This window comes from Marmota monax, unplaced genomic scaffold (assembly GCF_021218885.2).
Source record: "Marmota monax isolate L192 unplaced genomic scaffold, Marmota_monax_Labrador192_F-V1.1 WCK01_AAM20220418_F8-fsc00021, whole genome shotgun sequence".
NCBI lineage: Eukaryota > Metazoa > Chordata > Mammalia > Rodentia > Sciuridae > Marmota > Marmota monax.
The window spans coordinates 11,708,813-11,764,984 of NW_026695228.1; the positions used below are offsets into that span (position 1 = coordinate 11,708,813).

Here is a 56,172-nt window from a genome sequence, read left to right on the forward strand (position 1 = left end):
AAAAATGTGGATGTGTAACCGATGTGATTCTGCAACTTGTATTTGGGGTAAAAAATGGGAGTTCATAACCCACTTGAATCAAATGTATGGAAGATGATATGTCATGAGCTGTGTAATGTTTTGAACAACCAATAAAAAAAAATGAAGTCACATCAGTTTCTCAATACCACCCAATATCTACTTTGTCACTAATTTAGTGCAGGGGGTCTTAACAGATCCTGGGTAGGGAGGTAGGTTCCAGCTCAGAGTATAAGCCAAGTTCAGGCCTGAAGAATGATAAGCAAAACACCAGCCTCAGGCTGTGGGGATTCCAGCCAGAATGCTGAGGGTTTTCCAAACTTCTCACCTACTAGGTCGCCTTTTCTTGGATCAACAGGGAGTACAACTTGAGAGGCACTGACAACTTGGAACAAAGATATCTGTCTTCCTTCCTTGATAAAGGATCAGATCAGCATTCTCCCTATTTTGGCAAACAAGCTCTATGACCTCATTTCCCCTAAGACTACAGTAAAAGGGCTGTTATCAAAAGAGGGGATGAGTCACCAGAAACGGATAGGTGCCACAGTCCATAGAGAAAGGCACCCCTGAACAAGACAAGGTCTTTCTGTGAGGCAGCTGGGGAAAGCCAGTAGCCTTGGCATTTCAGAAACATTCATAGATTGCTGAGTCTTCCCATAAGGCTGCCTAGTGAATGGCTGCAGCCTAATTACTTATTTAGTTGTCAAACGTGGATTCTAGAGGCAGGTTTCACAGCTTCAGGCCCAGATCCGCCATTGATCTTGGGATCTGGGCCAAGTCAATAAACTTGTCTATACCTCAGTTTCTCATTCTGTAAAATGAGGATCATAATTTATTTGGAGTTCACACTGAATATCTATTGGTAGATACCAGAATAGCAATTATCTTGAGGGTTATTGATTGGGAAAGGTCATGAAGGAAACTTCTGGAATACTGGACATTTTCTATGCCTTGATCTTGGTGCTGTTTATTTGGGTGTATACATATTTTATTTTTATCAATTTATTGATTGATTGCAGTGCTGTGGATCAAACCCAGGGATCTTGCACATAGGCAAGATCTACCACAGAGCTATATCCCCAGCCCTATTTTTAATTTAATTTAATATTTTTAAGACAGGTTCTCCCTTTGTTTTCCAGGTGGCCTTGAAATCCTGGACTCAGTGATCCTCCTGCTTCAACCTCTTGAGTTGTTGAGACTACAGGCATGTGCCACTGCATCTAGCTATAATAGATTTTTAAGAGTCAAGATTAGTGTACTTTATAACCTTTACTCTATTTTATACTTTAATTAGAAAGTTTAAAAAATGGAGTTAATGCCATACACTGTTGTGGTACTACAAATTGGTGCAGCCAATATGGAAAGCAGTGTGGAGATTTCTTGGGAAATTGGGAATGGAACCACCACTTGACCCAGCTATCCCTCTCCTCGGTCTATACCCAAAGGACTTAAAAACAGCATTCTACAGGGACAAAGCCACATCATTGTTTATAGCAGCACAATTCACAATAGCTAAATTGTGGAACCAACCTAGATGCCCTTTAGTAGATGAATGGATAAAAAAAATGTGGCATATATACACAATGGAATATTTCTCAGCAATAAAAGAGAATAAAATCATGGCATTTGCAGGTAAATAGATGGAGTTAGATAATATAATGCTGAGTGAAGTTAGCCAATCCCAAAAAAACAAATACTGAATTTTTTTTTATATATGAAGAGGCTGATTCATAGTGGGATAGGGAGAGACAACATGGGAGGAATAGATGAACTCTAAATAGGGCAGAGGGGTGGAAGGGGAAGTGAGGCGGCATGGGGTTACTAATGATGGTGGGATATGATGATCATTATTATCCAAAGTACAGGTGTGAAGAGACGAATTGGTGTGAATATACTTTGTATACAACTAGAGATATGAAAAATTGTGTTCTATATGTGTAATAAGAATTGTAATGCATTCTGCTGTCATATATAAATACAAAATAAATAAAATAAATTTACATTTTTAAAAACTAAAAAAAAATGGAGTTAATGCTATCTAACTCCCAGCATCACTGTGAGGATGAAATATGCTTAGCAGGTCACATCATTGCTCCTAACCAGAGTCCAGTATTTGGCTATTGACATAGCAAGTGGTGACCACTGGAGGGCCTGTGCCCCCCAACAAGCAGTGAACATCTTGGAGGTCAGGTACGTTGGTACCTTCCTGTTCCTTTAAGGAGGAGGATTCCATTTGGGTGCTAAGCAGTTCAAATTCAGCCAGTAAGAGAGACAGCGAACACATCATTGCAAGTGTGGGACAGGGGCTCTGGAGACCTGGGAAGGGTTTCAAACAGGTGAGTGTTTTGAAGGGCTTCTAGAAAGAAGTTGGTCTTTGGAACAAGAAGGTACTTTAGCTCTCTGAAGGCAATGGGTCTGATTTTGGTTCTTGTCTCTCTTCAACATGCCCGGCACACATTGGACCATCAATACCAGCTGGCAACAGGAATGAATGAGCCCCATCCGTGGTGGCATCATGAGCTCTGATTTTAAATAGAGAATGCGATGTGACCCAATGGGGAAACACTCTGATGAGCTGAGTCTGGACAGAACCTGTCAGGACATAGAGCCTCTAACTCCAGGACACATTTCCTGGGACTCCTCAGTCACCACCATGGTTGAACAGCTGCTCCAGTACCCAAGAGACAGCTCTGGAGGATTCTCAGAACCTGGGCCACCAGAGGGCCAGGCAGGGACAAATTAGGTTAAAGGTGAAACCTCTGGGTCAGGAGTCCTCGGGGCAAGCCGGGCGCGTTAGGGCAGGCTGGTGTTGACAGCAGGTGAGGATGGCATCCCCATGAATCTGGGAGGGAAGTGGGCTGCTCAGGTGGCCGGTCTATTGCACAGGTGCGAAGCCAGAGGCCCAGGCCGGACGCGGTCCCAGCTCTTGTCCCCCCGCAGGCGGCGCCAGAGCTCAAGCCCGCCTCGTGACTCCGGTCCACAGTCCCGCCGGGCGGGGCGAGGGGCGGGCCGGGAGCCTGGGCGTTGGAGCGCGGTCACAGTCACGCCGCGGGACGGACTCACGGACGATCGCTCAGCCGGACCTTTCAGGGACATGGGGGAGCACGTCACTCGTAGCTGCTGCCTAGGCTGGGACTTCAGCACGCAGCAGGTACGGTCGCAGGACCCCACTGCCTGCGGGGCGGGGCCATCGCCTCTGCTACGCCGCGCGGGCTTGCTGGCTCCGGGCCCTGGGATCCCTGGGCCGAGCAGCGGGTGCGCCGCACTTTTCGAGCTTCCCGGGGCTCAAGCGCCCCTTCCTGGTGCGTGGCTGCGGGGCGATGCCCTGCCGGAGAGGTGCGCTCTAGACTCCAGCCTTTCCGGAAACGGCGGGCGCCCCCCGGCGGGACCCAACTGGCACGTAGCAGGGACGTGTCCAGAGAGGGGCGGTTCGCCTGCTGACCTGGGCACTGAGTAGTAGGGACTCCAAGACATTCAAATCAGTGAGGCAGAGAAGCCAACAGACTGGTAGACGTGCGTGCTACGTGTATAACCAGTGACCTGAAATGGATCACCCTTCCAACCGCCTACCCCCATTCTTTTTTCTTTCTTGAAATGGGCACAATGTACAAATGGACTTTGCCCCTCCCTTTGGCCGCCCTTGGATGCACCAGTGTGCTTGGGTCTGTGGACCCAGGACTACTGGCCAGAGGAGGTCTGTGCTGCTTTCAAGTCCTGCAGACAGGCGAGCAGAATTAAAATGTGCCATCAAACTGAGCATGGGATGCCCATGGGACTCCTCTTTATAAGTACTGGGGGATAAATACAGTCAAAACCCCCAGTCTTTAGATGGGCCAAGGGAGCAGGCCTCAGATAGCTCTAAGGGGAATGTCCTGTGGGACTCCAGTTGCCTTGCTAGGCTTCAGTTTCCCCATCTGTCCAGGAAAGGAACTAAATTCCCGAGCTTGGAAATATGCTTCATCGGGACATTAAATGTGTCTAGATCATGATCATGGTTGTTGAGACCAGCCCATGGGCCTTGCCTGGTATCTCAGACCTCTGCAGACATGAGTGACACCTGCCCCTTTGCCTCCATTCCTTGCCAGGCACTGGAACCAGCTCATCTGTACTGGTTACCTTTAGAGGGTCTTGGCTTTTGGCTGTTTGGGGAGCCACGATTCAGGTTCTTCATTTTATTAAATCTTTGGATATGTCCCCAGATGAAGCCTTTGTTGCCATGGCTACCGTGATATACCCTAGCCTCCCAGGGGGTGTTTAGGCTGAACCTTGCCTAGTGATGTTACTAACTCCTGGGCCAATATAGAAGCTGAGGAAAACTCTATGCTATTTTTTTTTAAATGCCTTCCAGGTGAAAGTTGTTGCTATTGATGCAGAGCTGAATGTCTTTTATGAGGACAGTGTGCATTTTGACAGAGACCTTCCAGAATTTGGGTATGTACCTGTGTGTGTGTGTGTGTTGGGGGGCCAGTGGCTTTGGGTTTCTTCCAAAATTTACATTCATGAACCACGGTGTTATGGTTTTGTAAAATTTTAGGAATGGTGATCTTGACAGATCTCTGAGTATCTTTTTTCTCTATACCTGGAATACTTTCTTCTCCATTTCTTCCCAATGCTATTCATCCATTTGCTCATTCATTCCTACATGTCTTAAGTGTCATTTGAAATCTGCTTTGTAACAGACACTGTGCTGGTTGTTATCAGTCCATTTTCTGTTGCTGATGACATAATGCCACAGACTGAGTAAGTTATAAAGAAAAAAAAAGTTTATTCTGGCTTATGGTTCTGGCAGAAATCTAAGGGCCACATCTGGTGATATCCTTCTTGTTTTCAGAGTCCTGAGGTGGCACAGAATATCATGTGAGAGATAAAAAGTATGCCTGTGTGTTTGTGTAGGAACTTTCTCTCTCTCTCTCTCTCTCTCTCTCTTTTTTCCTTTTGGTGCTGAGGATCAAATTTAGGATCTTGTACATGCTAAGTACTTGAGAGAAGGAGTTACTTCCTCAGCTGTTGACACTGTCCCTGTTCTCAGCCTAAGCTTCTAGAGGCCTTGCACACTTCTGCTTTTATTCTTAGAATCCTGCTCAGTGTCACCTGAACAAGATCAGGCTAGCCTGCTGGAGAATAAGAGACATGTCACCTCCTTGCCCTCTTCCTCAGCCAAGAGCCAGCCAGCTAGCAGCAGAGCCCTCTAGCTACTGTTAGCTGACCACAGATGCACCAGTGAGCCCAGCTGAGCCCAGCCCAATGTCTGACCAACAGAATTGTAAGCTAAGTGAGCTTAGTGCTTTCAAGGCACTACATCCCTCTCTCCCTTTTTTGGCATCAAACTTGTAGTCCTCCTGTCTCCAGAAGACAGAGCTTGGATTATAGGCATGCATTACCACACCTGGCCTTGTGTGAATAGTTCTGTGGACTTATACTTTCCTTTCTCTTAGCTATTAGGGATAGAATGGTTAGATCACAAGATATCTAATAGATGGTGTGGATTATGAACCTATTTTAAAATATTAATTTATAGTTGTAAGTGTTGGATTTTATTAAACCAGCTCTTTGCAGGAAGGTCCTTTAGGGGTGAGATAAGGATGAAGATGAGGAGAAGGTTCCAGGAAACTTCCAGGGCTTCCAGTTCAAGGAATTCCTGGTAAGGGAGCACAGTGGCACTCACCTGTAATCCCAGCTATTTGGGAGGCTGAGACAGGAGGATCCAAAGTTCAAGGATAGCTTTAGCAATTTAGCAAGACCTTGTCTCAAAAAATAAAAAAGGACTAGAGATGTAGCATAGCAGTAGAGCATCCTCAGGTTCAAACCCCAGTACTGTGCGTGCATACACATACCTACCCCTCCACCACTCCGGAGCTGCTGTGATAGGTGAGAACTTCCTGCAGATGTAGCATCTCTGTATAACAGCTGTCCCTGACTTCTCCAAACTCATGAGGTTTCAGAGGGCTTTTAGTTCATCCCCACATTCTCCCAGTTCCTTCCTGGCATGTGCACCATGCCTCCCCTGGCCAGACCCTCATGCCTAGAAGATCCTTTCTAAGAATTGCCACCTCTGGGCCACCTTGGGTGACTCCATGCCTTCTCTCTCCATCTTTCCCTCTCAGAGTTCCACTTAAAGCTGGCGGGGACGGGGGGGGGGGGGGGGGGTTGTTCATCAGCCAGTTTCTAGCATCTGCTACCCCAGGCTGGCTTCACTGTGGTCAGCCTGCCCTGAGGCTCCAGCCAACATTCTATCTCTTTCTCCCTGCAGGACTCAGGGTGGTGTTCATGTGCACAAGGACAGGCTGACAGTCACCTCTCCAGTCCTGATGTGGATCCAGGTAAGCACAGGCATCCTTTCCTTCTGTCCCTAGCCTGTCTCACTGATAGTCTTAGTGATTTACTAGGAAGCCCCAAGGTGGAAGCTCATGAGAGCATCTATTGAGACCAGGTCCTCATGGTTTAAGGGAGTCTGTTTGGTTCCTAGGGCAGGTTCAGCCTTAGCCTTTGTGAGAGGACTCACAAAGGACTTCCAGGTACCAGAGTCACACAGCTGCCAAGTTCTGCTAGTACCATATTTATTTGTTGGTTTTTGTTTTTGGTACTGGTGATGGAACCCAGGGCCTCATTCATGCTAGACAAGCACTCTATACAAAGTTAAACCCCCAGACTTTTTTCAAAATTTGAGACAGGGTCTCATTATTCCCAAGCCGGTCTGGAACTTGTGATTTTTCTTGCTTCAGCCTTCTGAGAAGCTGGAATAATAGGCTTGTGCCACCACTCTGAGCTCACCAGTGCCATCTTTAAAATACCACAGAGAAAGCCTTCCAAGATACTTGGAAGTATCAGTCAGGTGCTGTGGTCTGTCTTCTACCTTGAATTCCAAACAGCCCTTGGAATGTTATGCTTATCCCCCTGGACCCTTCAGCTTCAGGGCGTGGGCATTCACACTGGTAACTTAGAGCCTGACCAATCATGCTCAGATCAGTCCCAAATGGGCCTGCCTGCTTAGGACTAACAAGAAAGGAAGATGCCTGTGGCTGGAACTAGTGACCCATGGGGCTCCAGGACCAGGGATGTAGACAGCACAGATAGGCATGATAGGGCTTGGACTGCCTCACGTCCCATGGAGACCAGAGTCTCTGAAACTAGAGGCCAAACAGGCAGCATTTGGTGTATCTGTCAAAAGCTTTTTTGAGTCCTCCGATACCTGTTAACCAATTCCTGTATTAAATTCTTCCTGATAAAAGTAACTAGTATAAGTTCTTTTTTATCAATCTGACCATGACTCATATACTGGAGAATTGGGTAAAGGATAGATTTTAATCTAATAGAAGAGCTGGAATGTATTTCAGAGAGCTGAGCCAAGGTGGGGATTCAGGGAGTTAGAGGCAAGCTTTACTGTTAAGAGGTCTCAGAAATGACATTAATGGCATCTGATATACAAAGGCCTTCATTGGGGAGGCAAGCACAGAAGAAAGATCCAGGCTTCGGTGGGGGGTCAGGGTGATTTCTGGAACTGTTCCTAATTTGTTAGACCCTGCCTAAGGTTTGACAAGCAGGGAGGCAGCTGGCAGCATAGTCAGGGCTGGAGGGAGCCCTCCTAGCATGATGCAGGGACAGCAGGATCAAGCAAAAGCTGGAGTGATTTCTCTGTCCTCAGGGAAGACACAGGCTGAGGTGAATCTGTACTTCCTGCTGTGAAATCTTAGGGGTAGTGTCAAGGTCTGTTGGTCGCACCATTCACCCCACCCATGGTGTCTTGCTGGAAAGATAATTGCAACCAGATATTGGAGGGTGGACCGGGGACTTGTGACAAATGGCCACCATCTCTACCCACATCCTCAACTTTGGGCTCCTAGACACAAAGAGTTTGGGCCTGGAGCCCTCCTTTGACGGAAGAGCTCTCCCCCTGCTTTGTTCTTCATTTCTCTGTTAAGTCAGATCATTAATATGGTGGGTTAAAAAGAAACCTAAATTTAGGCTGTTTTGTTTTGCTTCTCCTGAGTGCTTGGAAGTCCCAAATTGAAGAACAAACTTTAAAGACTTGTGATTTGTGAATCTATTTATTTTAAACATTTTTAGCATAGTTGACCTTTTTATTTGATTGATGCCTACTTGTTTAATTAACATATTCTAGTGCTTACAGATCCTGTCTTTAGGACCTTCTTCCTCTGCCCAGAGCCCTTGCTGTAATGGCAAGCACTGCATTTCCATTTTGAGGCTGTGGCTTACCCAATTCAGTAGTTCAGTGTAGTCACGGTGGATTCTGTTCTTCTTCTCAGGCTCTGGACATCATTTTGGAGAAGATGAAGGCTTCGGGTTTTGACTTCTCTCAAGTCCTAGCCTTGTCTGGGGCAGGCCAGGTTTGTGTGTAATAGCCATGTCGGTCCTCTGAGGGTGGCTGTTGGAGACAATGGCCTGGGTGAGAAGGTGATGGCTCCTTTTGGGACACACATTTGTTGTTAGTGAAAGTGCCTCCAGCTATTTCACCTTAGAGACCATATGACTTACTTTATCGAACAAGGATCTGGGACAGTTCTTATGATGAAGCAGCATGTAAAATAGGACATTTGGTGAGCGAACCAAATAGAGGTCCTCTAAAGAGGATGGAACATTCAACATGAATTTATTATGACTATTTGGGGGCACTGAAATTGCTTTTCTGTTTCCTGGAAGTAAAAGCCAGATAAGAAATGATACTAATGATGGCAGTAATTTTAGTAGTAGGAGTCATAGTCATAATAATATCAAAGAATGCTGACTGAACCTTTAATATGGCCAGGGATTGCACTGAGGAGTTCATGTCCATTATCTTAGACCCTATAGCAATTCTAAGAGGGTACTGGTTATGTTGATCAGCGTAAGAGCTCTGGGCATGCCCAACTTTGTCGTTTATAAGCTGTGACCTGGGGAATGTCACAGGCCTTCTAAGTGCCTCCAGATTCTCATCTGTCATAGAGTTATGTGAACATTATTTTATAGAGAATACTGGGACATAATAAACCTTATTTAATGTTATCTATGGTTTTTATTATTATTGACATTTACCTAAGGACATTGAAGCACACAGAAATGATATCACCTGCCCAAGCTCATGTAGCTGCTAGAAAGGGAAGTCAGTACCACCTCCAGTCTCATCCTCTAGTCCCTGTGCTATGCTGGAGTCCCTTCACTTCTCACTGGGTCACTAGGTTTTTACCTTCTCATTAGATGGACTTCTAAAGAGGCCTTTTGCTTTACCCCTGACCTAATAGGAATTTATTGTTCTTATTCTCATTAAACTAAAAGGATTACTTGGGAATCCATTTCTCTCACCTGGACCCCAGGCCTGGGCACCTGTTGCCTTCCTAGACATCTGTTTTAGTCAACTTTTTTATCAGTGTGATTAAAAGACCTGACAAGAACAACATAGAGAAGGGAAAGTTTATTTGGGGCTCACGGTTTCAGGGGTCTCAGTCCCCTAGCTCTGGGCCCAAGGTGATGCAGAATATCATGGCGGAAGAGCATGGCAGAAGAAAGCAGTTCAGGACGTGGCAGGCAGGAAGCAGAGAGCTCTGCTCTCCAGGGACAACATATAAACCCTCAGTGACCTGCCTCCTCCAGCCACAGCCTGCCTACCTATAGTTACTGCCCAGTTAACACCTATCTGTGGATTAAGTCACTGATTAGGTCCCAGTGCTCATAATCATTTCACCTTTGGAAATTCTTGCATTGTTTCTAAACCATAATGTCTCCAGTCCCCATGACTAGGAACCCTACAAGTGCCTCAAATAGAATGTCCTAGACTGGGTACTCTGTCTTCACCCCATACCTCCTTCTCTTCAGATTCCCTTTCTCAGGGAATTCTCATTGTCCTCTTGTACTCCTTGTCTAGGAGTACAAGCCATGTGTCATCCTTACTACTCCATCTTCCCACTCCACATCCAAGTTGTAAGAAACTCTTGAATCTACCATGTCTCTGCCAGCACTGTCTCTGTTGTCCCAGGCCAGGTATCTGTTACTTCCCTCTAAGCCTCTGCTGCAGCTCCTCTGCCTTCTTCCTACTTTTCCCTGACTCCCATGAGCCCTTTTATACGCTCAGCCCTGGCCACAGCACTCCCCTCCAGACCATGGCTCCTACCACCTTCAAGATGATCCCAGTCTCCTAAGCCTGATTTTCAAGATCCTTGGTGCTCAGGCCGCCTCCTCTCCCTCCATCCCATTGCCTAGGTCCTGCTCTAGCAAAAGGCCCATTGCTTAGAATGCCACCCTTCACCAGACCTGTCAGGCTGGCTCTCACCTGCGGATGCTTTCTCTGTGGAGCACCCATACATCTAACTGTGTCCTAACACTCAGTACCCACTTGACTTATCTATACTCCAACCTGGTTGGGTTCTGTGTGTTCTCACAGCCCTGTCGCTGCAACTCCACAGGGTTTTGTGATTGTACATTTGTATCTTTTCCCCTGACTTAACTCCAATATCCTGAGAAATAGAGTCAAAAATATCCTTTTCATCTATCCTATGTCTGGTGTGATCTAGGGGCTCAATTGATTGAATGAGTAGGACGAGTGAATTTTAGGTAATGTTGCAATCAGTACATTTAAATACAGTTTTACAACAGGCACCAAGATACAGAAGAGTAATTCTTTCTTGGAACCTTACTATAAGTTTTGGTGTGACAGGGCAGAGTTCTTTCCATTTTATTGAAATGAAAACCAAATCTCATAAAGGTGATGAGATCTTTAACTAAGACTTTGCAGAGACAGGCTTGGAGCCCAGTTCTTTGGTGTGTGGCCTGGGACTTTCTGTGTCTCCAGGAGGCTGTGATACCACTGTGTGATCACATGAGCATGTGCTTGGGTTTCCCTTCAACAGCAACATGGAAGCATATACTGGAAGACTGGGGCCAGCTTGACACTGACGGCACTGTCACCAGACCTCCCATTACACCAGCAGCTGAAGGTAACTGTGACCATGTCTGTGAGTCTGAGAAACTTCAACAGAGAGGGCAGAAGAGCCCCAACTCCTGTGGCCTAGAAGTCTGGGGCTCTATGCATTGTTGAGAATATAAGGAGTTGGCTTCAGCAGCAGTTCTGTGGGTGGTCTGTCCTGCCTCCCCAGGTGGAGTTTCCCCACTGTCTCGGCAGGGGGTCAGGTGCTAATGACCTGCATCACATAAGTCCCTTCCTCCCAAAATGACTTTGAGCCATCCTCTGCATGCCTCTCGAGAATCTCCCCTTGGTGCATGCTGTGAAGTCAGGGGCTCTGCCTTCCCCCTTTCTCCTGAGTTCCAGAAGTCCCTGAAAAATCTGCACCTGACTAGAGCTGTAGCTCTTCTCTGGTAGTCTCTAGTGTTGTCTGCTGTGCTCAGGTGCCCTCCCTGGAAGAGCCTTTGCCTTTAGGCCTTCAGGGAGAGACCCCCCGGGGCCAGGCCAAAGGGTTGCCATTGATGGGTCTCCCAAGGGCACATCCTGGGAAGAAGTGCTATACCTGCTCTTTGAGTCAACCATGGAGCTCAATCTGCACCTTTGTGCTTCTTTCCAGACTTGCTTCTCCATCAGCGACTGCCCAGTGTGGATGGACTCCAGCACCACAGCCCAGTGCCGCCAGCTAGAGGCCGCCGTGGGTGGGGCCCAGTCTCTCAGCTGCCTCACAGGGTCCCGCGCCTATGAGGTGGGCAGCCCCCACAATGGGTTGGGGAATAGGGCAGATCTTTTCTCTAAAAATGGGTGTCTAGGAGGGTGGAGTGGTACCCAGTCTCTGTGGGAATCATGTGAAGTGTTGCTGGTGCTACCCAAGGGAGCCAGAATGGGACATGGTGTCCCGGCCTCCTGATCCAGGTTGTCCTGCTTCCCTGGGCACGTACCAGGCCAGGGCAGCCTCTTCCCATGAGTTCCCGGGTCAGGCTGGGATGTGAAGTGAACCGAGGTAAGCTACTCACATCAAGCTACTACTGTACATGGTATGATCATGGCAACCTCAGTCTCATTCTCTGAAACCTGGACATAGCAATTGCACTTCCATTGTATTTTTTATTTTTATTTATTTTTTTTTTGGTGGTAGATGGACACAATATCTTTATTTTCTTTATTTATTTTTATGTGGTGCTGGGGATTGAACCCAGTGCCTCACACATGCTAGGCAAATGCTCTACCACTGAGCTACAACCCCAGCGCACCATTGTAGTGGAAAAGAGTCAGAGAACATAAGACTGTGCAGTGCCTGGCTGACTTCAGCCCCAGCCCCAGGGATCATGTGATTGGCCACCATGGATCATGTGACCTCACTGGAATCGAGGTTTAGGGGATCAACCCAACTTAGGCCACCTGAAACAAGAGGAAGTCGGATGCAGAGAATATCTGCATAAAAGTGCCTCAGTTCATGAAGGCTTGTCCAGTCCTGACAAGTGAGAGGCCCTCCCAGAAGGCCCAGAAGTTACTTCTGTGTCCTTTGGGTACAGGGGGATTGTTTATTGCCAGAGTATTTGATTACCCTAGAACATTTTAAGGATCCAAAGGCTAAAATACACAGTGTGATTGTTCAGCAGAAACTAAGCATTTCCAGATTAGGGGCCTTTTAAAAGTTTTTATTTTACCACCAAATATTCAGTGCATGCTATGTTAAACTCTCTTTATGGAGTTATTTATTCTGTGTAGGATTTTGATTTCTAAGAAGTTGCACTCTTTTTTCAGCGTTTTACAGGAAACCAAATTGCAAAGATATACCAGCAGAACCCTGAGGCCTACTCACGCACAGAGGTTGGTTCAATATTCATGTTTGATTGAAAGTCACAGATACTCAGAAGGCTGAGGCAGGAGGGTGACAAACTTGAGGCCAGCCTAGGCAACTTAGCAGGACTCTGTCTCAAAGTAAAAAATAAATAGGGCTGGGGATGTAGTTCAGTGGTAGAGTGCTTGCATAGCATGTGCAAGGCCCTGGGTTCATTCCCTAGTACTGTGGGGGGAAAAAAAAAGATTACAGTGAGCTGAACACCTCCTATTGTCTAGTGACATTATAGCTGTCTTAACTTTGCAGAGAATTCTCATGTGTTTGTGACAATGATGCTGTAAATAAAACTGCTATGCTTCTAGTCTCTTAAAAGTGTTTTTATTTTTTTATTTTTATTTTTTGAGTTTCTGGTATTGGTTATTCTGAAGATACCAAAACTATGCTTATATAAGAACATAAAGGCAAAAAAAATTATTTGTACCTTTTCTATGTTAAGATATGTTTAGAAGTCAGATGTGGTAGCATATACCCGTAGTCCCAACAACTAAGGAGGCTAAGGCAGGAGGATCTCAACTTAGGAGGATTGCCAGCCTCAACAACTTAGTGAGGCCCCAACCACTTAATAAGACCCTTTCCAAAGGGCTGGGATATGGCTCAGTGATAAAGTGCCTCTAGGTCCAATCCCCAGTACCCAAAAAAGAAGATACATTTAGATACACAAATATTTACCATTGTGTTACTATTGCCTACAGTATTCAGTATGGTGACATGCTGTATAGATTTGTAGCCTAGAAGCAAGCAGTAGGCTCCACCATCTATCCTGGGTATGTAGTATGCTTGGTTTGTGTAAATATCCTGCATGGTGTTCGCACAATGATAAAATTGCCTAATGACATTTTCTTAAACCATATCCCTGTTATTAAGCAGTGCATGACTGTATTCAACTTGCTTTTTTCCCTCATTGTCAGACTGTTGCCAAAAACAACAGCCTTGTGAGAAAAAGAAGTCAGGGGCTCTCATGACCAGAAGGAGTCCGGGGCAGGGGCAGGGAAGAAGTGGTGGGAATTTGGGTCTTTCTGAGACCACCTGAGTAGGAGATCTGGGTGCCTTGGGGCTCTCTGTCCATTCACTTTCCTGTATGGTTGATGCAGGATGGCATGGCTGGTGGGCACTTGATTGGCATGGGTCAGGGTCTTCTCTGTAGACAGGTGGGGCTGGAGCTTTGTGTCTCTAGCTGTGGTCCTTCAACCTGTATCACAGGTTGCCAGATCCTTCCTGGTAGCCCAATTTCCAAAAGCCAGCACTTAATGCTACCCAAGAAGCAGCTCCACACCCTAGCTGTTGATTTTTTCCTTGCAATAAGAAGATGACCATCTCACAATAAACTCAAAGTACCCTTTTAATCTTGGAAATTCACACGCAGTTTATTATTGAATGATTTGAAGGTCTAGGTTACTCTGTTGCATTAGCCATGGGGGATTGCCTCCCCAAACTCTGTGTGTGGAATAAAGGTGGCCTGATGGGGACAGGAGGTGGCAGCATTCTGTCCACTAGTCCTGGAGCCCATAATGCTCATGTGGATTCCTCAGGCTGACATTTTAAGTTCTGTCAGTGATTCCATCTATCACATGATTTTAAGGTCTGGGTTCTTAGGGGACCAGCTTTTATTTAAACATATCCCAAACCCCCAGGAGTATCTTGGTTCATTCTGAGTCCTGTGGTCACATCCTCTTCCCTGTGGAGGAGGAAGTCAGGGCACATGTTTCCCAGCCCATGGATTCTATATGGAAAATCAGCTTCTCTATGCACAGATTTTTCACGGGCTTTTAGTTTGTGTTTTCATTGATCTTGACAGTTCCATGGCCTGTCAGAAATTGCAGACAGTGAGTGCTCTCCCCAGGAGTCAGTTCTTGGAATTCCAGCTGCTCTTATCTGGGATACTCAGTTTCCACTGTTTGCTTGGATTTTGCTCAAAGTTTCCACTTCCCTTCCCAATTTAAAACTCTCTTCCTGTTGTGTCAGAAGTATTCAGTAACTTAAGGTATGTGGAAGCGAGTAATCTTTTACTGTTTCTTTTTCAGAGAATTTCTTTGGTCAGTAGCTTTGCTGCTTCCCTATTCCTTGGTTCTTACTCCCCCATTGACTACAGTGATGGTAAGCCTTAGGAGTTCTGACTGGGTGCTTGTGGGCATATGGGTATGCAGGCAGTAAGAGCCCCATCCACCCTGGGTGGATGCTCATCTTGCAGCTCTCATCATTGGGCAAGAAGGGAGTGTATTAGTTTTCTTTGCTGTGTAACAAATGACCCTAACATTTATAGCTGAAGACCATAAGTATTTATTTTCTCACATAGTGCCTGAGGGTCAGGAATGTGGGAGTGGCTTAGCTGGATGATTCTGGCTCAGGATCTCTCTCAAGGTGTCAGGCAAATTGGCAGCCAGGGAGGTAGTCATTTGAAAGCTTAACTACAGGATTGAGCCTTCCAGGATCTTGCACAGGACTGTTGACAGGGGGCCATAGTTCCTCACAATGTGTCTCCTCTGGAGGACTATTAGTGACATTAGAGAGGAAGAGAAAGAAAGGAATAAAAAGAGGAGGTCAAGCAGAAACTGCATAGTCTTTTTCTTGGAAATTTTGGAAGCAACAAGCCATTGCTTTTGCCTCATTCTGCTGTTCACACTGACCAATCCCAGTAGAATGAGGTGCCCCCTCAAAGCCAGCAAAAAGCAAAGTATCGAGCAACTCAGTGAGACCCTGTCTCTAAATAAAATACAAAATAGGGCTGGGGATTTTGGATCAGTGGTTGAGTGCCCCTGAGTTCAATCCCGGTACCAAAAAAAAAAAAAAAAAAAAGTCCATGAACTTGTAAAATCCATGTGGGCAGATCCATACCAGCTCTGGGGCTGCCTTTGAGGGGGTACCTTGAAACCCAAGAAATAGGGCTGAGGTTGTGACTCAGTGGTAGAGCACTCGCGTAGCATGTTCGAGGCCCTGGGTTCAATCCTCAGCACCACATTAAATAAATAAATAAATAAAGATGATATTGTGTCCAACAAAAAAATAAATATTAAAAAAAAGAAACCCAAGTAATATGTGGAGCAACAGATTTCCAGGCTGCCTGTGGTGTTTGATCTGTGAGGACATTTAGAGGAAGGGATGCTCCATGTGCTCCAGGAATCCTGCTGTCCTCTGGTTCTCTGGTTCAAGAACAGTGTGGTATGTTGCAGACGTTCTATGAATTAAGAGGCCCAGGCACCAGTTGGCTGTAAGATAATTATCTGCTTTTTGCCAATTTTCACCAAAGGTTCTTTTCTCACAGGTTTCTATTTTGTTGTTGTTGTTGTTGTTTGTTTGTCTGTTTCCTTCCTTTTTCAGGTTCTGGAATGAATCTGTTACAGATCCAAGACAAAGTCTGGTCCCAGACTTGCCTTGGTGCCTGTGCCCCTCATTTAGAGGAGAAGCTCGGAGCACCGGTACCATCATGCTCAGTTGTGGTAGGTGCCCCCTTTTGTAACTACAGTTAAATTGGATTTTCTGCCATTACAATCCCCATTTGTGTTCTTTTTTCTTTAGCTCTACAGTGTTATAGTTAATAGCAAACCATCAGCAATTCCTTCTCAGGTGCTTTTCTCACAAACTTGGAAGAATGAAATTCACGGACAAAGGAGGGACCAAGGGGACAGCTCTCGCTGAGTGAGAGAGATCCTAATAGAGGATTGCCACCAAAGTGTACCAATCTAGGGGCTTATATAACTGCTGGGTAGGGATGTTGCTCAAATGTTTATGCTAATCAGGTACCAAAAGAATGCCAAACCTATTGGTCCTTTTATGATAATTAGGTTATCAGGAAGGTGACTTGTTCATGGGTCAGACCTGTGACATTCTGATGATTTGTTCCCTTTTAGCCCTTGAGTTTGAAATTATCTGTTTCCACACAGAGCTGTTCCACCTTCCCTTTTCTTACTTCTCTTGAGTCAAAGGATTTGGGGTGATAATAAGGCTTGGAATGTTTAGACAGAGCCATCCGTTTATATGCAGTAGTGCGCACTTTGCATTTACTTAGAGAAATCTTTTGGGAGCCTGTTGCTATAACTGTCTGCTTGTAGCTTACTGTCTGACTAACCTACCTATTCATCGGGGCTCCTGTAAGAGCTGGCAGCTACAGGGAAGCACTGACATCTGTGCAGGCACACCCATTCATCATTTTACTCACAGGCGTGGACACATGAGGCTTTCAGTTTAGTCTAAGACAAGAATTTGATGTACGTCAAAGTAAAGTACCTGGATCAGCACCTTGCACATAGCAGGACTCAGGGGCATGTATAGATTGCTGGCTCATAGCAGGGGTGAGTTTCAGGGTGATTGCATACCTGAGGAAAAAAATGCAGACTGCTGGAATTCTAGGACTGGGACTACTACTGAGGCTTGAAGCAGGCAGGCTTGTGGGGAAATAGAAATGCCAGGGAACCCGGATGTGCATAGACTGCTTGGACTGAGTTCTAGATCTACCACGAACTGCTTCTGTTTAATCTGTGCCTTAGTTTCCTCATCTGGAACAATGGGAAGAATACTGTTTTTCTTATGGAGCTACTGTGAAAATCAGATGAATTATGATATATTTAAAGTGCTCAAGATGGTGCTTGGTAACATGGGTAAAAAAAAAAAGACTTGATCGTCAGTGTGGTACCACCCAGTTGAACATCCTGGTGGGCCCTGGTTGGCTGGCCCTGTTCTTGGCTGTCCCGGGAGGATAACGGAGTAGAAAAAGTCCTGGGAGGTGCCCTTGGGGTCCTCTGATGGGGTGCACATGGCACATGGCCAGAATAACCAGGAAGAACTCCATGTGAGAGTGTTGGGTGTGAAGGGAGGAGAAGTAGCCCTGAAGCCTGCAGAGAATCATGGAGCTTAGAGGGACAGGCCACCAGGAAGATGGAGTTCGGGGAAGTATTCTCCACTGGGACTTTCAACCACAGAAGCCCTTTTTTTTTTTTTGGAGGATTCTCACTGACATGATGAAAATCACCTTTACCGTTATGGGGCAGGATGTCACAGCCAAACCCCTAAAACACAAAGTGTGCCATGGAGGCCAGTGCACAGGACTGAAGGAAAAACCAGCCCGCCCCAGAGGAGCCAATGGTGCGAGACCCAGCTAGATAGGTCATGCATGTCAGAAGGACAAAGCAGCCTCATCCCCGGGGTTGCCATCCATCCCATGCGTGGCTTTTAGTTTAAGGTGAAATGGAGAGCAGCATTTTGTCCAGGGAAGCAGGCTTTGTTTGCTGTGAACCAGGAATGAGTGACTCCAAGAAGGAGCCTGTACAGAGATAAGCAGTGAGAACTGATTTTTGAAAAGATGCATTTTCATTTGTCAGATATCACACGATGGGGGAAGCCATTATGGCTTCAATACAGGTGTCCCCTGCTGCCCCCTACCTGAGCTGTATCTCCTCACTTTCCATTCTGGGGCTTCTCTGATTGTGTTTGTGTTCTGGGAACTTGGAGGTGCAAGATGTTAACACCCCATAGGACGCCTGTCATGAGTGAGGTGAGGGAGCCTTGTGGATGGTTAACCGCTCCTCCCTCTCTGTCCCCAGGAGGCCATTCCTCAGGTCCATTTCCAGCTCTCGGAGGTTCCTCTGTGGCCTGAGCCTCAGTTGCCCACAGTGATGATTCTTGGGCCAACTTTCCCTCCTTCCCTGTTTGTCTTTTCTAGTCCCCACTCCTGCCTCCTGGGATCACATCCCCAAACAAACCACCTGCATGCAGCCCTGTCTCAGGCTCTGGTTTCGGAGGCATTCTGAATAGAGATATCAGTTTTCCCAGGTATTAGCTTGTTCTGATGGGCATCTAAAATTTTTCTGGCTGGAGCAAAATTTTCTTCCCAGACACCAGGAAATCTTCATTTATTTTAAACTTTTGAAACTACAATATAGTCAAAGAATGGAGGACATGTTCTGTATTTTATAACTGCTTTCTCAAGCATATACGTCTGTTGGGGGTTATCCTATGCTCTTATCCCATAGTGTCTTGTGGTTCCTGGATGGGTCCCCTCCCCCACCACTGCCATTTTTTAGTTTATTTTCTTTAGAACATTGTTCTCTGCACTAGCATATCTGATTATTGATAATCCAGTGGCTGGGATCATAAGTAAGTATGTAAGGTACTGTCAACTTCCATGAGTTTTTTTTTTTTTTTAAACTGGTGCTGTGTTACTTTTTTTGTATGCTCTATCCAGACTTTGGAGCTTACAAAGCAGGTACAAGTTGGGGATTGTTTTGTTCTAACTGCCCTGATTCTCAAAATCCAATAAATGGTCTTCTGTCGGTCCTGATGCTTGTGGTTTCAAACCTGCATTAGGCTCCTCCAGCGATTTGTGAATAGAAAGGACGTGCCTGGTTTGTGACAGGGAGTGATACACCCCCAGGCTTTGCAGAAGATTCCTTCAGCTCCAGCAACCCAGAGCCCCGGAACATTCTCATGGCCTGAGATGTGGACAGCTGTGCTGAGTAGGCGGGATTTATCTCAACAGAGCACACATGCTTTTTCTCCTCAGGGAGCCATTTCTTCCTACTATGTCCAGCGCTATGGATTTCCTCCAGGATGCAAAGTAGTGGCCTTCACTGGTGACAATCCAGGTGAGTGCTTTGGAGGATTTCCCTCTCCAGCTGGACCTGTAGGGTCTATGCTACACTTCTGAGAATTCCAGTTCAGTCTCTTGGTAAAAGCCCTTCTGTGCTGTCCCTTTTGATTTTCAAAACCTGCCTCCTTGTCCCTGCCCCAGTTGGGTCCTGACTACCCTCAAGAACTGCTTTGCCAGTCCGTCTGCTCCCTCCAGGTGAGGGGTGATGAAAGAAGGTCATTGTGCCCCCTCACCCCCAGCCTCTTTTCATTCCAAGCTAATGCCTCAGCTCTCTCTTCCCCTCCTCTAGGACCAGGTTTTGAGTCTCTGCCAGGTCATTTGATCTATAAATGACTCATTTCTCACCTGGACACTTTGTCTCCTTCCATGGCCTCTCTGCTTTTCCTCAAAGGGGCTTCTGAGGTTCCTGGATAAAGACCAGGTGAGCCACACTGAGTAGCACCTTGACCACTGGCCCTCAGCCCCACCCTAGGTAAAGCAGCCCCTTCCTGAAGTGCCACCAAATACCAAATTAGGGTTAAGATTGTGATGCCTCCCCTTCCAGTTTCTTCCTATGCTCATAAATAAGCAGCGGTGTTTATTTGTTGTTGTTGTTGTTGGTTTTTTGTTTTTTCTCATCAACCTGGGCAACCTCATTTTCCTGGTGGTCCAAGGTTCAGCTGTCCCAGAATTTATTTCATTGATCCCCTGTGGATGGAGGTTGGTGTTCTTCTAATGCTTGGGCAGTGTAGACAGCCTGAGATGCACGATCTGCCCTGTCCCTTTGTCACTACAGGATCAGTTCTCAGAGGTGGTATTCCTGGGTCCAAGGCTTCTGGCAGCCACTGCCGACTGCATCTCACTGGAAGAGCTTGAATGTGCCTGTTCTTCCCCCCACTTCTTGTTCAGCCATTTGTCCCTTCACTGAGCATTTAGTGAGCACCTGCTTATATACCAGGTCTTCTTTTAGTACTGGGGTACACCAGCAAACATGCAGATAAGGATTGCTATTGTGGTCCTCCCATCTAAGGTGGGGACAATCTGCACAACCTTGGTCCCTTCCTGTCCACACTCTGCCTTGCTTTCATCTTTCTCTGCTGTGTATTCTTGGTGTCTCGTCCTGGCCCCTTTGGTTCTCAGCACTCCTTAGAGTGCCTGACAGTGGTGTGGAGTTTGAACCCCTTTAGGGAAGAGACTTCCTAGCCCAGATCAGAGTTCATGACCACAGAGACTCTACCCTTTGACCCCTGCAACCTTCTCTTGGGCCTCTGAGCCATCAGCTTGCCCTGCTCCTGTGTTGGAGTGGGAGATAGGGGCCTGTGCTGTTGTCTGGGGGGCACTGTGGTTTGCTTCGTGGTTCCTGTGTGGCCTCCAGCTAACCAGAGGCTCCCCTCCCATTCTCAGCGTCACTGGCAGGCATGAGGCTGGAGGAAGGTGACATTGCGGTAAGGTGACTTCTCATTCCCACAGGCTCTTTCTGCCCTGGGGACCAGGGTACTGGGTCTTAGCATCTTTACTATCTATTAGAGGGTCTTCTGTTCCTTAAAGGGTATGGGGGGTGCTACATCTCCTTCCTTAGAAGGTCATCACTCTTTACTGAGTAGACAAAACCCTGCCTGCTCAGTGGTGACCAGTCTGGTGGGCAAAGTGGCCAAGGGTCAGACATGAGGGCTGAGAGCTCCCCGGGTGAAGAGGAGGATGTAACTCATGCCTTCCTGCATCTAGCAAAGAAGTCATTTGGGAAAAGTAACCACCTACACCATTATTTTGATGCAGTTATGGTAAGTTCTAGAAAGTTAGTAAAGGAGGTCCACAAGAGCCTGGATCTGGGGAGCTGACTTTTGACTCGTCTGGTATGGGAGGGTCAGACGAGGTGTCTGAGGAAGTAGCATTTCATCTCAAGTGAGGCCTGCAATACGAGGAGTGAAGTGATGCAGTCAAGATGGGAGAAGTGCAAAGTACATCACTGGCAGAAAAGAAGCATTTGCAAGCAAAGCCCCAAGCCCCTCACTCTGCCCTTCTTGCCCCAGGTCAGTCTGGGCACCAGCGACACCCTATTTCTCTGGCTCCAGGAGCCCACACCTGCCCTAGAAGGCCACATCTTCTGCAATCCAGTTGACCCTCAGCACTACATGGCACTCTTGTGGTAAGCCTGGGTGTGGGTTGTTACCATTCCCTGGGGTGAGGCCAAGGAGGGATGGGCAGATCTGGCACATCTTGGGCACCTCAAGTCATTCCACTAAGCAGGCTCAGATGGGCAACTGAGACCCCCGGGACCTATCTGCTCTTGCCAACATCTGAGTTAGGTGGGGAAAAGCCTAAGACCTGGGGTCCTCCAAACCTAAGTTCAAATTCTGACCCTACCACTTATATATCCTGTGTGATGCTGGGCAAACCCCATAGCACATCTCAGCCATACCTTCATCATAAAATGGAGAGAATAAGATTGTTGACTTGATAGTGTTGTGGTGTGCCTAGCTCATGGTAGACCCTCATCAAATAGTGAGAGGGACATACTGCTTCCTGACCATTCTCACAGAAGGCCTGGGCTCTGTGATCTGACCATAAGCCTTTGGAAACCTTAGGAAGCTAAGCCCCAAGATCTATGGAGGATTTGTAGGTTAGTCAGCCTATCAACCCCACCCTGTTGTATAGATACCCCAGCTCCCTGACTCTGCCTGGGCTCCTTTGTGGCAGCCTCCTGTGTAAACAGCCTGAGATAAGTGATTCCAACTCCTCTTAGGGATGTGCCAGGATCCTGGAACTTGGGTCAGAGCCTCAGACATTGGAGGTTCTGGTTCCCTGTAGGCTATGGTCCAGCCTCACCCGCAGGCTCTCTGCCTGAGACTCTTCCAAAACCCATGGGTCCAGTGCTCAGAGTTGTGTACACTTCTGCAGCTTTAAAAATGGCTCCCTCATGAGAGAGAAGATCCGCAATGAATGTGCTTCCTGTTCCTGGAGTGAGTTCTCTAAGGCACTGCAGTCCACAGAGATGGGGAACGGCGGAAACCTGGGTAGGCTGTTTAGTGATGCCTGGGCCTACTAACGGGCCGTAGCTGTTTGCTGGAGGGGTAGGGTCTGGAGCCCCAGGAGTTGGGGGAGAGGAGGCCCATGGAGAAGTCCAGGGGAGTCCTGTTTGTCTGTACTTCTACTCCATAGACCTCACAAGCTGATGTGTTATCCCATGTTCTGAGTGAGAGTGGGGCCCTGATAGCAGTTGTCCACTGCCCAGTGTACTCGGTGGAGGTCAGGCCATAGCTGCCTCTTGTGACCTCCTTGAAGCCCCCGGTGACAGGATCAGAAATGTCATCCATAATATCTCCCCTACCCTGGTGCTTCCCCATACACAGCTTTCTGCGTGGACTCAAGGTTCTATTAGGAAAGGTACCCAGCACCTGGGCAGGCCTCTGAGCAGGGAGAGGATGTGCCTCCCTTGGTGAAACCTCTGTTGGTATTTCAGGAGGGTTGGGTAGCCATTTCTTTAAATGGGCTGCCAGGAGGGAGTAGGAAGTCACTTCTAGGAAAACCTGTCTTGGGCCTTTCTGGGTCTCCTTTTGTTCTGACGGAAAGAAGGAACTGAAAATATTCCCAAGGCTCATCTGTGGACATGGATACGGGTCATTTCACCTTGCCCTTTTCTAAGTCTGTTGAGAAGCTAATCTTTGTTTTTGATGCCTGACAGCTAATCTCTTCCTGGTTTTGTTTCAGGTTTTTATTTTGATGTAATGGAGATCACCCCTGAAATTATTGGGCGTCATAGGTTTAATGCAGAAAACCATGAGGTAGGTATGTTATTAGCTGCATTGATTCCAGTTCTGAGTGTTAAATTTAACAGTTGCCTGTCAACTTGTGCTACTTTTAGGGACTTCTTTTCCCCCCATCCACTGGTGAAACAGAAATTTTGCACGTGTAGCCCACCTTCTCGAGGGGGGGAGGCAGCAGGGTCTAAGACAGCACCACCCTTTCCCCCAAGGAGGAGCATGGGAAACCTGAGTGTTCTCTGAGCTAACACTTGCTCCTAACACTGCTACTGAGTGTCATAGCGCTTGTTTCTTTGTTGAGCCATACCCTAAACCTACCCATGGCTCATAGATTTTAAGGTCAAAAATTGCTTCCTTGTAGAAAAAAACCTATGGGATGGGAGATACTACCATTTATTGAGCACTATTTGGTTCCAGGCACTGTGTTTGTGGTTTTCTGAATCTTTCATTTACTTCTTAAAGCAATTCCAGGAGGTAGGCATGATTATTCCTCTTTACAGATGGAGAAATTGAGGCTTAGCCTTAACCTGCCCAAAGTCACAAAGTGACAGTGAATGCAGGAGGCACAGTCCCAATTCTCTCTGCCTCAGAAGCCACTGTTCTCTTTTTCCTTCACCACATGGCCTCTCCCAGGCGGGATTTAGTCAGTGGGTTTGGATTGACTTTTCTGATAGTTACCCAATAGTCATTATCCCATATGGGGTTGGATCTGAGAGTTGCTGTGATCCCGTTGAATGTGGATGAACCTCTTTAAGACACTATTTAATCATTGTAACAGGTTGGTATTGGAAAAATGGCTGACAGTGGCATAATATATTTGGTTTAAATGGAAAGCTTTCAAATTAATGAACTCTCCACCACTGTAACAAAATACATGAGAAAAACAATTTAAAGAAGGAAAAATTTATTATGGCTCACTGTTTCAGAGGTTTTGGCCCATGGTCACTTGGCTTGGTTGACTGTGGGCCTTTGGTGAGGCAGAACATTCTGGCAGGGAAGGCATGATATAGTAAAGCTGCTTATCTTGTGGTGACCTGGAAGCAGGGGGTGGGGTGAGGAAAAAAATAAACCCTTCAAAGGCATTTCTCCACCACCACCTACTTCCTCTAACTAGGCCTCATTTCCTAAAGTTTCTACCACCTTCCAACAGTGCCGTCAGCTGGGGACCAAGCTGTTAGCACATGACCTTTATGATCCAAACCATAGTGACTTTATATGAAATGAAGGGAGTTCCTCTTGGTCCTCTGATGTGATCAGTTTGGTTTCTGTTCAGAGAGAGAGAGAGAGAGAAGATAGGTCTGCTCTCTTAGACATGTCAGTCCCAGCTTTGGCAAGGAGAAGGTAGCAGACATGTCTGATTGGTGTCAGGCGCTAGGGACACAAAGGAGGGCAAGACACAGGTGGTCCTGGCTCTGTGGAGTCCACAGTCTAGAAAGGAGGTGGACAGTAAGCAGGTAAAGGAAAACATACACCACTCCAGGGGTGATGCAGGAGAGAGCAGGAGGTGGGCTGGGGCTTGCCCATGTGGTGTGATCCGAGTGGCCCTCTCTGAAAAAGGGCCCTTAGGCTAAGACCTGAAGGATGGGGAGGCTCTCACTGTGGGCTGGAGTAAGCTTCCAAGGAGGGAGCAATTGGGGAACTGGAAGTAGGTGTTTAGGCTAGAGTATAGTAATTGGTGAGGGAGGGAGGCTGCAGGTTCTATTCTTGGTCTCAGGTCCTAGAAAGACAGGGTAGAGCTTGGGGGTGACACCCATCAGTATTAGCTTGACCAATGCCCCTCAGCTCCACAGCCGTGGTCTTTCAGCATAAGCTCATGGCTGTCACCTATCAAGTATTAACTACATCTATCAGGCTGTCATTTAATATGGTCATTATAATAAGCCTAAAAAAAACAGGTGCCACTCTTACCTCAGTCTTGTTAAGAAAGAGAATGACATTCAGCAAGATGGAAACAAATCAAGATCACAGAACTGACTGGTGGAGTCAGACTTTAACCCTTGGCTGCCTGAGACTGAGCTCTGTGAGGCCTCTGACTCCCTAAAGTGTTACACACGTGAGATGCGCGTGTCTCTCTCACTCTCTGTTTCTTTTTGTTTGTGCATGTGACAGGTGAAGTTAGTGGTTGAAGAGACCAGCTACTCTAATTCTGGTGTGTTGTTGAAAAAGATCTCTCTCTCTCTCACACACATACACACACACATGCACACCTGCACACCAATGGGCGTTGGGAGTTCCTCACTGTGTGCCTACCTTCTCCTGGAATCAGGTCCCAGCATTCCCCAGAGATGTGGAGATTCGAGCACTGATCGAAGGACAATTCATGGCCAAGAGGATTCATGCAGAAGGCCTGGGCTACCGAGTCAGTAAGTGAACTGCTGGCAGGGTATGTGCTAGAGTAGGGGCCCAGGGCCCAGTCACACCTCAGGCCAGGACAGGCAGGACAGTGTCTAAGTCTGTTACAGGGGGCCTCACACAGGAGGGTGGTGGAGCCTGACCCTGTTGTGGTGGGGGGGTGTGATAAAGTGAGTCTGCCTGCCTCTGTGGGCAGGTGTGGAAGAGGAGGCAGTTAGCCTGCTTCTCAGCTGTTTCCCCAGGAACCTGCTTTCTTAGCCAGGAATCACAGGACTCAAAAAGGATCCCGAGTACCTAGCCACAGACCAGATATCCTGAGCTCTGGATCCTAGGGACATGGGCAGTGCAAGTGGCAGGCTCTACTTTGGGTCATGACTGGGACTTTCCGCTTGGGCCAGGACAAGTGGGGATTCAGTACCACCATCAAAACTCAGAGGACTGACATGAAGAGGGCAGATCCAGGGCTCAGAGGGAGGCAACCAGGAAGAGAAAGGGATTCATGAGAACTGGAACTGTGGAGTAGGTGACTCCAGAAGATCAGTGGGTTCCCTTTACTGATGGTATTGAAATGGTCTGAGGTTCTGAGAGGAAACGAGACTGGATGACCATAGAATTCAGGTTTCCGAGATGTATTTGTCCCTCTGAGAAACAACTGTTGTCACTGGAGAAGGTCAAAAACCTCTGAAGCCACTTTGCTTGAGGGCTCCCTTAGGAGCCTTTTATGGGCAGTTCATGTTCTGTGTAGGATATGCTTTATTATGTCTTTGAACCAACCCTGTAAAAGGATGCTATAAAAATAAGCACTGGATAAACCTCTTGGAAAACCTGTTAGACAGCATCTGCTAAAGCTGGATATCCACTTTCCCAGCAATCTTACTTCTATGTAAATGCACAATTGAAATGTATACACATGTTCTTTAGAGGTTCATGAGAACCTTTATCATGATGTGCTTAATAGCCCCATGGTGGAAGCAGTCCAGTGCCCATCCACAGTAGACAGGATGAATGCATTGTGGCCTATTCATGCAACACGATGCTAAGCAGAAATGTAAATGAACCAGCTTCAGCTACATACAACTAAATGGGTAAATCTTGCAAAAGTAGCACTGAGTAGAAGACGGCATTCACTAGAGTATAAATGGCAGCGTTCTGTGTACATCAGACTCAAGACAGACAAAACTATTTGCTGTTGTTGGAAGTCAGGGTAATTAGTAGTTATCTTTCAGAAAAGAGAATGAAGCCAGGCTTGGTGGTACCTCCCTGTGATCCCAGCACCTGGGGAGGCTGAGACAGGAGGATCACAAGTGCAAGGCCAGCCTCAGCAACTTAGCAAGACCCTGTCTCATAATAAAATAAAAAGGGCTGGGGATGTAGTTCAGTGGTAGAGCACTCCTGAGTTCAAACCCCAGAAACACACACACACACATACACACAGAACATTTTTTGTACAAAACAGCATAGAGATATTTATCCCCTTAGCAAACTTAAAATCAGAATCAAACCTCTTTCCAGCTGAGCTTATTCTCAAATAAAACCTCTCTCTCTCTCTGTCACTCTTTTATTTTTTTGATCAAGCCCAGGACCTTGCACATGCTAGGCAAGCACTTTACCACGGAGCTACACTCAGCCCTACTCTTTTTTATTAGAGCATATTAAATACATAGAATAATGGGTTTCATTGTGGCATATTCATACATGTGTATGACATTTTGATTATTTCCACTCCCCATCACCAAACGCTCTGATCTCCTCTATCCTTTTCCTTTTTTTTAATAGTCTTTCTTCTAATTTTATATCATCTTTTCCCCCTAGATTCCACATATGAGAGAAAACACGAAATAATTGTCTAACTCTGACTTCTTTCACTTAACATATTCTGTAGCTCCATTTACTTTCCTGAAAATGACAGGATTTTGTTCTTATAGGTCAATAATACTCTATTATGTACGTATACCACATTTTTAAAATCCATTTATCTGTTGATGGACACCTAGGCTGATTCTATAACTTGCCTATGGTGAATTATAATAAACATGAGTATGTGGGTATCTTTATAGCATACTGACTTTTTTGTATATGTGTGGTACTGGAGATTGAACCAGGGGCATTCTACTACTAAGCTACATTTTTCTTTAAAGATTTCTTGTAGATGGACACAATATCTTTATTTTGTTTGTTTATTTTTTATGTGATGCTAAGGTTCAAACCCAGTGCCTCACACATGCTAGGCAAGTGCTCTACCACTGGGCCACAATTCTAGCTCCCACAGCTCTTTTTTAAATTTAATTTTTAAAAAAAAAAATGACACAGGGTCGCACTAAGTTGCCAAGGCTGGCCTCAAACTTGCGATCCTCTTTCCTCACTCTCCTAAGTAGATTACAGGTGTGTGCTACTGTGCCCAGCTAGTATATTGACTTTAATTCCTTAAGCTATATACCCAGGAGTGGTATAGCTGAATATGTGGTAGTTCTATTTTTAATTTTTTAAGGAACCAATTCCCATGGTGGCTATACTAATTTATGTTCCCACCAACAATGTTTAAAAGGTGCTTGCAGCATTTATTGTTACTTGTATTCTTTTTTTTTTCCCCCCAGTATTGGGGATTGAACCCAGGGTGCTTTACTGCTGATGTACCTCTCCAGCCCTTTTTATTTTCTATTTTGATACAGGGTCTTGAGCTGTCTTGACCTTGCCTTCTTCCTGCTCAGCCTCCTGAGTACCTTGAATTACATACAGGGGTGCCCCACCTCAACATGTTATTTGTATTCTCCATAATAGGCATTCTGACTGGGGAGACCCAGCCCAACTTTTATCTTTTTATATTTCTTCCTTCTATGTCATTTGAGTCCTTTTCCTTTTCTATATTTTAATATTTTTATTCCTATTTTGTATTGTCTTTTGATTAATGCATTTCAAAAGGCTAGATGTTAGCTGGGCCTGGTGGCGGCATGCCTGTAATCCCAGTGGCTTGGGAGGCTGCGGCAGGAGGATTTCCAGGTCAAAGCCAGCCTCAGCAACTTAGTGAGGCCCTAAGCAACTTAGCAAGACCCTGTCTCTAAATAAAATATTTTTTTAAAGGACTAAGGATGTGGCTCACTGGTTAAATGCCTCTAGGTTCACTTCCTGGTACAAAAAAAAAAAATTCCATAACATGTTGTGTGTTCAGTTTTGCATTTCTTTTCTTTTCTTTTTTTTTCCATTTCTAAAAAGAGTAATTTTCATCTTTTTCTGTTCTAATGAATGTTCTTTAAAACTAGCCCTTTGCTCTCTTGATATATTCCCCATTTCTTTAGTTTGTAGGGGCAGGATGAGAGAGAAAGTGTGTCTGCACCCTATATTTCTTAGCTCAGCTCACTGAAAGAGGCTGGGAGCAACATAATCCCAGTAGCAAAGAACATCCAGAGAACGAATTTGAACACCTTTCTCCACCCAAGGAGCCAGAGCTCCTTGGATTAATGAAGGTTATAGGGCTGATATAAGGATAAAACAAGTTGAACCTGCCACATTTTCTGTGCTATGTCTTGTCTAATTTTTTTCTGTCTCTGTTTACCACTCTAGTTTTAAGAAATTCCCTGATTGGTATCCTTCAGGTTATTAAATTTGACTTTGCCGTGTTGTGTTTATTATTTAGCCTTTCCATTTAGTTTTTTATTTTTGTAACCATACATTATTTTTTAATTTCTAGGACTCTTTCTTGTCTCCTGGTTCTTTCTTATAGTGTTAGATCCTTGGTTTTGGAACGTTATATTCCTTCAAATATTTCTGAAGATTCATATTAGGATTTATTTCAAATTGGCTTTTTTAATTCCTTGAGTTATTCCCTTATTTCTAGAGTACTCTGTTTATTCACGTCGATCCTTCTCTTTCTTGCTATTGTTGTGGTTGTATTTTTTTTTTTCAAGAACAGAGTGACTGGGCGTTCTTGGTGCTAAATGAATCACATCTCTTAGTGGAAACAGGAAGCTTAGGTTTCCTTTTCAGGAGCAAGGTCTCTTCTCCTAGTGGACCTTCCTCCCTGCCCAAATACAAGAGATACCTAGACAGGCTATGTATTTGGGTGAATGTGTTAACTTTCTGTCACTATGGCAAAATACCTGACAGAAACAATTTGAAAGGAAGAAAGGTTTATACTGGCTCACAGTCTCAGAGATTTCATTCAGTTCATGTTCACTTGGCTCTGTTGTTTCTGGGCCTGTAATAAAGCAGAACGTCATAGCAAGGAATACATGTGGAGCAAAGCTATTCACCTCATGGTGGCTGAGATCATAAAGAAAGGGGCTGGGAACAAAATCTACCCTTGAAGGGGATACCCCAGTGACCTACTTCCTCCAATAGGCCCTACCTCCTAAGGTTCCCACCACCTCCCAGTAGCCCATTAAGCTATGAATCTGTCAGTAGATTAGTTCATTTATGAGGTTAGAACCCTCGTGATCCTATCACCCCCCAGAGGCCCCACTTCTGAACACTCCTGCATTGGGAACCGAGCCTTCAACACCAGAGCTTGGGGGACATTTCATTTCCACACAACAGTGAAAAGATAGATTTAACTTGATGCCTTTGAGCCTTGTAAATGCTGTCAAGCTGGAGTCTTCCCTACAATGTCTTCAAATGCCAAAATGAGCAGGATATTATTCTGGTTAAAAGATGAGCCCAGCTTCTTTTTCTAGTAAATAAGTGCAGCCACATCTATCTGTCCATGTCTATCTGTCCGTCTGCCATGGGAGTTTGGTGTTACTTCAGGTTCTACTTCTCTGTCCACTGCACCCTAAAGACTTCACTTTTCACTTGAGGTCAGACCAGGGACAAGGAATGGAGAGAAGGGGTTTCATCACCACCAACACTTAGCATTAACCACCTTTAAATTTGTTGCCCATCTGATGGGTGGGTCTAAACAGATATCTCAGTGTTAGTATAATCGATGTTTCTTTCATTAATGAGTTTGAACAGCTTTGAGTAACTTTAGTTTCTTCCTCTTTGAACCGATTTTTTATATCCTTTCCCATTTTTCTGTTGAATTGCCTTTTTAAAAATTGATTTGCAGAAATTCTTATGGCATTGATGAGTATGCCACTTACTATGTTAAATACTACATACTATGGATCTTTGCTTTTTTTCTGAATTCTATCATTTATCTATTGCTTTTTAACAAATTAACTCAAAATTTAGCCCCTTAAAACAATAATCAGCCTTTATTATCTTACACAATTCCCTTGGATCAAGAATTTGAGTCAGCATAACCCAAGTGGTTCTTTTTGTTCATTTTTTTGTAAAGGTGTCTTCTTATGTTGCCCAGGATAACCTCTAAATCCTGGGCTCAAGGGATCCTCCTGTTTCAGCATCCCAAGTAGCTGGGACTATAGGCACATAACAGAGCATCCCAGGTAGCTGGGACTACAGGTGCATACCACTGAGCCTGGCTCTGCCTAGTGGTTCTTACTGAGAGTCTGTCTTGAGTTTGCAGTTGAGCCATCTTCCAGGGCTTGAGTCTTCTGAGGACTCCATAAAGCCTAGAGGATCTGCTTCTAAGATGGTATATTCACATGGCTGTTGGCAGAAGACCTTGGTTCCTTACCATGGAGACTTCTCCATGGGGCTGCTTGAGTATCTTCATGACATGGCAGTTAGCTTCTCTTGAATTGAGTAATCCAAGAGAGAATGATCTACATCAGAGCAAGATGGAAGCTGCAATATCTTTGGAGTTCATACCTACCCTGTCACGCACACAAGTCCTGTTGGTTACATGAGTTAGCCCTGTTGAATGTGTGAGGAGGTTACATGAGAACATGGATATTGGGAGGCATGGGTCATTTGGAGGTCATTTTGGAGTCTGGCTGGCATATCAGTCTTAAAGATAATACTTCTTAACCTTTATGTTAAGAATGGTGTTTGTTGCAAATTTTGGTGAATTCTTCTGTCTTGTACAGTCTTTTAATCATCTAAGGAAATTTCTTTCTATTCTTGGTTTTTTGAGAGGTTTAAAAAAAATAATGAAAATGTAAGACAATAAAGGTGGATGGACAGCAGTCTCCCTAACAAATTACATGTGACAGGCCTACGTAGACAGAATCAGCTTTGGTTCTCTTCCTGGTCATGGATATTACAAGAGGCATTGCTCCCTCACAATCACTCAGTGACTGAAGAACTCTGGAAAACAGCCCTCTCTGCCGTGGGGGAATTGTCACAGCCATTACACTTTTTTTTTTCCTTGCAGTGCCCAAGACAAAGATTCTGGCCACAGGAGGGGCATCTCACAATAGAGACATCTTACAGGTAGGTGCTGGTAGTGGACCCCATGCCATGGCCCCTTCCATGTCTGTCATGTCTAAGAGCCAACAGGAAGGGCTGCCTCTGTTTCCACACCTGCAGGAATGGGGAGCCCATACTCAACGCTCTCAGAAGCTAGCTCTTTGGCCTTATAGCTCCCACTGTGAGTGGGTTCCATCTTACATCCAGGTGAATTCTTCGGTCTTTTATAGTCCACTCTCTGATAGCAGCAGTGGCCTCTGGAAGCCCATGGGAAGTGCCTGTCCTTCCCCTGTGTGAGCCTTCTGACATCTAAGACAGTGTTCTTGTTCCTTAATGTTTCTCCCTTCCAATTTAACTCTCTGACTTTCCAACCATTCCTCTTGTAACACAGTTTCCAGGCTTTGTCTCTATCCCTCTGGTCCTCCATTATGCTAGAAATATATGACCCAAAGTAAAATCAATCTACACATGTCTGACACTCAGGCTATCACATTGTACAGCCATTAGCTCCTCCTAAGGGGACACTGTACATTTTGGGGTTTAGCCTGTGGTTGCCTTAGCTATTTGAGTAATGACCTCAACTGCTGCATTCTGGCATACCTGTCTTAGGTAAGATTATCTAGGAGCAGAGCCTGAAGTGAGGATTCTTCTATAAGTTGTTTATTGACAGTACTCCCAACAAGAAGGGAGTATGGAACTCGGGACAGGGTTGGGGAAAAAGAATAAGCAAGGATATGATCTGGAGTCTGCTTTAGCTTTGTCCTCTGGGGTGCTCTGGAGCATGAATTAACTACTGAGCTAGTTCTGCCTTGGGCAGTAGGGCTAACTAACTGCCTTGGAGAGGGTTGAGCATAATCCTTGAGAGGTGGCCTCTGTTCAGCCAAAATTTGTTCTCAAGAAGTACTGTGAGCCCTTAGCTTCCAATACTCAGCAGCTGGGTGGGGGATACACATGATCCAGTGAAGAGAATCCTGATGGGGTGCCAGTGGCATCTACTACAATACCTCTGGGCAATTATAAGACCTTCCCTCCAGTCTTTTCCATGTGAAATCGTCTTAAGACAGTTCCTCCATTCTAAATTTATGCAATTTAATTTCTGTACCTAAATGAAGAGCTTCATCATGATCCTTATAAAATGTGTCCTTGGCTGCATGCCTATAATCCCAGTTTAATCCTTGGCTCACTGAGGTAGGAAGATCACAAGTTTGAGGCCAGCCTTGGCAACTTAGACCCTCAGAAACTTAGTGACCCTCAGAAACTGTCTCAAAATGAAAAATAAAAAGGACTGAATATGTAGCTCAGTGGTAAAGTATTCCTGGGCCCAATCCCCTATACCAAAAATAATAAATAAATAAAGTTCCCTTGTTAGTTTGTGCTTGTTAACATTAGTCTCTTTCCTAGCTGTCAGTGGCATTTAGTAATCATGCCTCCTAAATCTCCTGCTTTGTCTTGTTAAAATGGTTTAAAAGTACAGGGATAGCCTGGAGAGCTGTTGCCCTCCACTAGGGACTTCCCCTAGGTCACCCTTCCTCTGTTATCCCCGGGGCAGCGTGGCTATGTGTATTTCTTCTTCTTTTGGTACTTGGGGTTGAACCCAAGGGTGCTTAGCTACTGAGTCACATCCCCAGCCCTTTTTATATTTTTATTTTGAGATAGGGTCTTGCTAAGTTGCTTAGGGTCTCCCTAAGTTGCTGAGGTTGGCTTGAACTTGTAATCCTCCTGCCCTAGCCTCAGGAGCTGGGATCACAGGCATGCACCACCACAAGGAGAGTCTGGAAATTTATTCCAAAATGTCCTTGTGTCCTCTGAGGAATGACTCACCACCATAAAAACTCTGTGTCCTTCCCAGGTGCTTGCAGATGTATTTGGCACCCCGGTGTATGTCATAGACACTGCCAACTCAGCCTGTGTGGGCTCTGCATACCGAGCTTTTCATGGTAGGTTGATGAATGAGGGATAGGAGTCTCTGGAAGCATTCTGGCACTGTCTGGGCTGAGGAGGGTGGGAAGGGAAAGTAAGGTGTTCCCACTTTGGGGAACTTGGGGACTTTAGCTTCATCTTTATCTCTCCCAGCAAACAAGGACCAACCTGTGCCCTTCGTTCCTTTATTCTCTTCTTAAAATCGAGACAGGATGTAGAGATCTGGGCTGGAGTCTGCTTTAGCTTTGTCCCATGGGGTGCTCTGGGACACCTCTGAATGAGTCCTCTGTGATAATCTGGCTCTGCAGAGGGACACTGGAATAGGGCACAGGACATGCTTGAGTGGACATGGGCCTGGGTCTGGACAGATGGTGGGCAGGAGAGGTGGATAAAGCTGAGCCCTACGTTCAGCAAGAGCAGGACATTGAGACAATAGTGGAGGCTTCAGAACCAAGCATTCCAGCACCCTGGACAGCTCCGTGTATGCTATGATTGAGGCCCTCAAAACCTCCAGATAGCATCCTCATCCAGGAGAGTTCTGGAGGGAGCAGCTCTTGCCCGCAAGGGCGGTCTCCCTCAGTTTGGACCAGTTTTCCCTGTTTCCTGCCTGCTGAGGGAGCTTCTGGCTGCTGTGTACCTCCAGGGCTTTGTCCCTTCCCTCTCTAGTGCTTCCAGTCTTTTGCATGCTTGCTCACAACTCTTCAACATACTTATTCAGACTTATAGTTTTCTTTTAATGTTGAGAATAAATCACAGATATTTCCTCAACAATTAACCTTCTTTATTCCTCTCCCTTTGCCTCATCTTCCTCAACCCACCTCTTATATCAAGATCACTAGGGGTTTTATTTCCAGATTGTTGTATTTTTAATTATATTTTACATCATATTAGCTCTTATTTGCACTTAACTATGAGTCTTTCTTCCTTTCTTTCAACTCTCTGTATTTTCTTTTGTCTCTACTAATTTTGTTTGTTTGTTTTATAGTGTGTGTGTGTGTGTGTGTGTGTGTGTGTGTGTGTGTGTTGGCACTGGGGATCAAACCCAGGGATTTGCACATGCTAGGAAAATGTTCAAAGTGACCATAGGTGGTATAACTGTTGCCCTACTGAAGTGTTTTTATAGGTATCCTATATATAGAATGATAGGATGTAATAGGTTAAAATCATGCTAAGGGCTGGGTATAGCCACTGGTAGAGGCACTTGCCTAGAATGTGTGAGGTCCTAGGTTCAATATCCATCTCTATTTCTATGCTAGTTTTATTGACAAATGAAATGAATTGATTGATTGATTGATTGACTGTGGTTCTGGGGATCAAACCCAAGGCCTCATGCATGCTAGACAAGTACTCTGCTACTGAGCTACACACCCAATCCTCTAAATGAATATTTTAAGATAGAATCCAGCCAGTGATAATTTTGAGGCCTGACATGTCCAGCAAAGTTTTGGTTTCAATGTCCCAAAGAATGCTGGGTAAAGGAATCTGAGTTCAGAGTACTTTTCCCAAGAACCTTGATAATGCTGTTGCCTAATCTGGCCTTCAGCATTGCCAAGGAAAAGTCTAGAGTCCATACGATACTCCTCCTACTGCAGAAATGGGAAGGAGTTACCCTTTAGGGACTTTACTGCTATGTTATCCTATGTTTTGATTTTATTTTCCCTTTCTATGCTCCTTTAGTTGCTGAAGGGGACTGGGTCTGTTGCCATGCTCTGCCCTCCAAAACCAAAGCCTGATCTGAATCCTAGCTCAACCTCAAGGCCTGTTAGCTGCTTTATTTGGAGCTTTCTCCTCCCTGGCTGGTCTGGGAATGAACCTCTCCTGCAGCAGGGTTGTGAATGTGAGTGGAGCCAGGAACAGAGTCTTTGATTTGTTTCTCAGCTGGCCACCCACCACCCATCCCACTCCCTCATCCATACCCCTCTGGCATGAGATTTTCTAGCACCTAGTTGGGAAAACTGGTTCTTACGTCTTCAGGGGACCCTCCTTTGCTCAGGGTGCTGATGCATTACTCTGGCCATCTGACACCCCTGCTTAAAATGCCTAGGATTTCCATACTGCTTCTTGCCCACCCGTAGCAGCCTTCTCCCCTTTCCAGCTCTGCTATGAATTTGCTTGATGAGCTATGATTGAGTGCCTCCTATGTGCCAGACCATGTGCTAGGCTATGGGTATGGTGGTGACTCAGAGAGATGCAGTCTCTGGCCTCTTGGAATTTGTAGCTTGGCAAAGGAGGGACTTTAAACAAAGGATCACCCAGGGCAATGTGGCTTATTGGCAGTGTGCCTTCCTGACAAGTGCAAGGCCCTGGGTTCAATTCCCATACAAAACAAACAATCACCTAACAAATTACAAAAAGTGCTATGGGGAAAAGTAGATGGTGCTCAGGGTTGGAGGCTGGGGGAGGCCTCCTGAACTAGTGAGCTTCCTAGGAACAAATTATCTAAAAAGGAAATAGGTACATGAAGAGGGAAAGAATATTCTAAGGCAAAACATGTGGAAAGAAGACCAGGGTGGTCAGAACATGGTGAGCAATGGGAGAGTGAAGCAGTACAAGGGAAGACAGGCAGGTTGTCTGCTTCTGAGGGTTGGCTTGGCCATGCCATGAAAGGCCACTCTACAGCAAGCAAGACAGACTAGGCCCCTGCTGAAGAGCAGTCTGACTTGAATTTTTTTTTCTTTTTTTAAAAACAAATTTATTGAGGGGCTGGGGTTGTAGCTCAGAGGTAGAGTGCCCGTCTAGCCTATGTGAGGCACTGGGTTCAATCCTCAGCACCACATAAAAAATCAAATAAAGATATTGTGTCTACCTATAACTAAAAAATAAATACTAAAAAACCAAATTTATTGAGGTACAGTATGTGACACAAAAGTCACCTATTTTAAGTGTACAACTCAGTGATATTTTTAGTAAATTTGCTGATTTGTGCAACCATCACCATAATCCAGTTTTAGAATGTTTTGATTTTGTCTTGATGCTGGGGATCAAACCCAGGGCCTTGAACATGCTAAGCATGATCTTGGCTTAGAACCAAACCCCTAGATTTAGGACATTTTGTCACCCCAATGTGATCCTTTGCAACATGCACAGACAGGAAATGATCTTTCCCTTCTTGAACTACAGGTGGAAAAGACGTGCCCTTTTCAGAGGTCGTGAAGTTAGCCCCAAATCCAAGACTAGCTGCTACTCCAAGCCCAGTAGCTTCTCAGGTGAGACACCATCATATTTTGTCATGCATTTGCACTGTGAAAGCAGACCAGGGTATTTTTTTCCCAAAAAGGTTAAACTTGATGTGTTCAACTGAAGAGGAAATCCTGTTTTGAAATTATCAAGAAAATGGGGCAAAAGAAGCGAGATTGTCAGCTGGAATGCACAAATATTGCTGACACTGATGGGAATTCTGAAGATAGTGTTGGTTTGGTGGTTCCGCATCAGAAGTCTGAGTAATGTTCCTTGCAGTTCCCCAGATCAGCAATGGACAAAGGGAACCTAATGTGAGCCGCCTGTGTTATTTAAAACTTCCCAATAGTCTCATTTTTCAAAAGTAAAAATAAATAAGATTAATTTCAATAATATATTGTATTTAATCCAACATATCAAAAATATTGCCATGACAACATGTAACCAGTTAGAAGAATTACTACTGTAGCCAACTTGTGCACACAAGTTGCTCTAATCCCAGCTCTTCGGGAAGCTGAAGCAGGAGGACCATAAATTCAAGACTAGCCTGGACAACTTAGTGAGACCCAGTCTCAAAATAATACAATAAAAAGGACAAGGAATGTAGCTCAATGATAGAGCACCTTGTTGCTCAATTCTCAGTTCCAGAGTTAGGAAAAAAGGAAAAAATTTACTATTATGATATTTTATTCTTTTTTGTATGTGTACGAAGCTTTTGAAATTTGGTGTGTATTTTGATCTTACAGTTCTAGGCAGGCTTCAGGTATGCAAAGGCACACTGGCTTGTGGCTGTTCTCTTGGATAGTGCAGCTCTAGATGTGTCCCATGTGGTCTCAGGATGTCAGAGCTGCTTCAAACATCATGCTCTCATGCAGCTGTGTTCAGAGGCAGGTATTGGAAGGTACCTGAACTGTAATGTGGAAGGCAAGAGGGAGAAAGGTGGGCAGGTAAAAAGACCCTCTCCTGGACCACTGTGGGAAATGCTGGATGGACCACCCTGTGGTCCCCATTGAAGAGGAATGCTGGCCAAGATCTCTCCAGTCTATACCCTTCTGAGGGCCAAGGTGTGGCCCATGGCAATCATATGAGTCTGAATGTTTAGAGGTATCTAAGAGGACTCCTACTGGGCTGAAGACCCTACATGTAGAATTATTTCCTTACTAGAGTTTCACAGTAGTATAACAACCAGGTCACAGACTAAGGATCCCTTAATACAGATATGAAGTCAAGTTGATTTCCACAAGGGTTGTCCCATCAATTTTCACCAGATATACAGTGAGACAATCATTCCCAACTGCCCTCACCAGAATTTTTTTAACTTTTGTAGATTTGATAACAAAAATTGGTTTCTTATCGTAATGTACAGTTTAAAAAAAAGTCTTAAAATACAAGTTTGAGAACTAATAGCAGTTCTTTTTATTTTCTTCAGTATTGGGGATTGAACCCAGGGCTTTGCACATGATAGGCAAGTGCTCTACCTCTGAACCATATCCCCATCTCTTTTTATAATTTTTTTTTTTTTTTTGAGACAGGGTCTCCTTGGTTGCCTTAGGCTGGCCTTAAACTTGTGGTCCTCCTAACTCTGGGTCCCAAGTCACTGTGATTACAGGCATACTACCATGCTCCTACTGACAACATTTCCTCTTTTATGAATTGATGCTTCCTTTCCTTTGTCTAGGAAAAAAGCTAAATTGCAAGCTAATAGGATTTAAATTTTTTAAATTGCAAGTTGCAACCAGATGTCAGAGCACCCTCCCCTCCTGTCCTAAATTGTTCTTTCTGCCCTTGTAGGTCTACGAGGCCCTTCTCCCCCGGTATGCTAAACTTGAACAGAGAGTCTTGTTCCGGACCCAAAGGCCTCTGGAATGAATTCTGCAGGCCCAGGCACCCCTGCCACCCCTGCCTGCCCAGATTCACTGATCCCACTTGGAAACACAGCCCTGAACAACAGGGACTGTCTTCCCTGTTCTGAGCCGCTCTTCCTGCTCATGTTGACTCCTCAGAGTGCTCCTGCCCATCCAGGATCATCCTGAAGCTGACTTCAGCACATCTTCCTGAAGATATTTGGGCTAATAGTGCCCTACGCCCTAGGTCGAGAGAGCATTTCTCCTTTCCTGTCTTTCACTCAAGGATGCAGGATAACACCGACTCTGGAATATATCCACTAAAAATTGTGATCTTTCTATTTTCAAAGGCAGAATGAAAGCTGATCTTGGGACCTTAATCAGCAGAATGGGAGAAACAATGCCTTCTCCCTCGCCTACCCCGGCCCTGACTATGCTCACGAAGCACAGATGCCCCACCCCATACCTTGACCCTGCTGTTCATCATCTCCCATCACCCAGAGCCCACAGACACTTCTCTCCTATACCCTGGCCCTCCCAGCTGTTTCTGCCCTGTTCATTTCACCCTCCCAGGTGCCTTCCCAGGACTTCTCCTGTCTCACACCCTCCTTCCTTCATATGCTCACCCTTCTCTGCATACAGCACTTGTCCCTCCCTTATGGGTCACCCAGTTTCTCCCCACATCCACCTGGTGTAATTCACCATTTCCCACCTGAAAAGAACTAATAGTCCTGGTAGACACACTTCTCATGCCTTCCCTCAGTTCTGCCCAGAGTCTACTAGACTCTGGGTCTAGTTGGGCCATCTCCCAGGTGGTGGATTTTAGGGCTCTCTTCTCTTTCTCATTGCAGTTCAGTTTTTGAAGATATTTTATCATGTTTCTGGGAGAATTTTCCAAATTCTTGATTTCTTTTTTTTTTTAAATTTTTTTTTTAATTTTTATTGTTGGTTGTTCAAAACATTACATAGTTCTTGATATATCATATTTCACACTTTGATTCAAGTGGGTTATGAACTCCCATTCAAGTGGGTTATGAACTCCCATTCAAGTGGGTTATGAACTCCCATTGATTTCTTTTTTATTTGGAGTATTTTCATCAGGTAAAGAACTGATCTCACTTTCAGTTATCTTTCTATATTTTTATGGAAATTGGATTCCTTCTTCCTTCTTCTCCACTACTCCTGTTTTACTTTAAATCTCTCTATTTCTGGATCAATTATTTGCAAAAGCTTCCATAGAAAGTCCTTTGTGATCTTACTCCTGTTAAAATCCTCCAGATTTTTCTTCTGTCACAGACCTTTGCTGATTCCAGTTAAACCAAAATACTTGTGGACTCATCCAGAGTGGCAAGATGCTGCAGGCAGGTCTGAGACCTGGTGGATGAATAATCCTGGTGGAAACTCAAAAGGGAGGTGCTTAGACTGTGACTAGGACCAGAGTGTCACTTCTATTAAGAGATGAAGCCATGCTGAAAGGGAGTGGTGTCCCTCAGAGGTTGGTGGGTAAAAAGGGGAAAAGGAAGCAAAAATCAAAAGATAACAGCAACTCCAAGATACAGAAGAAAACACAACTCCCTCATCACCATCTGGATATTGCTTGTTAAAGAAATTTTACATCAATCAATAGAAAAGGGCTCTCTTGGACCGTGAAACAGAGTGAACTGTAACACAGCTCTCCAACAGAAAATTTTAAATCAATTAAAAATTCGTGGATGTGAAAGAAAACCACAAATCACAAATTCAAAAACAAAATGAAAAAGCTTTTCGAACGTGGGAAAGAATTTTAACAAAAAGATAAAGTCATGACAATATGGAGACTAAATTCCAACACATCCAAATGAAAGTAGATAACCGCTGTAGTACAGTAAGGCTCAAAGAAGGCAGGAATGCGAAGAAGATAGGCAAAGAAGAGACAGCATGGGTAAATTGGAGCTCCTGAAGGAAAAAAAAGAAAAGAAAAAGAAATTGAAATGGTGTTAATATTTAGAATTTCCCAAAAGAAACTTCTGAACACTCTGAGCAAGTGCTCCATGACTGAGCTACCTCTTACCCCTGAAACTAGATCTTGAAAAGATCACTCTTGTCACTTGTAGAAATTGGCCCCAAAAGATCAACTCTGAGACCTACTGCAGCAAACTATTACATTATGAAGCTAAAAGAAAAATTCTCCAGGCCAAAGATCTAGTCCCTTACAGAGGAAGATCAGGTTGGTGTTAGACTTCTAAACAAAGCAAAATAGCAATTGAGTGACAATTTCAAAAAGTTTTTTTTTTTTAAATATGAACTATGGATTTTTATATCCAGTTAAGCTGTCCTTTAAAATCCAAAGACGTAGCAGGAAGTTTTAATTATGCAAGAGCTCAGGGAATATTATAACTTTTACAGAAAGAGAAGGTTCATCCAACTAGGAAATGATTGGGGAAACTTGAGCAAAAGTACATCTTTAGTTGTAGATCTGACCTCCAAATGCAAGCGGGGTTAAGGGTGAAAGAATAATTTCAAATGGTACATGCTTTGACAGAGGTAGACAACTAGAAAAGTGGAAAAGAAGGGAGAGGGAAAAAGGAAAGTATAAGAGTTCTTCATGACATAAGCAATATGTAGGAGTCAAACATTATTTAAAATTGACAAACCAAAGGTTTGAGGTTTAAGTAAGGAGAAAGGGGAATTAAGAGCATTAAAGTATACTATACTATTGAAGGCAATAGTATAGTATAAACAATATCATCACTAGAATAAAAATGCAAATCTCCCTCAATACCCAGAGACAATAAGTAAGTGGAAAATGTAGTGAATATAGCATCATTCACATAGTAAATAATAAATCCAAGCATGTGAACCCCATCAATAAATGTATGTGGACTTCATCCACCTATTGAAAAGAATTTCAGATTGACTTACAAACCAGCATGTCTGTTATTTACAAGAGGCAAACCTAAATAAGTGATTCAGAAAGGCTAAAAAGTAAAAGGATAGGCAATAGCATACCAGACAAATAGGAACCACAGAAGGCAAGGTTTACAATTCATTTCTTTTTTTTTTAATTGTTTTTAATTAGTTACACATGACAGTACAATGATCTTGACATATCGTACATTTGAATCAGATGGGATATAATTTCTCATACAATTCATTTCTAACAGGGTAAAATTCAGGAAAAGAAGAGCATTATGATATTCAATGCGAAATAAAGATACACTAATTATGAATGTTATAGTCTGAACTGCTCGGCTTGTGAACTTTGAATGATATTCTTCAACTCCCACCTATTGCCTGTGTAACAAAGAGTTCTTTGTACTTTTCTTTCCCTTTCGTTTTTCATTATTCTAGTTGTGTTGCTTCTGGCTTGTCAAAGCATATGACATTTGTACGACAAACTGCAAAGAAAAATAGCTAGAAGTAATAAAGAAATTTAACACAGCACTCTTATTCAAGACTGAAGTCGAGGCAACAAGAACTACATAGGATATTAGAGATCTAAATAACAGTTTCTATAAAGTAGATCTTTTGAATATATATTGAGTTTCACACCTTGGTAATATTATCTATTCTGACAAAATTGATAATTTATTATACTATAAAGAAAACCCCAGCAACTTGCACAAAATAGTAATAGAAACTTTAACCACAATGCAATGAAATGAGAAATTAATAGAACACTTTTTAAAAAAAAGTCTTACCTGGAGAAAAGCTTCCCGTTAAACTACTCTTGGGGAAAAAAAAAAAAAGAAGCTAAATCAAAATTTCAGAACTTCTCAGAAAAATGATTAATAATGAAATTGATGTTATGTAATTAAAGCAGCAAATGAAATATAGCTTATAATATTGGAATACTGATAAAAATGAAAAGTGAAATGAATTGATATCCAACTCAAAAGGGAAAAGAAGAATAACCAAGTGAAAAAGGAAAAAATAAGGATGAGAACACACAGGTTAGGAAAATGAACAAAAAATAGGATAAATGAATAGAAATTTGATAATAAACATGGACAAACCATTATGTAATGTAAGGGGAGAATGCAGAAATACATGGAAAAAAATAGTGAAAAAAAATTTAATCTTAAAGATTATTTTTCACAATTGGATGGAATTAAATATGACAACTTAAATTAAATGGATAATGATCTAGGAAAATACAATATACTAAAGTGATTCCAATAGATAGGAAGTTTAAATAGACTAATTTTCTTAAAGGAAATAGAAACAATTATCAAAGAACTACCCTGTAAAAAAGAGGTTAAATGGGGAATTCTGCCAAATCTTCACTGATCAAAACACTATAAAAAAAAAGAAAAAAAAACCTCCTGATTATTTTAGGAAGCAAACATAACTTGATCCTGTATGGAAGGTTGCAGAAAACAGCCCAAATCTTTACATGTCCCTGTAACCTCATAACCTGCCATGGAATTCTGTTGTGCCATCCCTGTGTGATTCTGGGCCATAAATGTGACTTGCTTTAGCAATGGAATTGTCATAAATGTGATGCAAAATGGGATTACTCCCACTTGTGCTCTCTGCCTTTGTCATGAAAATTCTGTAGCTAAATGGACCTGACCGAAGCCATTCAGTTTCAACCTTAGGGTTGTTGACTATCTCAGACATATGAGGGAGCCCAGAGGAGACCAGGACTACCCAGCCAAATAATTATTTTTTAAGGCATTGAGATTAAATTGATTTTTTACACAGCGATAACTGATGGAAATTAGTGCCAAAACAAAAACCTAACATATTTAACATTGGAACTAGGCTGCGGAAGGAAGCTGGAAAAATGGTGAGAAAACCATTATAGGAAGCCAAAAACCAAAATGCCAGGAGAGTAGAAAAAAATGGTGACCCATGTTACCACCTGAAGGTGACTTGGAAGCCAGCAAATGTACCCACAGAACATTTAGCCTTGGAAAAGAGATGTCTAGGTGAAATGTTGGAAATGTCAGCTTGCTGTTACTCCAAAGAATCAGTCAGATGTTAAGTAGAAAGAATTTAGAGGGACTACAAAGTACTACATTGGAATAATAACTTTCTCATCTTCATCCTTTAAAGCCAGAATAATATTATGAAATGAAAACTTGGCTTTAAGTAAAAAACGAAACCAAGGGCTTTGAGATATTTTTCCATGACTTTTTGGTTTTTGCTTGGTTTTGGTTTTAATCCTGGGAATTGAACCCAGGTCCTCATGCATGCTAAACACACACCCTCCCATTGAGCTACATACACCCCTCTGAAGGAATCAAGGCACTAGCTAATAGATCCTTCCAGCTGCTTTCAGGAACGATTAAGATTGTTCCACAGCCATTGGACACACCTAGAGTATCAATGATTAAGACTGATGGGGGGAGCTCACAAATAATTGTGGGTGTGGCCTTTTGCGCATAGAGTGGACTCCAATCAGAGTTTTCCCCAGAAAACTTTAGAGAGCTACACTAATGAAAGTGGTATTAACCTAGACTAAAAGGAACTACATGTAGAAAGACTCTGGGCTCCTGGGTAGGAAGCAAGCTATGAAAGTTGCTGAAAAGGCATATTTTACACTGCTGTCTTCATAAGTGTCCAAGGAGGACAATAGAGCATGGAAGGTACAAGAGGGTGAAGCCAAGAGCCAAAGAAAGCAACGGATTGGAGTAGACAAATTCCAGTGTGGCCTGCAATGATCCCTGCCTCCTGAAATTTACGCCTTTGTGTAATCCCACCTCTTAAATATAAGTGGGGTCTGGGATATTCTTCTATGAGGATATGACAAAGGTGATGGAATGTCATTTTTGTAATTATGTTATGTAAGGTTTTAACTTCCATCTTCCTAGCAGGCTGTAATGACTCCCATGCTGGCTTTGATGAAGCAAGCTGCCCTACAGAGAGACCCACATGGCAAGGAACTGGGGCCAGCTTCTTGCCAATTTCCATCAAATAACTGGAGCCCTTATCCAATAATCCACAAGAAGCTGCATCCTGCCAACAACCCCATGAGCTTGGAAGTGGATCCTTGCCCAGTGAAGCCTCAAATGAGACCCTGGTCCTGGCTAACACCTTAATTGCAGTCTTGTAAGAGATTCTGAAGTAGAGGACCCAGCTAGACCATGCTCAAATTCTTGACCCACAGAAACTCAGATTACAAGTGGGTGTGGTTTTAAATCACTAATTTTATGCTGATGTTGTTAGGCAGCAATAGATACCTAATACACGTAGGATACAGAACTGGAGCTTATTTGCAAAATATTGCCCGTCTACAGAGCAAAGAGACCTGCTATCACTTTCCCATTGGGATTTTGGAATTGCTATGAGCAAGTAAATGTTATGATGCCTTCCATTCTCATGCTTTCCAAATGGAAGTGCTTTTGTAATTACCCTGTCCTTGTTTTACCGACTTATGTTAGGTACATGGGGGGGTAACTAATTTGACCATTTTGGGGGGGGGGGGTACCAGGGATTGAATTCAGGGACACTCAACCACAGAGCCACATCCCCAGTTCTATTTTGTATTTTATTTAGAGACAGGGTCTCACTGAGTTGCTTAGTACCTTGGCTTTGCTGAGGCTGGTTTTGAACTCAAGATCCTCTTGTCTCAGCCTCCCGATCCTCTGGAATTATAGTCGTGTGCCACCGTGCCTGGCCTAATTTGAATTTTAATTCATGTATCTTGTGTGTGTGTGTGTGTGTAAATATATATTTTAGTTGTAGTTGGACACAATACCTTCATTTTATTTTATTTATTTTTTTAACCTGGTGCTGAGGATTGAATTTGGTGCCTCGCATGTGCTTGCGAGGGCTCTACCATGAGCCACAACCCCAGCCCCCAATTCGTGTATCTTTGGATTATGAGTAGCCACCTCCAGACGTTACAGGAGGAATTATGAGATCTTGAATTCTGAGTCATGTTTGAGATTTTTGGAGGCTGCTGGGATGAGAATGCTCACATATCATATGTAGGAATGATGTGAAGAATGGTCATGAGGACAAACAGTTGGCAAAAATGGCCCCAAATGCTTCATACCTGGGTTAACCAGTTTTTCACTACAGTAGCAAAATACTTGAGATAAACAGGACTGGGAGTGTAGGACACTTTCCTAGCATGAGTGAGGCCCTTATTAAATCTCTAGCTCCACAAATAAGCCAACAAACAAACAAACTCTGAGATAAACAACTTAAAAAGAGGAAATCTTTTATTTTGGCTTACAGTTTGAGTGGGTTTCAATTGGTGGTTGGCTGGCCTCGTTGCTTTTGAGTCTGCAGTGAGGCAGTATTTCATTAGCTGAAGCCTGTATGGAGGAAACTCCTCACCTCATGGTGGCCAGGAAGCAAAGAGACCTGAAGGGACCAGGGTTCCAATATCCCCTTCAAGGGTATAGCCCTGATGATCTATTTCCTTCCACTAGGGCCCGCCTCCTAAGGATTCCACTACCTTTCAATAGCAACATGGGCTAAAGATCAAGCTGTTAATCATGGGCCTTTAGGGGACATTCCAGATCCAGACTACAGCCACATCTAACTTATCCACAGAATTTGCTGCATAACTTGGTCGTACCCTTCCGTTACGACTCTTAAGATCCGCAGTGCTATTTGGTTTAGTCAATGGGGTGTTAGCAAACACGCAAGCTGAGGCTTGAAAACAACTTGTGTTGTTGAGCTTGCTTTCTTGCAGGAGCACCATTTCTATGATAACATGACAAGGAAAGATGACAAATGTGGAGAAGAACCTGGTCATTCCAGCTGTTCCTTCCAGCCAACAGTCAGCTGAATTCCATATATATAAGTTCAGCCAATATCAAAATCGTCAGTCACATAAACAATAAATATTTTATCTCTGTAGGCCTCTGAGAGTTTGTTGTTGAATGTTAGCATTATAACAATAGACAACTGACAATACCTAAACTCATACATATTATACAAAATACAACTAGATCAATCTCTTATTAATATCAAAATTAATAATTTTATCAAATTATTGATTAGTATAAACTATGATTATAAATGATATATTTGTCAAATATTATAAAATTAATATCAGTGAAAAAAATCTCAAAATATCAACAAACCATTAGGGCATTAAAGATGATGTTTCATGACCAATGTAATTTATTACCAAATGGTTCTGTATCAGAAAAATCAATGAATGTAATTCTTTATTTCAATAGGTTTAAGAAGAAAATCAATTTGATTGTAGCTGCCAAAAAGGTCTTTGACAGAACTTAATGCTCATTCCTGATTCTTTTTTTTTTTTTTAAGTTGTTGATGGACCTTTATTTTATTTATTTGTATGTGGTGCTGAGAATCGAACCCAGTGCCTCATGCATGCCAGGCAAGCGCTCTACCACTGAGCCACAACCCCAGCCCTCCTGATTCTTAAAAACTAATAAAAGTCGCATGTATTTAAGGAGGAAATACTAGAGTCATTCCTGCTAGAATCAGGAACAAGCTACTCTACTAGTACTTAATATTTTTTGAATGTAACAACCATTGCATGCAGACAAAACCAAGACATAAAAATTGAAAAGGATGATATAAAATGAAAGAGAATCAATGCTAAAACTAATGCAAACAATAAGAAAATTCAGTGAAGTGGCAGGATATATATAGTCAATACAAATTACATGCTGTGAAGGATGAGAGCCCAATTGCATAGCAACAAAATGTTAAGATACTTAGAAATACAGCTAACATTTGAAGAAAATATTCAAACATTTCTTAAAGGTATAAAAATAGACTTGAGCAAAAGAATTACTCAGAATCATGAAGATTTTATGTGTTCCAAATAAAAATACCAATTTTTGTAGGGCAGGGGATGTTTGCCTGGATCTAGACAATGAGATTGTAAGTTCATTTGCAAAAGCACACAAACAGAAATAGCTAGGAAAATTCTGAAAAAGAAGTTCAGTGAGGGTATACCAGCCATGTTAGATGATGAAACAAAGTTTCTATAAAAAAAAATGTGCTGGTTTAGAAATAGCTCAAGAGAACGAAATAAATAGTAAGTCCAAAAACACACATAATTACATGTGGACAAGAACTATATGAAAAAGATGCTGATTTAAAACACTGAAAATATGGAATTTTTGATACATAATGTTAGGGAAATTGGACAGCCATATGGAAAAATATAGTAGTAGAATCATGCCTCATGTCATATACCAGAATAAATTTCAAATGGATCAGAGATCTAAATATAAAATGTGAAGCCATACAAATCCTAGAAGAAAACATGATAGAATTCATTTGTAATTTGGGACTAGGAAAAGCCTTACATGTCTCAAAATCCATCTTACATTCCTTACAGTAATGCAAAAGGGACTCCATTCTCCACATCCTTGTCAATATTTATTATTTATACACACACACACACACACACACATACACACACATATCATCATTATCCTAGTAGGTATGGAGTAGAATCTCATTGTGGTTTTGATTTGTGTTTCCCTAGTGACTAGTGATGTTGAGCATTTTTTCATGTGCTTATTGGCTATTTGTATATATTTTGCTGTTTTGATGCTGTTGTAAAGATATCTCATTTTTTAATTTTCAGTCATCTATAGGATTGTCTTGAGATATTCTACGGTGTACAAAATATTCATTGTTAATATATAGAAATTTATTTTTATCTGATGTATCTTGCAACCTTAGTAAATTCACTTATTACTTCCATAGTAATTTGTATTAGTGAATATAGGATTTCTACATATTATGACATATTTTTGGTAAAACAAACCAAAAAACAGACTTTCTGTTTTTTTTTTTTCTGATCTGTAAGAATTTTCTTTTCCTTGCTTTATTGCAGTGGCTAGAATGCCCAGTGTAATGTTGAATAAAAGTGAGAAAGCAATAATTCCTGCCCTGTTCTGGATCTTAGGGGACAGTTTTGTTTTGTTTTAACCACTAAGGGTCATGTTAGATATTGGGTGTGTGTGTGACAAGGGGTGAATACATGCATGTGTATGCCTTTCATTAGATTAAGAAATTTTGCTTCTATTTATAATTGAGAAAAAAGGAAAAGAGATAGAGGCATTGAAGAGAAAGTATGTGTTTGTCATGCATTTGACAAATGCTTTATATGTATCGATTATGGTTTTTCTCCTCTATGCTGTTAAAATGGTGATTACATTATTTGGTTTCAGATGTTAACGACAACTTTGTATTTCAGGAATAAACACCACTTAGTTATGTGCTGTCAACCTTTTTATATATTTCTGGATTTATTTTAATACTATTTTGTTAAGAATTTTTCATCTGTGTTCTCAAGGATTTTTCCAAGGTTTTTGTTGTTATTGTTATTTTGTGATATTAAAGATTGAAGCCAGGGCACTGTGCATGCTGGACAAGTGCTTTACCACTGAGCTATGTCTTCAGCACTTTTTAAAAATTATATTTTGAGCGGCTAGCACATGGAGGCACTGGGTTCGATCCTCAGTACCACATAAAAATAAGTAAATAAAATTAAGGTATTTTAGAAAAAGGATGGGAATGTAGCTCAGTGGTAAAGCACCTCTGGATTCAATCCCCAGTACCAAAAAAAGAAAAAAAAAAGAACGTTTAAAAAAATTATTTTGAGGGATCTTGTTGTCTCACTATTGGTAAATTGCCTGGGCTGAACTCTAATTTGTAATCCTCTTGCCTTAGCCTCCAAGTAGCTGGGATTACAGGTATGTGTCACTGGGCCAGGCTTCATGGTTTTTAAAAAAATATCTTTATCTGGTTTTGTTACAAGATAAAGAATTCTTGTTCCTTAAAATAAGTTTGAAAGGTTAGCATCATTTATTACTTAAATGCTTGTTAGAGTTGGACAGTGAAACCATTTTAGTTAGATGCTTTCTTTGTGGGAGTTAAGAGTTACAAATTGTTTATTAAAATTATAGGGCCCTTCCTATTCTGTATTCTTTTTTTTGTGTCCATTTTAATAATTTGCATCTTTCAAAGAATCTCCCTTTATAATTTTTTTCTCATTTGTAGATGGATACAATACCTTTATTTTATTTTTTTATATTATTTTTATGTAGTGTGAGGATCCAACCCAGTGCCTCACACATGCCAGGCAAGTGCTCTACCACTGAGCCACAACCTCAGCCCCAAGAATCTCCCCTTTTAACTTATATAATTTATTAGCATAAATTATTCATAATTGCTGTGATTTGGAGCTTGTATTAAAGGAGGCTTGATTATTAGCCTATGGTGCTATTGGGAAATAATGGAGCCATTGGGAAGTGGGACCTACTGAGAGGTCCTTAGATGACTGGGCATGCTGTTGAAGAGGATATTGGGACATAGCCTGTTAGAGTCTGTAAACAAGTCAAAATAACACCTGGCATTTTGCCAGGGGAATGTTAGAGTTCGTAAACAAGTCTGGATGGTGGCCTGTTACGGGGAGCCCCGGGACACTCGGGGGTAAGTGACGAAAAATGCTGCCCGACCATAGATAGGACGGGAGCAAATCTGCTCGTCCCTAGGCAGATAGGGCGAGAGGAAAAATGACAATTTCGAGAAAATGGAGAAGATTGATACAGTATGTTTGTGTCTTGTTTTGTCTCAGTGTATTGTATTGTCTTTGTGATGAAAATATGGAAGGGGTGAGAAGTAAATTACTAAGGGAAGAAGGCACCCCAGTGGAACCAAGAATAGTTAGGGCATGTGTTGATAAGAGCCCAGGAACTCTAGTCAGAAAGAAAAAGAAAGTTCAGAAGAAGAAGGATTATCAGAAAAAAAGTTGCAGCAAAAGGCTATTACTGAATACTTTTCATTACCGGAGGGTGCGTGAATCGGAGCGGCGGCTGCCACGTGCGCAAAACGCTCATGGTGCAGCAAGGTTTTTCCAAGCAGCGGCAGTGGGCTCTTCCCCGCCCCCCACCCGGGGAGCGGGATGCCACTTCAAGAGCCCAAATCCAAACCTGACCTGGAGGCACAGTTTTGCAGGCTGTTTGAGTCCAGGACACTCCCCAGGGCCATCTGGGGCTGCCCGGGATGCTACAGCCGGCAGAAGATGCTACTGGCATCCCTGATGTTTGGTCATTTTCAATGCCAATAACTAAGCTACAATGGTTCTCCCACACCTGGAAGCTAATGAGTAATAAACACTATTAAGGCTTATTTCAAATGTAAAAAACCTTGAGATAATGTACTAAATTGTTCAGAAGGTTGTTTTCTTAGTGGAATACTACAGGATTTTTTTTAGCCATCCAGAGTTCCTGCCTTCGTCCCAGTGCCGGTGAAAATGAGAGTGGAAGAATTTCCAGTGTTGCTGAAAACCGGAGGGAGACTTCGGCTGAGAACCGGACGAGACTTTGGATCAAGCTAGCTGCCTGCAGAACTTACCTGGACTGTGATTTAAGCTAGCTGCTTGCAGAACTTACCTGGACTGTGATTTAAGCTAGCTGCCTGCAGAACTTACCTGGACTGTGATTTACCTGGACTGTGAGTTAATCTATTGAGACACTACTTTACCTGGACTGAGACAACAAACTGTAATCTATAACAAATTGTAACTCGGTATCTTTGCTAACAGTGTCATTGCTGGTATAATTTTTCCAAGGGCTTCTTGCATGGAGCCATCAAGTGGCTTGGTATTGTGGCATTTTGTATCCTCCCCTTCTGTTTGTAGCAGGTTATTTATGGTGTTTCTGTAAAAACCACTATGGTGGTTATTTAAATTAAACAAAAGGGGGAAATGTTAGAGTCTGTAAACAAGTCAAAATAACACCTGGCATTTTGCCAGGGGAATGTTAGAGTTCGTAAACAAGTCTGGATGGTGCCTGGCAAAATGCCAGAGGGAGTGGTTTGAGAAGTAACAAAAGCGAGCCATTAAGTGTGGAGATTCCTTATTGGTTGACTGATGTATCTAGTTTATGCTAATTGGATGAGCTGTGTGGAATGTATAAATACTGCTCCTGTCCTGCAATAAATGGCTCCTACTCCTGCTGTATCAACGTACACAAGTTATTCGTCCGTCCCCCCCCCCCCCCCCCCCCCCCCCCCCGTTATTTTGCTGCAGCCGGACTGCGGCAATAGCCTGTCTTTTTGTTTTGTGGCTGCTATGAGGTGAGCAGCCTTCTCTGTTATGCATCCCCCCAAGATGCTCTGTGCCACCACACACTCAAAGCGATGAGGCCCAGAGACCCCAGACTGAGACCATGAGCCAAGATAAACTGTTGCTCCTTTAAAGTTGAGTCATCATGGGTATTTTGTCACAGAAATCTCACATGGTAATATTCCATTATCCTTACATGTCTACATCATCTATACTGATGTCTTCTCTTTTTTCATTTCTGACATTGGCAAGTTCTATCTTCTCTTTTTTTCCTTACTCAGACTAGAGGTTTATCAATTTTATTGATCATATTCTTTTTCTACTTTATTGATTTCTACTCTTGATTATTTACTTCAGATTTGTTTGTTTGTTTTTGGTACGGGGGATTGAACCCAGCGGCACTCTACCACTGAGCTACCTGCCCAGCCCTTTTTGGTTTGTATTTCAAGACAATGTCTCAGTTGTTGAGTGTGGCCTCAAAATTTTGCTCCTCCTGAGTAGCTGGGATTACAGATGTACACCACCATGCCTGATTACATCTCTTAGCCCTTTATATCAAAGCTTAATTACTTAATTTACTCTACTTTATCTGGCTTTTCAAGGTAGAAACTTAAGATTGTAGATTTAAGACATTTCTTATTTCCTAATATAAGCATGTAACATTATAAACTTCATTGTATGTACTGCTTTCACTGCATCCCATATTGTGTGGTGTGTGTGTGTGTGTGTGTGTGTCTGTTGTTGGGGATCAAACCCAGGACCTCATACATGCTAGACAAATGCTCTGTCATTGAGCTATATCCTCAACACCCCAAAACTTCTATATACTGTGTTTCTATTATCATTCAGTTCAAACTTTTTTTCTGATTTTCATGATTTTTTCCTTGACTAATGACTTAATTTCCAATTATTAGGAGATTTTCCAAATATCTTCTTGGTATAATTTAATTTTTGTTATTTAATTGGTCTCTGTGGCCCAAGAACATACTTTGTATGATTTCAGAATTTTAAAATTCATTGAAATTTGTTTTTTGGCCCAGTATATACTTTAATCTTTGGGAACATTCCATAAGCAATCTAAAAGAATGAGTTTTCTGATCTTGTTGAGTGTACTGTAAGTGACAATAAGGTCAAATTGGTTGATGATGTTATTTGAGTTTTTAAAAATATCCTAACTTATTTTCTGTATACTTGTATCATTACTGAAGGAGGAAGAATAAAATATCTAACTATAATTGTGAATTTCTCTTTTTTCTTTCAGTTCTTTGCATATTGCTTCATGTACTCTGAAGTTCTGTTACTGGGACATGCACATTTGGGACTATTAAGTCTTCTTAATGATTTGACCCACTTATCATTAAGAAATGTCCTTTAAATACAAGCTTTTTTGGGGGGGGTACCAGGAATTGACCTCAGGTGACTCGACCACTGGGCCACATCCCCAGCCCTATTTTGTATTTTTTTTTTTTTTAAAGACAGGGTCTCACTGAGTTGCTCAGCAACATGCTTTTGCTGCCGCTGGCTTTGAACTCAAGATCCTCCTGCCTCAGCCTCCCGAGCCACTGGGATTATAGGCATGTACCACCTGGCATGGTGACTTGCATAAATTTCTTTCTGGTTTTTTTTTTTTTCAGTTTTCGGTGGACACAACATCTTTATTTTATTTTTATGTAGTGCTGAGGATTGAACCCAGCGCCCCGTGCATGCCAGGTGAGCGTGCTATTGCTTGAGCCACATCCCCAGCCCTTGCTGTTCTGTTCTCCATCTTTCTTTTTTCCTCCCTATATATATGTCTTTTTCCTCTGGCTGCTTTTACAGTTTTCTTTTTATCACTGATTTTCAGCAATTTGATTACAATGTTTCTTGGTTTGTATTTAAAACTATGGGACTTATTGCACTTTGTGGATTTGAGGGATTATAGGTTTTCATCAAATTTGCAAAAATTCCAGCCATTATTTTTACAGATATTTTTTTCTCTAAGACTTCAGTTCACTTCACATATTCTCTAGGGCTTCAGTTAAACATGTCAGACAATTTGATATTTCTCCACAGGTCATGAAGTGTATATTCACATTTTCCTTGTCTTTTTTTCTCCCCATATTTAATTTTGTTTTTCTATTACTACATCTTCTATTTCCTGGATCTTATTTTTCTGTAGTGTCTAACCTGTAGTCGATTCCATCAATTAATTAATTATTATTATTATTTTTTGTACCAGGGCTTAAACTCAGAGGCACTTGACCCCTAAGCCACATCTCCAGGCCTATTTTGTATTTTATTTAGAGACAGGGTCTCTAAATAAAAGTTGCTTAGCACCTTGCTTTTGCTGAGCCTGGCTTTGAACTCGCGATCCTCCTGCCTAAATCTACAGAGCCACTAGGATTATAGGTGGGCACCATTGCGCCCTATTCACTGATTTTTATGGGTTTTTTCTGTCATATTTCCCTCTGCTTTTGCCTGTGTTTAGCAATTTGTGTATGTGTGTGTGTGTGTGTGTGTTGCTGGGGATAGAATGTAAGGCCTATGCATGCTAGGCAAGCACTCTACCACTGAGCTACAACCCTATCCCCATGCCTAGTAATTTTTTATTAGTTGTTGGACATTGTAAATTTTTTGTTCTTGAATCCTTTTAAAAAGTGTTGGTCTTGCTGGGCGTGGGGGTGCACACCTGTAATCCCAGCTGCTCAGGAAGCTGAGGCAGGAGGATCTCGAGTTCAAAGCCAGCCCCAGCAAAAAACAAGGTGCTAAGCAACTCAGTGAGACCTTGTCTCTAAAAAAAAATACAAAATAGGACTGGGGATGTGGCTCAGTGGTTGAGTGCCTCTGAGTTCAATCCCCATTACCCCCCCACCCTTCTAAAAGTGTTGGTCTTTGTTCTGGTGGGTTGTTACTTATAGATCAGCTCAATAATTTTAAGAATTAGGTTACTTTGTTTTGTTTTAGCTTAGTATTGTGTATTTATTCTTTATTCTAGTGCTAGTTTAATTCCATTACTCAGAGTTTCCACTGAATATCCTGGGTATTCAATGAGGGATCTCCATCCTCTGCTAAAATTATTTTCCAAACTGTTTGAGTTCTTGGAGCTATTCAGTTAATAAAGCTGTTTTTCTTTTCCTCACCACATGGGGTTTCATTCTATGTATGCGAAACTTAGAATTCAACAGAAGACCTAAGGAGACTCTCCTGCAGATGAGTAAAGCTCCCTCTTCTCTGGTACACTGCCCTACAAGTTTGCAACAGCCATCTCAATCTCCAGTCTCCATTCTCTCTCAGCTCACAGGGTTGCCAGGTTCTAGTTGGGATCCCCTCACTGCATTATGAAGTAGAATTTGTCTCTAGACAGAAACCATGGAGCAATTATATGACTCACTTTTTGTGTCTTTATCTCAGGGATTAGAACATTTTTAAATGTCCAGGATTAATTATCTCCTATATTTTGTCCAGTTTTCTTCTTGTTGTGGCAGAAGGGAAAACACCATCCCAGGAACTACATGGTGGCCAGAGGTGAAAGTCTTATTCAGCTCAAATTGTATTCCATTTCTAGCAGTTTTTCCTCAATGTCAGATTCTGACATAAAAGGGAGACCCTGGGCTAGTGAATCTTAAGACTTCACTGGGCAGACAGTTCCAGATCCTTTTATCTTTACCAGAATCTCCTTACATTCACTTGCTATTAGATTGGGGAAAACCCCTTCCCTTTTCACTGGCTATTCTCAGGTGATTGACCCATGCTGTCCAGCAAATAACTCTCAGCTACTTAGGGATTCTTTTACTCTAAGGTACCCTGTGCATCTATTGTGTTCCTCTTGCATTGATGCTGGTCCCTGCAGTTTTTATTGCTGTTGGTAGTTTGTCATTGGTCTCCATTTGCTTATATTTTGATATTTTGGAGAAAACTTGTCACCTAACTTTATCATGAATATGTATGGGTTTTTTTCCATGTAGATGCTTAGTGTTTGTGGGGATTTTTTTTTTTTTTTGGATGGGCCTTTATTTTGTTCATGTATTTATATGTGGTGCTGAGAATCAAACCCAGTGTTTCACACAAGCACTCTACCACTGAGCCACAACCCTGGCTCTGTTTGTGGGGATTTTGAAAGATTTAAAAACAATGACAGCAATATCCTTAATCACTACTTTCTCAAAATCTGGTAGAAGTTTTAAGAATTAGCATGTAATTTACTATACTCTCTTCCCCTTGTCTCTGCAATTGTAAAGATGTGTACCAAAATATAGCCTTTATTTATTTATAATATTTTTTTTAGTTGTTGATGGATCTTTATTTTATTTATTCATATGTGGTGCTAAGAATCGAACCCAGTACCTCACACATGGTAGGCAAGTGCTCTACCACAGAGCCACAAACCCAGCCCCCAAATGTAGCCTATATTAGCCTGGATCCCTGAGTTATTACAATGAGTAGAGCTTGTTCGGTGACCCCTAATGGATGTGCAATATGAGTGAGAAATAAATTTTGTTGTTTTAAGCCATTAAGGTTTGGGGATTTTCCATTAGCACAGTATAATCTAATATTTCTT

The 56,172-nt window shown here is 43.1% G+C and overlaps 1 protein-coding gene across 2 annotated transcripts; it reads left to right on the plus strand.

Moving 5' to 3' along the window:
* Positions 1-3,013: 3,013 nt before the first annotated feature.
* On the plus strand, positions 3,014-43,124 carry Xylb (xylulokinase). 2 transcript variants are annotated; one of them, XM_046436779.2, is made up of 19 exons: positions 3,014-3,169; positions 4,367-4,449; positions 6,269-6,338; positions 8,283-8,363; positions 10,857-10,943; positions 11,526-11,654; positions 12,674-12,739; positions 14,792-14,864; positions 16,086-16,204; positions 19,264-19,345; positions 20,734-20,774; positions 21,360-21,475; positions 22,228-22,343; positions 23,038-23,111; positions 25,357-25,453; positions 31,654-31,712; positions 33,538-33,625; positions 36,729-36,814; positions 38,577-43,124. In XM_046436779.2, the coding sequence occupies exons 1-19, from the start codon at positions 3,113-3,115 to the stop codon at positions 38,652-38,654; spliced, it is 1,602 nt and encodes a 533-aa protein (XP_046292735.1). In that variant the 5' UTR covers positions 3,014-3,112; the 3' UTR covers positions 38,655-43,124. The 2 variants fall into 2 exon arrangements, 1 of the variants encoding a protein (XP_046292735.1); XR_006850189.2 differs by lacking the exon at positions 33,538-33,625.
* The last annotated feature ends 13,048 nt before the right edge of the window (positions 43,125-56,172 follow it).

Bases quoted from the DNA above. Each gene is read 5' to 3' on its own strand.
- Xylb (XM_046436779.2), top strand. From the start codon at position 3,113: ATGGGGGAGCACGTCACTCGTAGCTGCTGCCTAGGCTGGGACTTCAGC. The intron at 3,170-4,366 runs GTACGGTCGCAG...AATGCCTTCCAG, and splicing joins GGGACTTCAGCACGCAGCAG to GTGAAAGTTGTTGCTATTGA. The intron at 21,476-22,227 runs GTAAGCCTGGGT...ACACTTCTGCAG, and splicing joins CACTACATGGCACTCTTGTG to CTTTAAAAATGGCTCCCTCA.